The sequence below is a fragment of the Adiantum capillus-veneris genome, chromosome 2 (genome assembly GCF_014529385.1).
Source record: "Adiantum capillus-veneris isolate H3 chromosome 2, ASM1452938v2, whole genome shotgun sequence".
NCBI lineage: Eukaryota > Viridiplantae > Streptophyta > Polypodiopsida > Polypodiales > Pteridaceae > Adiantum > Adiantum capillus-veneris.
In genome coordinates, this window is record NC_140932.1 from 9,036,797 (window position 1) to 9,108,885 (window position 72,089).

At 43.7% G+C, this 72,089-nt stretch overlaps 1 protein-coding gene across 1 annotated transcript; it reads right to left on the reverse strand.

The window, feature by feature from the left end:
- Positions 1-7,048: 7,048 nt before the first annotated feature.
- Positions 7,049-40,638, reverse strand: LOC147462353 (uncharacterized). Its single transcript, XM_086483668.1, has 6 exons — positions 40,305-40,638; positions 38,902-39,843; positions 38,635-38,814; positions 38,407-38,564; positions 7,577-7,687; positions 7,049-7,453 (listed from the first exon to the last, which is right to left on the reverse strand). Exons 1-6 carry the CDS (start codon positions 40,446-40,448, stop codon positions 7,402-7,404), a joined length of 1,587 nt encoding a protein of 528 aa, XP_086339794.1. The 5' UTR covers positions 40,449-40,638; the 3' UTR covers positions 7,049-7,401.
- Positions 40,639-72,089: the final 31,451 nt, after the last annotated feature.

Consider the following 72,089-nt stretch of genomic DNA (forward strand, 5'->3'; position numbering starts at 1 on the left):
AACCTCAATTGAAAGAGATCTAGATTCAAGAAGTAGGAGCATATATGGAGAACCGGTGTCACCAATGTCTCCAAAAGGTACCTCTTGAGAACCCAACAATTGACATTTTTCGTATTATACATGTTCTTAAATGCATAGCACGCTCTCTTCTCGGCTTCCAAACAACGCATAGCACATTCATGCCACTTCTGATTGGAAGGAACCTCAAGGCCAAGGTACTTAAAGCTCTCAATAACCTCCAGTGTCTCATTGTTGTACGCAATGCATGGCTTCTCCAAACTCTTGCAATTAGTCACAACAAAGCAAGTTTGGGTCCCAAAATAGGTACTTAAAGATAACCCTCAACACCCCAAGCAATCCTGCTCAACAACCACTACTCCTATCATCCATGCAATCATAGGATGAAAACAAGCCATAAAGTGAGCCATGTCTACACAACAATGCCCATATGCCAAGCTCGCTCCTTGTATTATACAAAGATAAGGTCCAAAGAAACTGGTTAATACTCAGAGAAACCACACATAGATATGGGTCCTAAAATTGATACCCATCAACAAGAAGCTTAGCTCGTGCGCCATACAGCTCCCAGAACAAAGCAGGCCCAACTACCCAAACCACCACCACAAAGAAATAGGTATGAAAAACCCATGCCAAAACAAGTGTGGGTATCCAAATCTATATCTCCTGCAAGGGAGGGGAGGGTGTCCAAGAGATGGGGGATGCACTAGTCACAAAGGAGATGGCAATGGCACGTCACAAGGGAGGGGAGGGTGTATTCATGACACATATGACATGGCAAAATATTCTCTTGAGGATACAATATGTCTATGCACCTCCTACAACACATATTGGAGTAGCTCAGCTACTTCAACACCTCACATGAAACCGTTGGTCAGATATCATTGGAAGCAAGCTTTGGCGAGCATATGACCATTGTTCATGCTTGGTTGGCAGTGGACATCTTTGTGGTGTCTCAACAATTTGTGATTATAGAATTCAAATAGATGCCCAATTCTCAAATCAGAAGCTATTCCATTTCATTATGAGAGTCTATGGATACAACATAATAGCCATCTCCCAAAGTTCAAGCTCTACATGGAGGACCGTTAGCCCTACTTTTGCCACAACCAATCCACCATGTTCAAGAGACCACCATATTACTTTAAATCAATGTAGTGTCTAAAGCGCCAGATCTGAAAATGTTGTTTGGAAGGAGTGGCATTATTTGTAGAGGCTCTCCTATGTTCCATGAACATATTGCCACACTTGTTGCATATGGATGTACATTTATATCATCCATGCCAACAATGCTAAACACACTCTTTATAATATGTATGCCCATGTTACCATCCTCTGTTGAAAGTCAAGAAGAATGGTTGTCGGAAACTATACAAACATCCAAATGTATGTTTTCAAAGCAGCCAAAACTATTCATTTCATGTACCTAATGTTCACAGGGGTTGGCCAATTTGTAGAATTTGATGGGCTAAAAGCTTAGAAATTAAGCTCAATAGATACATACCATTTAGCCATTCTCAAATTTGGAGAATTTGATGGGCTAAAAGCTTAGAAATTAAGCTCAATAGATATACACCATTTAGCCATTCTCAAATTCCATGTCACCTAACATAGAGAATGCTCAAGGTGGAGATGGTAAGGTAGATGAGGAGAGGAATTGATGAAGATATATCTCTGAAGGAATTTGTACACATAAGAAAAAGGATAAGAAGGTTAAAAACACACACGCCACAAATACACACATGTATATCCAAGCTTTGATATCCAACAAATTCATGATTTCAAGAGTATGTGCATATAAATGTATATGCATGCACGTGCAAGCATGTATATGTGTATAGTTATGTAATAAATTAGCAGGTAAGGATGTATGCATGTGTATATGATTTTACGTTTGGCTGTGAGTATTGATGTATGTGTTTATGTATGCATGCAAGCATCTATTTATGTATGCATGCTTGCATCCATCAGGTATGTATGTAGTTATGTTTGTATGTGTGTGTGCATGCATGTATGTATGTATTGAGTGTGTGCGCGCTTACTCGCGCAACATGTGTCCTTTTGTATGCATATATAGAAAAACAAATACATGTTTATTAAAAGTAATACCTTTCAAATTATGATGGATTCAAGTTTACAATTTGGTACCTTATGAAGAGAAATCTACATGATCTACCCGGTCAAATCTCATAGCAATTACATCCCCAGTAATTGCAATAGTGAACTATAAGGCAAAATGTCTTACACATCAACTCTGTTTTCTTCGAGAAATTGAACCACTCACACTCTTGCATAAAAAGGTTATATACCAGCATATCAAGTATGATCTTTGAAAGGAAATGCAATAAGAGTTGTGCTTCTACCAAGGGTGTATATAAAGCTCTACGATTTGAGACTCTATAACACTAGGACTTAAAATATATTTTACCTTATATGAAAGGAATTCCAAAAAATAGTGGTGCTTCTAGCGCTTTCCTTGCAAGCATTGTCCATGTTAGTGGTCCCTCGTAATAACAAATTTCTCATACATAACATGTTTTCAATCAAAGTGAAATCACGAGCTTCTATTTCTATCGCTCTGTGTCAAAAAATGTTTACTTCTCCAAGAAGTCAACAATGTATTGACTCCATTCTGATGTAATTGTTATTTGAAATAGTGTTGCATGTTCTATTGGTAGGCTTGATCTGCATTTGGCACACCCAATTACATAATCATGAACATCAATACGCATAGTTGGCCAATACACTCCCAATTGTCGCAACCGTTGAAAATTTTTTATGGATGAATAACAAAATGTCAAATCCTGATTATGCACCTCTAGCAAATAGGCTTCATATTCCTCTGGGTTTATGCACACTCTTAGGATACCGTCAGAGCACCTAGATTATATAAACGTCCACCGATCAACTAAAAGTTCTTAGCTTGCTGAATCGTTTTTAGTTTACGGTCTTGATCAGTTTTTTCGAATTCTCCGCCTTGTGATAGTAAGCTTACAATATCTTGTGACCACTAAGGTACCATTTCTATACTGAAGAGATATGCATCTGGGAGATCATCATCCACTCCCCCTGAAACTTCTCCATTTGGGAATCCAGAAAGGTGATCTGCTCTAAGATGCATCTTCCCCTTTTTAGCCACTACCGTAAAGTCAAACTCAAGCTATATGATGAACCATCTTACGATTCGCCCTATATTTCATGGTTTGTTAACAAGGTATAAAAGAGCTTGATGGTCTGTGAAAAACACAAACTTATTCGCGAGGAGATAATGCCAAAAAATTTTAACAACGTAAATCATTCCAAGCCCCTCTGTTTTGATGGTTGTGTAGTTCTTTTTAGCACTGTTTAGTTGTCGACTGGAATAGCAGACTGGGAAATCCATGGTTCCTTCTCTTGGTTGAGCCAAAATACATCCTATAGCAAATGCGGACACATCAATATGAACGTGAAATTTTTTCTCCAATCAAGTGCCTTTAACACCGGAGTGGATACCAAGGCATCTTTTAATTTCGTAAATGATTCCTCACACTCATCTGTCCATTCAAATATCACCATAAGTCTATACAGAGGTTGGGCGACGATTGCATACATGTGTATGAACCTCTTATAATACCCACAGTGTCCCATAAAACAATGTACTTACTTTGCATTGATTGGTTTAGGCATTTCAATAATCGCTTTAATCTTATCAAATTCTGTGGATATGCCATTTTGTGAGACAATATGTCCCAAGATTCTTACAAATTTTATATGTCCTGCATTTCTCGAATACTCTTTTGAGGTGTTTAGTATGTTCCTCTCTTATAAGAGAGTGTACACATAGGTCATCCATATAGATTTGCAAGAAGATCCACAAGTATTCTTTGAAAGCATGTATCATCAATCTTTGAAATGTTGCAGGTGCATTTGCCAACCCAAATAGCATTGACTCGATATGCAAATATGCCCCATTCTGTGACAAATGCCGTTTTTTATTGGTCCTCGGGTGCAATTGCAAGTTGGTTGTAGCCTGAGAATCCATCCAAGAAGGAGTATGCACGCTTGCCTACCACTCGTTCAAGGACGTGATCCGTGATTGGTAAAGAATAATTATCCCTTATCGTGGCTGCATTGACTTTTTTGAGGTTGACACACACTCGGAGTTTACCATTCATTTTGGATACAACAACGATCTGAGATACTCATTCGGTGTGTTCTATTTCATAGATAAACTCTGCTTCCTTTAGCTTATTGATTTCTTCCTTGATACGCTTAGTAAAGGTGTCATTGTACGTGTATAGCCCTTGTCTGCTAGGCTTTGCATCAGGTTTTAAAGGGACAGTATGCTGACAGATTGTAGGATCCACTCCCTTTAAGTCCTTATAAGATTATGCAAAAACATCCTTATATTCTCGAAGAAGGCTGACAAGCTCCTCTTCTTCTTCTTGACTAAGATCGGTTGCTATATAGACAGGTTGTGGTTCCTTCCGAGGTCGTGCTAGGTCTATCTTCCTTGCATCCTCCGATCCGTCGTATAACTCCTTCTCCCGTCGTTCTCGTGTGGACTGTGTCAATACTATCTTCCGGTCTTAAATAGTGAACTTTCTGTAATGAGAAGGTACACTCATATGGTTGTCGCTCTTTTCTTTTTCATCTTCTCCGTTTTCTGTTTCAATTATCCATACTTCCCTCAGAGTTTTCTTGAGCTCTTGGTACTTCTTTTTACGTTCAACTTTCGTCCATTTCAGTTCTTCTATTTGGTTCGGTACTGTTTTCGTTTTTTTATATTTAGTTTTCGAGTTCAACTATTGAGTTTGTTTTTTTCACATCCCTAGGATTGTCTTTTGTCCTAGTTTCTCGATCTCAAGAGAATTGTCTTGATATTTCGTTTTTAATGTAGTCGTTAGATTTAACCAGATATAAAAATTCCGTTTTGTTTCTCATTTTCGGCATTGGGTTATCTCTAGCTTTTTTTGTTGCCTTCTTTTTTTTGTAATGTGCTTGACGTTTATGTTTTTGATTTGAGAAATCATAAAACCTTACGTCTGGTATCATCTCCTCTTGCTCGCTAGGATTGTCAAAGCATTCGTTATCTGCATTGTCATCTCGTTCAAGATGCTTTGGAGAATCGTAGAACAACTCAAGATCCACCTCTTCCTTGTGTTTAGTCTTTCTTAGTTGTCCTAAGATTCGGTTATCCTCATCATCTTCTATTAAATCAACCATGTAGTATGGAACCACATCATAACCATCCTGGTCACAAAACTTAGTCATTGGTTCCTCTGCAATAGCGCACATCTAGGTTGCTAGAATAGGCATCCATCCTAAAGATTGGAAGGACTCTTCTAGGAAAGTTTTTGGAATGTATTCTGTATCCTCAATAACTCTTTGTAGAATACATTCTTCCCGTTTTACACTTCCACAATTCGACATCTCACACATCCATAACTCTTTTGGTTTACCTAACGAAGTTGGAAGTTCCGACCCTACTAACATAATAGAATCAAATTCTTCTACCGTGGTTCGGTCCACATCTTTGTAGCTATGATCTTTAAGATTTATTCTTATAGTAGTTTCCATGTGCATGAGATATATATGATTATAGCCCCAATCTTGGACCATCTTTAATTGTCGCATGAATGGTCGTCCACGTATTATGTTGTAGTTATTCTTCTTGCAAGGTGTGTTTGTACTCAATTCCTTAAAAGGTAACACTACCTTTTCTAGGAGCCCTATGGGTCTCTCCATGTAACCATCAACTAGTTGCAACTTCATCCTAGTGGTTCTCAAAGCAAGTTTCCCCCATTTCTTCCATGCATCCTTGCTCCATTGTCAAGAATTGCCATGGTGGCGATACCTTCTAATTCACCCGAGAGCGTAGTATTGCCATATTGTATCCTCAAAATGACATCATTCGCATGAAAACAAAGTTTACCTTACCAAACAGACATATATGGTGACAAAAAGATGGAGTTGAAGCTAAATTCTGAAAATATCGGAGAACATAAGATTGTCAAAGGACTTAACTTTTTGGAAAGTGGCTATCTAACAAAGCATCAAAAAAGAAAGTTTCACCAAACTTCTCTTAATCTCAATGTTTGAAATATCTGATTATCTGTGGAGTTGTCCAAAATGCTTCTGCTCATAGCTTTTGCTCAACCAAGCTCAGTGGCAATTTTGCCAATAAAACAGCCTACCTCATATCAATCTAACAAGTTCAATCAATCCATACGCTAACACCAAGACCTTGCCAACCTTTTGAGGTCCTGCAAAGGGATCCCCCCAAAAAAAACTGAAGCGGAAAGAACATGTTTTAGTGCCACAAAATACCACCCTCAACTAACACTCCATGAAAATCTTGACAATGAATTGTGCTTAAAGTGAAGCTTTGTTCAAAGAGCTAACCTTTAACTCATTTCGGTCCACAACTATCTCATGGTCTTTCCCACCACATCAGAGCTGGGGATGAGTACTACGCTCATGAACTCTCTGCCAAGCTGAGTTGGCAGCCTATGGGAAATAGTTCATGTAAATTCAAGCCTTGACGCCCTTCAACAATTTGTCTTACTGCAGACTAGAGAATGATCTGACCTTTTCATGCTGAATGTTTTGCCATCTCTGCGTGCAACTTGATTACTCAACTAAACCAGTAGGGCATGTCAACAACTAGCTTCTATAACAATATTCTCCTCGCGGCAGACTGGGCTCTTTGATGTAAGAACAGAACTCAGCTAAAAATACTGACAGATTCCTGCTCGGTAGAAACATATATAGTCAAGACGACGAACAACAAAAACCCCACTACTTTTTCATGCATTGCCAGCCATCCAACCACTGACACTATTCCTCAAATTTGGAAAGAGATCCAATGCCTACAGCTCAGCAATTGACATGTCTTTTGACCTAAGAACGCACAAGGTCTGACAACCTTAACCCGCTGACAAGTATATGAACAGGTCACAAATTCAAGAGAGGACACAATCTGTTAACAAGTTGATTCTGCAAGAACGCAGTGACAACTAGATGAACTTCCAATGAAAAGCAGAAAACATGCCGCCCAAAATTTGTAACTTTTCTGCAAGAATGGTGACAACATTGGTATATGATTGCCATGTACTACATATATTACATAATACAATACCTTGCAGCGCTTCATCGTCCCAAATGGCACCAAAGACACCCTGCACATACACTTCCGCTGTACCTCAGCTGAAGAATGATAGTTACAAATTCTTCTTTTAACATTCAGCTGTCTAGCCAAATAGCAGGTGCTGATCGCATTATACAGAAAATTATCACACGCGATATAAGTATCTCCATCAGGCTTCTCTGTAGCCAATTGAATTCCAAGAGAAACGTGTGTATGGTGGACAAAATTAGGCCAGCACAATCAATGATTTGACATCAAGGTCTAGCGGTTTCTTCACATACATTGTGTCGGCACAAAGGACACACCCTGTATATCACCATCAACATAAAATACGTTATTAGTGTGTGACATAAAATCAATCTTGAAACAGAAGTAGAATTGCTCGCTGAGCATAGGCAAACAGCATTAAACGAGTCAAGAAAAAAAGACCTGTGAGCTTCTTTCAGCCACCTGTCCACACAAGACATGTGGAACTCATGGCAGCAAGGTAAGACTCGAATATGATCTCCATCTTCATACTCAGTTAAGCAGATGTAGCACCTGTTGTGTGCAGGCATGCAATCAGTAAGAAAGCACAATAACATACACATTGCTGGCAGATAGATACCAGAACCTTATGTGTAAAACAATAGACACTAGTTAGACAAAGAGCGCATCAAATCTAAGAACTTTCAGGTCCTGATAAAACTGACTGCTGCCAAATCCATACACCAAAGAGAGAGCATGACTCAAATTAAGTCATTGACCCCTGTACAGCCTGATACTACATAAACACGGGATGTGAATCTCAGATCCAGGACCAATATACAGCCAGGGGAACCCACAAGCCAAGCAATGCTAAACAACTTGGGAAAAAATCACCAAGTACACCTCCACAAGGTTTGAGGACTGCGAAGGGGTTGCTGCTATCCAAGCAAAAACAATGCTGCACAGGCTAAAAATGTTGTAAGCAACAAAATCCAGCACAAATGACAGTATGGCTTGAGCTACATGGTTTGCCTTTTAAAGACGTTTAATATAACATTTCATTTCATTTCTATGAACAGGCTCCCCCCCTTTTCAGTATTCTCTAGACACGGTGGGAGGTCACTAGACTTATACAACAGGATCTCTTTCAATTGGATACCCAGAGGACATGGATACAGCTTATACAAGAGCTGGGCACGAAGATAACTACATACAGAGAGCATTTTCTCCAACTCACAGAGGATGGTTTCTTATCTAAGCCTGCCTACATGGACACTAACTTGTCCCACAGCTTAAGATGTGCTATTGAACAGATTCGAACATCATAACACCAGTTGGAAAGCCGATTTTGAGGCATCTCAGCTGAGACCAGGTTGTGCCAGCTGTGTCACAGAGAGCCACAGACAGAGCTCCACTACATATGCCACTGTACAGCATACTATGAGATACGTGACAGCTTTCACTGCCTATTTAGAGAGGGTTTTGGGCCTCTATCTAGAGTAATGAGATACCAGAATCAGAGATGTCTTGGACTCTATCTACTCAAGATTCAGCGACATCGAGCAGGGTTACTGAGAGAGAGAGAGAGAGAGAGAGAGAGAGAGAGAGAGAGAGAGAGAGAGGCTCACAGACCGAGACACACCCAAAGACGGATCACAATGTTCTTCCATACAGAGATTGAGTAGAGACAAGAGCAGCCAGAGAGGAGGGATACAGGGCATATCACTAGCAGAGGTAGTATACCAAGTGATCGAGCATTCCCCTAATCGAGTTTGTTCTGCTCTCTCTTTTCCCCACACTACCTTTGCCAGCTGAGGAGGTCCAAGAGGCCCAAGATGAGGGGATGCTCCCATCACTAGAGGAGGTTGCAACAGAGAATCAGATTTGTATTGGCGAGACATGGGAGACGTCCTGTGCAGACTCTCACCATGGAGGGCATAGACACAATCATGCACCGACCGATGCGAGCCATATCTAGATTCTATTACACACATATCCACCATTTTGTATATGTTCACTAAGAGACACGCCCACCTTTTATAGATGTACACCTCAAGCTCTTGATACCCACCTTTTAAAACTCGAGTAGTGTTTCTCTTTAGTTAGTTTCTTTCCTTTTACCTTTTTATCCAGACCTTGCATCAAATTCACCATGATGTGATTCTTTGGCCTCACAGGCTTGGACATTGTCACATGCACATGGCTCTGTGTGCCACGTGGACATGTTTCATCGACTTCCAAAGCCAGTATTCCCTTCCCCTTCTTCCTAGATAAGAGTGTCTAGAATCCTAGAAAGATTAGTACCGGCAATTTTGTGAGCCTATTCGCAAAACCTGCATGTCCGGACAAGTCCATTAGCTTAGGTGTTCCACTTTTGGAAATCTCTTGCATAAATGGTTTGTACACACGTTTTGACACATGTTATTACACTACAATGGGCATATGGCATGAAGTGCATATAGTTTTAAAGAAATCCAACGAGCTATTCCCCGTGTCGATCGGATTCCTGGGTCAGCAGATGTGCGACAGTTTCACACACAAACTAACCCCCTGGTCAAACTTATTAATAAATCATTTTTATGATTTATCTGTAGGAGTTTGACAGAGGTTTTGCCCTACCTAGCCCTGCAAATCTCACCTATAAAGGGAGCCAAGAGCCTAGCGATTTCTCTCAGATTGCAAAGCGTTACCTGTTGCACAGCAAGCCTAGCGTTTCTTGCAGCCAGCATTCAGCCTTAGCGTTTTCTGTCCTAAACGCCAGATTCAGCCAGCGATCTCAGTTTTCAGCCCTGGCACTGCCCTTCAGATCAGCCCCTAGAGTTTTCAGATTTCCGCCCTTCCCTTGCCAGATTGGCTTGGTTCTGGCCTCGCTAGCCTCTTTGTTGCAATCCGATACTTGGCAGCACATCGAGCCTCTCCTGGCCATTCCCTCGCCGTCATCAAGTGCTCCCATTGCCGTCCATCATCGGCATCATCGAGATCTCCCTTTTTAAGCCCTTCATTTCTCTCACATCCGGAGCACAATTCAATCCCTTGATCTACCCCTTGGTGACTATCCACAATCCCACATCAAGAAGGATCTAAAGGTGCATCAAATCATCCCCAGAGGTGCCTCATCTTGAGGAGTTACCACGGCAACATTCACCATTCGAGTTGTCACAAATTGCTGATGTGTCAAGCCACTGAAGAACGGAGCGATTGGCAAACCCCGGCCGAGGGGCCTAAACCCTAAGAAGAAGTCCTACCAACTTATGGGACCCCGTTCGATGGGGGCCCAGAGGACCTAAATATTAAAGCGAGACCATGCCTTGGCACGACAAGAATGATGCAACTCTCCACATCCGGAACCAAACCATTGCCTTGATGCAAAAACAAGCCAGCCGTTCTTCAAAGTTCGGTTGTCCAAACAAAAACCTGAATGAATTTCATTATAAGGTGCAACGGAGTGAATGTTTGAACTTTGCTCAAGATGAGTGCTCCGAACTGTGCTCAAGGTTCCTTTTGCTTACGAAAGGGAGAGCCTTCCGTTCCTTAATGAGAGAGTGCAATGGACACAAACAAAGTGAATGGACACTGTGCGTGAAAGTGTATGAGACTGAGAGATAGAGAAGAGAATACGACACCAAAGACGTTGTAAAACCTTCCTTCAAGGGCCCCACTCTCGATAGCGAGAGTGGTCTACTATTGATTGCACAAATCTCTACAATGCTTGGACTTGCCGACGGGGTCGTCGTCGATGAGGACGACGACGTGACGAACTGAAATCTGAAAACGCTAAGGACTGAAATCTGCAAATCTTGTATCTACTGAATTTTGACTCTATGTCGATGACGACGACGCACTGAAAACTCAGGTGCTGAAATCTGCGTTTTCCGGGCTGAATCTGTAAACTTCGATGGATCCCATCGTGCGGTGAGGAACTGATGCAGGAAGGTGAGATCTGCGAGGTTCAAGACTTGTTCTGCGAGTGCTAAAGGCTGAAAACTGAAAACGCTGGTCCTATGGCTGATTCTGTCGCGATGATCTGCAAAGCCGTTGACATTGATCTGCAAACCAAAAACGCTAGGGCTGAAAACTGACCTTGCGGGGAAATTTGTTGTGTTGTTGTGGGAATCTGCTAACGCTAGGGCTGATCTGCTGTCTACTGTCGCCGGGAATCTGCAAGTGTAAAAACGCTGGCTGATCTGGTGCAAAAACGCTAGGCCTTCTGTTGAGAGAAAACACCACAGTTGTCGCGGAGGTTGGTCTTGCTGAGAAGTTGTCTATTGAGCAAGGTGCTCCTGCTGCCTCTTCTGCCAGAAAGTGCTAATTTTGGTTTGCTTATATATTATCTTAGCAAAATTGCCCTACCCAATTTCCAACAAAAGTCACTTAATAAATAAGTGAAAAATGTCAAAAATAGGGAAAATAAGTCTATGCACTGTAAAAATGCTACTAATGGGTTCTGACTGGAATCTGATGGTCATGCTATGTGCAACCAGAGGATATGCATCTATTCAAAGTGTCTGGACATGCATGGTCTGCGAACAGACTCACAAAAGTGCTAGATCACTTCCTATTCTAGACTGACTTGACGGAACTGAACCCTGATCATGCTGTAGCTTGTCCACGGACACATAGGGTTGGATGTGTCACGTGACATTTCTAGTTGTTTTGTAGTTAGATACTTTTCAACTTTATTTGAGAAAGTATTGTTTGAAATTTGTTTGAAATGGATGGAATCTGTTTTAAACTTGTCTTGGTGCCGATTAGAATTGTTTGACTCTAATTTCAATGCTTGGTGATTTACTCTCAGGTGGAGTAGTAAGAAATGATGTTTGAGAATGCTCTTGCACATACTCATGGCCCGGACCCTTGTAATTGTTTTACGGAGGGAGTACTGTTGTTGTTACTCGCCCGGACAACGGTTATTTACGGGAGGAGTATTAAGAAGTCTGAGCAATGGTTACTCTCACCACCTCAAAACGACACATGTTGCGGTCTTGGTGGCGTTTGGTTGTAAAAGGCCTCTATATCTCCCAGCCAGGACCTTTTTAGGTTATGCGAGACGAGTGATGAGGGAGTCGTTGAATAGCTCATGGGCCGGACCTGGATGGTTATTTGCGGGGGGAGTGTTCATCGGTGACTTTGGGTTTCTCTGTCGTGTAACATGCATATGTGAGCATTTGTGTAGCATTGTGACATGCCAACCACTGAATATTCCTTATTGGATGAGATTCTTTTGGGAAGCCAACGACCCAAGAAATCAAGAGCTTATGTGAATGGTCAAAGGGTCATTTGTATTGTTTGATTCTAGAAGTTCTCATAATGTCAGAAATGAATTTCTTGTGAAATGTGCACGTCTTCAAGACTTCTCCTATCCCCACCCTCCCGGTGCAAGCATGAATGCTTGGACCTCTCAAGAATGTAATGATGTCAAATTGGTCATTCAACAAACTCAATTTACTCATCGTTTTGTAGTCCTAAACTTAAGAGGATGTGATATCATTTTGGACATTAAGTGGTTTTGTATGTTCAAACCCATTATCAGCTCAAAGAATTTTACGCTTCTCATCAACGATAATGTGTCGCAGTCAGTCCTCATTCGAGGCAAGAGCAACACTCGCACTCTCCCTCTCATCTCTCATGTCCAGGAAAAAAGAGAGCGTCAAGAAGCCTAAGCGATGGTCATCTATGTCGAACCCATATCAAAGAACTTAGGTATTCCTGATAGGTATAATGAGTTGTTTGAAAAGTTTAAGCACTTGTTTCTCCACGATGGTCTTCCCCGTACACTCCCTCCAGAGCGACCTGAGGATCATATCATCAACCTAGTGGACAGAGCACAACCTAAAAGTTTCCATATCGTTTGAACAAGGCTAATGAAGAGGAGCTAGAGCGCCCATTAAGTGAATTGTTGGATAGGGGTTTTATATGTCCGAGTGTAAGTCTTTCTGTTGCAGCAGTTCTTTTTTGTTCATAAGAAAGACGGCTCATCGCGGTTATGTGTGGATTGCAAGGCTCTCAATAAGATGACCGTCAAGAACAAATTTCCTATGCCTCGCATTGAATATCTTAAGTGTTTTCGAAAGTCGATTTGAAGAGTGGCTACCATTGAAGAGTGGCTACCACCAAGTAAGAATCGCAAAGCGAGACATCTACAAAACCGCCTTTAGAACCGAACACGGGCATTACGAGTTCATTGTTATGATGTTTGGTCTGACGGGTCCACCGAATACATTTAATTGTATTATGATGCATATCTTCATAGATTTGGTCGGTAAGTGCATGTTTATGTTTCTGGATGACATTCTCATTTTTTGCACTTCTTGGGAGCAACATACTATAGATGTAGAGAAAGTTTTGGCCCGTTTGGATACTAATCGTCTTTATATTGCAACAAAGAAGTCGGAATTTTTTCTGACTACTATGTACTATTTTGGCTACATCATCTCTCCTGACGGCATTCGACTTGATCCTGCGAAGGTAAGAGAGGTAAGAGAGTGGCCTATGCTTGAGACAGCATATAATGTTTCCTCATTTTTGGGTTTGTGTCAAGCATACAGTCCTCACATCAAGCACTTTGCACATATTGCCGCATCATTGTTTGATTTGTTAAATGGTATCAAGACTCGCCGTCAACGTGTGGTCATGATCGATGCCACAAATAGTGCTTTTGAAGCGCCCAAAGTAGCCATCCTTGTGAAACCGGCCCATAGGGCGGTAGTCGTAGGCTTTCACCTGAAACTTTACTTTATACTTTAGGACACAAAGGAACTTCACGAATAGGCCTATGACTGGAATTCAACACTTCAAGACAAACCACAGCCTGGCTATAAGGTGCAACGGAAGTGAGTGTTGAACTTTGCTCAAGATAAGTGCTCCGAATCGTGCTCAAGGTTCCTTTTACTTACGAAGGGAGAGCCTTCTGTTCCTTTAGTGAGAGACTGCAATGGACACAAACAAAACGATTAGAGAAAGACATAACTGACATACCATACTTGAGAGCGCGCCAATCGTCCTTCAATCGTGCTAGGTGCTGGGGTGGCATAAACCGTGCCTTGAGCTTGTCTTGAAGTCGACCCAATTGAAGGAAAGGGACGCGTCTTCGTCGATTGCCTCTAGATGCGCGGGGTACATAATCGCCGTCAAAACCTTGCTATTTCCTATCTTCTTAGTTATTGCAAAGTAAGCATTAAATTGATGCAACCAAGAATGAATAATAGTAGCATCCATCTTACCGTCATACTTACTGAAAGTCAACTTCTCAGTGACGGGGTTGTTGGAGTCCGAATCTCGGCTTGCGCAACTTGATGAACCACCAATATCTTTGGCCGACTCGGGTTTCCAGGTGAGAACCTGTCGAACCAACTCTTGCATGCGTTGGTCTCTCTGCGCCTCACGCTCTGACTCCAAGGCCGCTCGTCTCTCTTCAACCGCCTCCTTTCTTTATTCGGCCGCCAAGTGCGCTCGCTCACGTTCAATAGCTGCCTTTCTTTCTTCGGCTGCCAAGCGCGCTTGCTCATGCTCACACTCAATAGCTGCCTTTCTTTCTACTTTTCTTTCTTTTCGTTCCTCGGCCGCCAAGCGCGCTTGTTCACACTCGCGATCCAAGGATGCCTATCTTTCTTGGCGCTCACGCTCCATGGATTTTTGTCGGTCTTGACGCTTATGCTCCATGGATTCCTGTCGTTCTTGGCGCTCACTGTAAGGTGCAGCGGAATGAATGTTGTATTTTCTCAAGATGAGTGATCCATATTTACTCAAGGTTCCTTTTAGTTCTTATAGAAGGAAGAGCCTTCCGTTCGTTATGGAGAGTGCTATGATCACGAACACAAGTAAGTGAATATTGTGCGTGCAAGTGTATGAGACTGAGAGATAGAAAGAAGAGAGATACGACACCAGAGACGTTGTAAAACCCTCCTCCGAAGGCCCCACTCTCGTCGGCGAGAGTGGTCTACTATTGATTGCACAAAGTGGTACAATGATGATCAATGGAAATTGATGCAACTCGGGGCTATGTCGGTGACGACGGGGATAGCGACAATGACCTAAGGGCTGAAATCTGCAAGCTTTTAGCGGCTGTCCAAAAACGCTATCTGCTGAAATTTCGGGACTGCTTGGGGCTGCTGGAAACGCAGATTTGGCTGCTGTTTTTGAGAACTGAAAACGCTGATTGGTCTGCTGTTTTCGGGCTGAAAAACGCTGAGTATTTGCAAGGGTGTTAGGGCTGAAAAACGCTGTTTAACTGCTGCAAAAACGCTGTTTTAACTGCTGTCGCTAGGGCTGAAAACGCTGGGGGTTTGGTGCTGCTATCAAGGCTGAAGACGCTAAGGGGAACTGGGGAAGAAGCTAGGCGTCTCTGCTAAAAACACCAGGCAATTGGAGGAGCTAGCGATATGCAAAAACGCTAGGGCTAGAGGTTGGTGGAATGCCAAGGCGATGGGTGCTTGAGGGGTTCTTGCTGAGAGAGGGGAGTACCTGCTGCCAAAAGCCTGTTGTGCTCCTTGCTCATCTGCCAAAGAGTGCTAGTTTGGTTTGCTTATATATTTTCTTACCCAAATTACCCTACCTACTTTTGTTGAAGAGTCACTTAAATTAATAAGTGAAAAATGTCAAAAATAGGGAAAATAGGCTAAATGCACTCGAAAAATCCCCTAATTCTAATGGATTCTGATGGGAATACTGATGATCATGCTGTGTGCAACCACAGGATATGCATCTATACCAAGTGACTGGACATGCACGGTCTACGAATAGACTCACAAAAGTGCCAGATCACTTCTAATCTAGACTTGACTGTACTTGACGGAAACCCTGTTATGGTGTAACTTGTCCACGAACACATAGGGTTGGATGTGTCACGTGACATCCCCTCCTTTTTAAAGTGAGGTACTGGTACCGAGCTGTATGGCTTCCTTGTAGTCTGCCAACAACTCTGGATAATCCTTGAAGAACTCTTCGTCTACCCACACCACTTCATGGGTTTCTCGATCCTTGAACTTCAAAAAATATTGTCGCACTTGCTTCTTCGAACCATGGCGAAACCAATGCAACAACACTTGCTCCGGCTCCATGACTTCAGCTTCATCGATAATCTCCGGTTCTTCTTCTTCCGAAATGTCCTTTGGAGGTGTTCCCTGAAACACTTTCAACCAAGAAACATGGAAAACGTTGTACATTGCCCATGAGTTAGGCAACTGCAATTTCATTGAAACCTCATTTATCTGTTTAATGACTGGAAATGGACCATACATACGAAAAGACAACTTTGGACACTTCTTCCCAACTTGCTTAAGACGTTGTTTCATGATTCTTAGATATACCCAATCTCCTTCCTTGATCAAGACCTCCTGACGATGCTTGTTAGCCTACCGTGAATAAGATTCCTGAGCCTTGCTTAGCCGAAGCTTCACACTCTCAGAAATCTCATCCAATGACTGACTTTCAGCATTGGCATCAGGTATTTGACTGACCGAGAGAGTGAAAAGTGACTAGAACGGACGACCAAAAGCTGCCTCATACGGAGTTCGACCAATAGCAAAAGAAAAAGAGTAGTTCAAAATAGCCCGTACCAATGGAAGATAGAGCTCCCACTGAGACTGCTAATCATACACATAGGACTTTAAAACATCAAAAGCCAACTGATTATAAATTTCTATTTGACCATCTGACTGTGGATGAAAAGCCGATGAAAAATTCAACTTAGTGCCAAAATTTTCAAAGAGTGCGCACCAACAATTGGACGTGAACTTAACATCCATATTTGAAACAATTGACTTTGGCAAACCACAGAGGGGGTACCAATGCTTAATGAACAACCGTGCTACATCTTGTGCAGTAACTGTGGCTTTACAAGGAATCAACATGCAAAATTTGCTGAAACGATCAACAATTGTTAAACATTGAGTGTTCCTGGAATGCAAACTTGGTGGTAGGTTAGTCACAAAATCCATAGAAATATCCTGAAAAGGTCCATCGAGAATAGGCAACGGAAGCAAGAAGCCTTGCTGCTTAACCCGAGGAGCTTTTACTTTTTGACATATAGTGCACTGTGTGACATAACGAAACACATCTTTTAGCATTTTATGCCAATAAAAAAATCGTTCAATTTTTTCGAATGTGGTGTTCATTCCCCTGTGCCCACCCGTGAGAGAATCATGTACATCATGCAATATGGTTGGCCTGAGAGAGGGCAACATACATAAACGCTGACGAAAAAACAACAATTCATCACGAATGAGATAGTTGCTTGGTCCTTGGGAAGCAAGAGCCTGCAACCAATGCATACCAAACTCAGAATCCGCATACTGATTCTTCATGCTGTCAAAAGACTCACCCTGAATAGAAAATGTAGTCCTTGGCTCAAGAGCCAAAATCTGTCCTTTGCGACTCAACGCATCTACAACAGGGTTAGCTTTTCGAAGCACATACTCAATCAAACCTCCAAATTGCTCAAAAAATTGTGACCACCGTTCTTGGCGATCACTCCAATGTGCACTAGGCATAGACTGGAGCCACATGAGGGCTTGATGATCTGTGCGCACTGTAAACTCTACCATACAGAAAATGCTTCCAATGCTTAAAAGAGTGAATGACAGACAAAAGTTCTTTATCATAAACTGAATAATTCTTTTCCGCACTATTGAGCTTCCGGCTAAGGAAAGCTACAGAACGACCATGCTGCCGAAGCACAGCGCCTATCGCGACATTGCTCGCATCCGTCCATACCTCAAAGGAATCATCCCAAGAGGCAAGGATAAGACACGGTGCTTCTGTCACCGCAACCTTGAGAGCTGCGAAAGCCTCAATGGCTGCCACGAGCAAGTCTACGCGTTGACGGCGAGTCTTTACCCCTTTCAAAACATCAGTCATAGGTGCAGCAATGCGTGCAAAATTCTCTATGTGCGAACTATATGCTTGACATAAACCAAGAAAAGAACGCACATCATATGCAGTTTTGGGTAAATCCCAATTACGAACCTGTTCCACCTTCGCGGGATCGAGCTCGACGCCTTTTGCAGAAATGATATAACCCAGATAAGTGACTTCAGTAAGAAAAAATTCAGACTTCTTAGCTGCAATGTACAACTGACACTCATCCAAACGAATTAGTACCCTTTCGACATCTCTTTCATGTTGTTCCCACGATGCAGAAAAAATGAGAATATCATCTAAAAAGATAAACACACATACACCGACCATATCGCCGAAACGACCTACCATGAGACGATTGAATGTACCCACAGTACCTGTCAATCCAAAAGGCATAACAATATACTCCCATTGCCCTCGCTCGGTGCGGAAGGCGGTCTTGAAAATGTCGCCTTTGAATACCCGTACCTGATGGTATCCACTTTTGAGATCGACCTTGCCGAAACCTTTGCCCCATTGAGCCTATCAAGGATACACTCAATGCGAGGCATCGAAAACTTGTTCTTGACGGTCATCTTGTTTAATGCCCTGTAATCAACACAGAAACAAGACGAACCATCCTTCTTGCAAACAAACAAAATAGGAGCAGCAAAAGGACTTACACTAGGGTGTATGAATCCTCTAGTCACCAACTCCGTGAGTTGTCGCTCTAACTCTTCCTCCTGTGTCTTGTTCAATCGATAGGGATCCTTACTGACAGGCTGTGCTCCCTTCATAAGCTCGATGCGATGGTCCTCCGACCGCTCGGGTGGGAGACGAGGTGGAAGCTCATCCTGCAAAAAGAGATGTTTAAACTTCGTAAACAACTCTGAATACTTAGCTGGAGCATGAATGCTCTGGGAAACTGGAGCAGCATAGATGAATGCCGCTTGTGCTCCTTGTCGTAATTCATGCTTTACTTGCACATGAGAGATGAGAGGCAAAGAATGCAAGCCCTCCTCAGCACGAATGATAAGGGGGAATCAGTTTTGGCATGTAAAGTGAGAGTGTTAGTCTCCCAATCAATGAGAGGGTTAAGTTCACGAAACCATCTTATGCCCAAAATCATATCACATCCTGAGAGAGGAGACACAAGAAATTTCCTATTGAAAGAAGCTTGTTGAACGGTAAATATCACACCAGGGCACTTCTTCGTGATGAGAGCGTCCATACCAGGAGCGAAGCTAGAAACCTCGAGAGGAGATTTCTGACTAACCTCTAGGCGAGCTCTCTCAACAAGAGGGACTAATCACAACATGCATACTGCCTGGATCAAACAATATGATAAAACGCTGACCTTTTACATGACCATAACACTTCATGAGGGACTCATCAATGTGTGTGTCAGAGTCAGGAGAAGATGCAGATTGGTTTGTGATAGTGCTTGTGGTTGTTGTGGATGCCTTTTGTTCTTTAGGTGGGACTATCTTAGGATAGGTCTTCTTAATGTGACCCTTGACGTGACATTAAAAACATCTACCTTCTTTAGCATAAATCACTTGTTCTTCAGCCGTGATGTATCCTCCTACAGCTTTTTCATCTCGGGTTAGCTTAGATTTTGCAAGTGCTTTAGCTTTACCCTTAAATTCATTGTTAGAGTTCTTTTCCGAGGAATTAGAGGAAGAAGAGCTAGAAGAATTACCATTCTTACCGTTCTTACCATTCTGTGTGTTCTAAGAATTCTGCGGGGTTCCTTGAGAAGTCTTGTTTTCCTTAAGCTTTCCTTTGTTGTGCTTCATCTCCTGTGCGAGAACAATCGCTACCTCTTTGTTGAGATCGATTGGATCAAGTACCTCGACATCATACTTGATATACTCGTCCAATCCGTAAAGAAATGCCTCCTTGCGCTCCGAATCCGATTTGCGTAATTGAGTTAGAGAAAGACATAACCGGCATACCATTTCGCTTAAGAGCACGCCAATTGTCCTTCAATCGTGCGAGGAACTAAGGTGGCATAAACCGCGCCTTGAGCTTGTCTTGGAAATCAGCCCAACTGAAGGACAAGGGCGTGAATTCGTCGGCTTCCTCTAGGTGCGCGGCTAACTGTGCCTCTTGCCATGCGTGGTACCAATCGATGGCATCGCCGGCAAGGTACATCACTGCCGTCAAAACTTTACTATTTCCTGTCTTCTTAGTTGTCGCAAAATAAGCATTAAATTGATACAACCAAGAATGAATAACCGTAGCATCCATCTTACCATCATACTTACTGAAAGTCAACTTCTCTGTGACTGGATGGTTGGAATCCGCATCGTGGCTTGCGCCACTTGATGAACTCTCACGATCTTTGGGTGGTTCGGACTTCAACGCAAGTAATTGTCGAATCAATTCTTGACTGCATAGTTCTCGTTGAGCCTCACGCTCAATCTCCAAGGCCACTCTTTGAGCTTCACGCTCGGCTTCCATGGCCACTTTTTGAGCTACACGCTCGGCCTCCAAGGCCGCACTTCGTGCTGCCGCTTCCTCCTTTCTTTGTTGTTTTCTTTCTTTGCGTTCGTCGCGCTCGCGTTCTAAAGCAAGGCGACTTGCTTCTTGTTTGTCCATCATCTGCTTGATCATTGCCTCCATAGGGTTTGGTACACTTGGTGGCGTAGATGGCGAAGGGGGAGGGTCGAAAAAATCTCCTGGTGGGAAAAATTCTTCGTCGCCTCTCTTATGCTCATCACCTGTATGCGAAGTATCCATTCCACTTCAGGTGACGACCATGCACTATGATCTTTGGTCCTTAAGTCCACAAGGAACTTGGGTTCTTCAAGGTCTTGAGGTTCTTGAGGTTTTCTTTCACTTGCAAACCATGTTTGAGAAGGATCTTCTCTTCACCCGAGTTCTACTCCTTTCTGTGGACGCACCCCTTGGCGGCCTTGCACTCACACCAAGGTTGCTTTTTCCCACCTCACATCGATTGGCCGGCCGCTAAGTGCACGGTCCGCTCTCAATGAGTGAAAAGAGACACAAGGGGAGGCTAGACAAGCCCTTCTTTCCTGGGATTCCTATCACTCTTCAAAAACACAATTAGGAATCGACACGCCCAAGCGAACTTGGGTTCGTGCGACCGCAACAAGCAAAAAAACCTTGAGTGATACAGAACACTGCCAAAGCTTTGATACCAATGTAAGGTGCAGCAGAATGAATGTAGTATTTTCTCAAGATGAGTGATCCATATTTGCTCCACGTTCCTTTCAGTTCTTATGGAAGGAAGAGCCTTCCGTTCTTTATGGAGAGTGCTATGATCACGAACACAAGTGAGTGGATACTGTGCGTGCAAGTGTATGAGACTGAGAGATAGAGAGGAGAGATACGACACCAGAGATGTAAAACCCTCCTCCAAAGGCCCCACTCTCGTCAGCGAGAGTAGTCTACTATTGATTGCACAAAGTGGTACAATGATGATGCATGGAACTGATGCAACTGGGGGCTATGTCAATGACGACGACGGGGATGGCGACAATGACCTAAGGGCTGAAATCTGCAAGCTTTTAGCGGCTGTCCAAAAAAGCTATCTGCTGAAATTTCGGGACTGCTTGGGGCTGCTGGAAACGCAGATTTGGCTGCTGTTTTTGAGAACTGAAAACGCTGATTGGTCTGCTGTTTTCGGGCTGAAAAACGCTGAGTATCTGCAAGAGTGTTAGGGCTGAAAAACGCTGTTTTACCTGCTGCAAAAACGCTGTTTTAATTGCTGTCACTAGGGCTGAAAACCCTGGGGGTTTGGTGCTGCTGTCAAGGCTGAAAACGCTAAGGGGAACTGGGGAAGAAGCTAGGCATCTCTTATGAAAACGCCAGGCAATTGGAGGAGCTAGCGATATGCAAAAACGCTAGGGCTGGAGGTTGGTGGAACGCCAAGGCGATGGGTGCTTGAGGGGTTCTTGCTGAGAGAGGGGAGTACCTGTTGGCCAAAGGACTCTTGTGCTCCTTGCTCATCTACCAAAGAGTGCTAGCTTTGGTTTGCTTATATATTTTCTTACCCAAATTGCCCTACCTACTTTTGTTGGAAAGTCACTTAAATTAATAAGTGAAAAATGTCAAAAATAGGGAAAATAGGCTAAATGCACTGGAAAAATCCCCTAACTGATTCTAATGGATTCTGATGGAAATATTGATGATCATGTTGTGTGCAACCAGAGGATATGCATCTATACCAAGTGACTGGACATGCACGGTCTACGAATAGACTCACAAAAGTGCTAGATCACTTGTTAGGTGCAGCGGAATGAATGTTGTATTTTCTCAAGATTAGTGATCTTTATTGCTCAAGGTTCCTTTTAGTTCTTAGGGAAGGAGAGAGCCTTCCGTCATGTAGAGTGCTATGATCACGAACAAAGTGAGTGGATATTGTGCGTGCAAGTGAATGAGACTGAGAGAAGGAGAGAGAAGAGATACGACACCCGAGAGGTTGTAAAACCCTCCTCCGAACGCCCCACTCTCGTCGGAGAGAGTGGTCTACTTTGATTGCACAAAGGCGTACAATGCGTATGCAATGGACTGATGCAATGGGACTATGCCGATGACAACAACGGTGATGACGACGACGACTTGGTGGCTGAAATCTGAGATCTTCTAATCGCTGAATTTCGGGACTGTTTCGGTGGCTGAAAATGACTGTTTTGGCTGCGTTTTTATGGCTGAAAATGGGGAAACATCTGCAACCAACTTAGGGGGGATCTGCTCCTGTGTCATGGCTGAAACTGTGTGTATTCTGACTGCTGAATTTCTGATCCCAAAAACGCTGAGATGGCTGGTGCAATGCTAGCATTTTTGGCTGAATTCTCTTCTGCTCTGCTGGGGTTGGAAACGCTAATGACTTGCAAGGAAAACCCTGATCTGCTAAGGTTTCTGCAATCCCAAAACGCTGGAATGGCCAGCATGCCCTAGCGTTAGTAGTTGCAACAAAAACGCTGAAGTTGTTGAGCCAGAACCGCTACAGGGCTGAGGTAGCTAAGGGAGAAAACGCCAGACAACGGGGTTTGATGGCGATGGCTTGATCTGGGAAAAACGCCAAGGATGGGGTGAGAGGTATGGCGAGGCTACGTGCTGAGGGGGGGTACTGCTAAGAAGTTGCCTGTCGAGCGGGAAGCTCCTGCTGCCTCTTCTGCCAGAAAGTACTAACTTGGGTTTGCTTATATATTAACTTAGCAAAATTGCCCTACCTACTTTTGTTGGAAAGTCACTCAAAAATAATAAGTAAAAATAACCAAAAATAGGGAAAATAGGCTAAATGCACTGGAAAATTCCCCTGACTGAACTTGATGGATTCTGAAGGGAATATTGATGATCATGCTATGTGCAACCGGAGGATATATATCTATGCTAAGTGACTAGGCATGCACGGTCTACGAATAGACTCACAAAAGTGCCAGATCACTGCTAATCTAGACTTGACCGAACTGATTGAAACCCTGCTATTGTGTAGCTTGTCCACGGACACATAGGGTTGGGATATGTCACGTGACATCACTTCTAATCTAGACTTGACTGTACTTGACGGAAACCCTGTTATGGTGTAGCTTGTCCACGGACACATAGGGTTGGATGTGTCACGTGACACTCACGCTCCATAAATTCCTGACTTGCTTGGCGCTCACGCTCCAAGGCAACGCGTTGCGCTTCTCAGTGTAACATCATGTCTATCATCGACTTGACCAAAGCCTCCATAGGATTTGGTGCAATCCTTGGTGTAGATGGAAAGGGGGAGGCTCAGAAAAACCTCCTGGTGGGGAAAATTCTTCTTCACCACTGCCATGCTCATCACCTCCATGTGAAGTATCCATTCCGCTTCGGGTAATGGCCATACATTGAAGTCTTGGGTTCTTAAGTTCACAAGGAACTTGGGTTCTTGTGGGTTTTTGGTTCTTCGGTCCTCAAGTCTTGAGGTTCTTGAGGTTCTTGAGGGTCTTCTTTCCATTGCAATTTGTGTTAGAGAAGGATCTTCTCTTACCCGAGCTCTACTCATTTCCGCGGGCGCACCCCTTGGCAGCCTTGCGCTCACACCAAGGTTACTTTTTCCCACCTCACGTCGATTGGCCCACAGCTAAGTGCACGGTCTGCTCTCAATGAATGAAAAGAGGGACAAGGGGAGGCTAGACAAGCCCTTCTATGCATCTATGCTAAGTGACTGGGCATGCACGGTCTACGAATAGACTCACAAAAGTGTCAGATCACTGCTAATCTAGACTTGACCGAACTGACTGAAACCCTGTTATGGTGTAGCTTGTCCACGGACACATAGGGTTGGGATGTGTCACGTGACATCACTTCTAATCTAGACTTGACTGTACTTGACGGAAACCCTGTTAATGGTGTAGCTTGTCCACAGACACATAGGGTTGGATGTGTCACGTGACACTCACGCTCCATAAATTCCTGACTTGCTTGGCGCTCACGCTCCAAGGCAACGCGTTGCGCTTCTCGGTGTAACATCATGTCTATCATCGACTTGACCAAAGCCTCCATAGGATTTGGTGCAATCCTTGGCATAGATGGAAAGGGGGAGGCTCAGAAAAACCTCCTGGTGGGAAAAATTCTTCTTCACCACTGCCATGCTCATCACCTCCATGTGAAGTATCCATTCCGCTTCGGGTAATGGCCATACATTGAAGTCTTGGGTTCTTAAGTTCACAAGGAACTTGGGTTCTTGTGGGTTTTTGGTTCTTCGGTCCTCGAGTCTTGAGGTTCTTGAGGTTCTGGAGTCTTGAGGTTCTTGAGGGTCTTCTTTCGATTGCAATTTGTGTTAGAGAAGGATCTTCTCTTACCCGAGCTCTACTCTTTTCCGCGGGCGCACCCCTTGGCGGCCTTGCGCTCACACCAAGGTTACTTTTTCCCACCTCACGTCGATTGGCCCACAGCTAAGTGCACGGTCTGCTCTCAATGAATGAAAAGAGGGACAAGGGGAGGCTAGACAAGCCCTTCTTTCTTGGGTTTCTTGTCACTCTTCAAAAACACGATTAGGAATCGAAACACCCAAGAGTACAGAACACTGTCAAAGCTCTGATACCAATGTAAGGTGCAACAGAAGTGAATGTTGAACTTTGCGCAAGATGAGTGCTCCGAACTGTGCTCAAGGTTCCTTTGACTTACGGAAGGAAGAACCTTCCGTTCCTTTAATGAGAGAGTGCAAGTGATCACAAACAAGTGGATAAACACTGTGAATGAAGGTATTGAGACTGAGAGATAGAGAGCGAAGGCCCCACTCTCTATGGCGGGAGTGGTCTACTATTGATTGCACAAATCTCTACAATGCAATGGACTTGCAGACGATGTCGACGATGATGAGGACGACGACAAGACGGGCTGAAATTTGAAAACGCTAATGGCTGAAATCTGCAAATCTTTATCTGCTGAATTCTGACTCTCTGTCGGTGACGACGGCGATGATGACGATGTGACGACGACGCGCTGAAAACGCAGATGCTGACATCTACGTTTTCCGGGCTGAAACTGCAAACTTTGGTGGATCTGACCGTGCGGCGAGGATTTGCCTGCAGGAAGGTGAGATCTGCGAGGCTTGGGGGTTCTGTTGCGGAGTCACAATGCTGAAAACTGAAAACGCTGACTCAATGGGCTGATATGACGCCGTGGATCTGTAAAACGCCGAGGCTGATCTGCAAAATCAAGGCTGAACTGATGCTTGATGCAAAAATGCTAGGATAATTGTTGAAGTCTGCTATACTGCCGGGGCTGATCTGCAATGCAAAAGCGCGAGGGCTGTAGTGATGGTTGAAAACGTTGGGCTTTTTTGATGAAAAACGCCAAGCTTGCAGGGATTCTTGCTTGAGAAGTTTGCTTGAGATGCGTGTTGCAAGTAGTTGCCTATGCACTCCTTTCTTCTTCTGCCAGAATACACTAGCGCTAGGTTTCTTATATACAGGCTTGGCTGAATTGCCCTACCCAGTTTCCCAACAAAAGTCACTTAAAAATAATAAGTGAAAAATGGTAAAAATAGAGCAAATAGGTTTTCTGCACTGTAAAATGCTCCTGATGGAATCTGATGGTAATGTTGATGATCATGTTGTGTGCAACCAAAGGATATGCATCTACTCTAAGTATCTAGGCATGCACGGTCTGCGAACAGACTCACAAAGGTGCCAGAACACTTCCTAGGCTAGACTGACGGAACTGGACTAAACCCTTGTCATGAAGTAGCTTGTCCACGTACACATAGGGTTAGATGTGCACGAGACACTGTCACTCTTCAAAAACACGATTAGGAATCGACACACCCAAGTGGACTTGGGTTACGTCCGACCGCAACAAGCAAAAAAAACATTCTTGTGGTTCTTTCCTTGAGTGATACAAAACACTACCAAAGCTCTGATACCAATGTAAGGTGCAACGGATATGAATGTTGAACTTTGCTCAAGATGAGTGCTCCGAACTGTGCTCAAGGGTTCCTTTTACTTACGGAAGGGAGAGCCTTCCGTTCCTTTAATGAAAGAGTGCAATATGATCACAAACAAAGTGGACAAACACTGTCAATGAAGGTACTGAGACTGAGAGATAGAGAGAGAAGAATACGACACCAGAATGTTGTCAAACCCTCCTCCGAAGGCCCCACTCTCTATGGCGAGAGTGGTCTACTATTGATTGCACAAATCTCTACAATGCAATGGACTTGCCGACGATGTCGACGACGATGAGGATGACGACGAGACTGGTTGAAATCTGAAAACGCCAAGGGGCTGAAATCTGCAAATCTTGTATCTGCTGAATTCTGACTCTATGTCGGTGACGACGGCAATGCGACGACGACGTGCTGAAAACGCAGATGCTGAAATCTGTGAATGGCGGGCTGAATCTGCAAACTTTGGCTGATCCAACCGTACGGCAAGGATCTGCTGCAAGAAGGTGAGATTTACGAGGTTTGTGGGCTTTTCTGCGGTGTCTATATGCTAAAAACTGAAAACGCTACAGCTAATGATGTATCTGTCGCCAAGAATCTGCAAAACGCTAGGTGATCTGCATGTTGCAAAAACGCTAGGCTGATATGTTGTCTGCTGCAAAAATGCTAGGGAATCTGCTACAAACTGCTAACATCGGGCTGATCTGTAAGTGGCAAAACACTGGGGCTGATCTGCACTTGGTAAAAACGCCATGCTGATTCTGATGACCCGAAGCGGAATGGATACTTCGCATACAGGTGATGAGCATGAGAGAGGCGACGAAGAGTTCTCCCCACCAAGAGATTTTTCCGACCCTCCCCCTTCGTCATCTACGCCACGAGTTATACCAATTTCTATGGAGGCGATGGTCAAGTCGATGTTGGACATGATGGCACAACAACAAGAAATGAATCGAGTTGCGTTGGCACAAGTAGCAAGCAAAGCAGAACAACAAGAAGCTAAGGACCGCAAGCGCGACGAAAGAAACGAAAGAACTGCCGAACAACAAGAAGCAAATCGCATTGCTTTAGAACGCGAACGCGAGGAACGAAAAGAAAGAAAAGAACAAAGAAAGGAGGAAGCGGCAGCACAAAGCGCGGCCTTGGAGGCCGAGCGTGCCGCTCAAAGAGTGGCCTTGGAGATCGAGCGAGAGGCTCAAAGAGAGCTACGCACTCAAGAATTGATTCGACAAGTACTTGCCTCGAAGTCTGAACCAGCCAAAGATCGTGGGAGTTTCTCAAGTGGCGCAAGCCACGATGCGGATTCCAACCATCCAGTCACAGAGAAGTTGACTTTCAATAAGTATGATGATAAGATAGATGCCACAGTGATTCATTCTTGGTTGCATCAATTTAATGCTTATTTTGCGACAACTAAGAAGACAGGAAATAGCAAAGTTTTGACCGCAGCCATGTACCTTGCCGGTGATGCCATTAATTGGTACCACGCATGGCAAGAGGCACAGTTAGCCGCACACCTAGAGGAAGCCGACGAACTCACATCCCTTTCCTTGAATTGGGCTTATTTCCAAGACAAGCTCAAGGCGCGGTTTATGCCACCTCAATACCTCGCACCATTGAAGGACGATTGGCGCGCTCTTAAGCAAAATGGTATGCCGGTTATGTCTTTTTCTAATCGTGTTTTGCAGCTAGGTACCCAATTACGCAAGTCGGATGATGAACGCAAAGAGGCATTCCTTTTTGGGTTAGAAGACTATATCAAGTTTGATGTAGAAGTCTTCGACCCAATCGATCTCAACAAAGCGGTAGCGATTGCTCTCGCACACGAGATGAAGCACAAGAAGGGAAAACCTAAGGAGAACAAAACTTCCACAAGTACCTCTCAGACTTCTCAGAACCCTCAGAACGGTAAGAATGGTAACTCTTCTAACCAATCTTCCAATAGTCTCTTAGAAAAGAATTCTTCCAATGAATCTAAGGGTAAGGCTAACACAATTGCTAAACCTAACCTTACTCCACATGAAAAGGTAGCACAAGGAATTGTAGGAGGATACATCACGTCGGAAGAGCAAAGCACTTATTTTAAGGAAGGTCGTTGTTTTCATTAAGGGTCACATAAAAAGAACATGTCCTAAGCTTGAATCGAATGAATCTAAAGAATCCACAGAACCCACTTCCTCTGTCAATGCAATTAATGATAACACGAGTGTGCCCCAAGTGTCACGTGACACATCCCAACCCTATGTGTCCGTGGACAAGCTACACCACAGCAAGGTTCAATCAGTTCAATCAAGTCTAGATTAGCAGTGATCTGGCACTTTTGTGAGTCTATTCGTAGACCGTGCATGCCCAGTCACTTAGCATAGATGCATATCCTCCGGTTGCACACAGCATGACCATCGGAATTCCCATCAGAATCCATTAGCATCAGTTAGGGAAATTTTCCAGTGCATTTAGCCTATTTTCCTATTTATTGGGATTTTCACTTATTATTTTTAAGTGACTTTCTTACAAAAGTAGGTAGGGCAATTTTGCTAAGTTAATATATAAGCAAACCCAAGTTAGCACTAAATGGCAGAAGAGGCAGCAGGAGCACCTTGCTCAACAGGCAACTTCTCAGCAAGACCAACCCCGCGACTACTCTTGCGTTTTCTCCACAGAAGACCTAGCGTTTTTGCATCAGATCAGCCTTGGCGATTTGTGCACAGCAGATCAGCCCCGGCGTCATCACGACACAACAGATCAGCCTAGCGTTTTTGCATTTGCAGAAGCCCGACAGAAGGACCAATTTCAACCCTGGCGTTTTTGGATTTCAGCAGCAAATTAAGACCGGCATCATTCACCTAAAGTGTAGCAGATTCAGCCCGTAAAGACCATCAGTTTTCAGCCCTAAGAAACCTCATTTTTCAGCCAAGAAAACGCAGCCAAAACAGTCATTTTCAGCCACCGAAACAGTCCCGAAATTCAGCGATTAGAAGATCTCAGATTTGAGCCATCGTCGTCGTCATCGGCATAGACCAAGTTGCATAGTCCATTGCATACGCATTGTACACCTTTGTGCAATCAAAGAATAGACCGCTCTCGCCGACGAGAGTGGGGCCTTCGGAGGAGGGTTTTACAACCTCTCGGGTGTCGTATCTCTTCTCTCTCCTTCTCTCAGTCTCATTCACTTGCACGCACAATATCCACACTTTGTTCGTGACCACAGCACTCTACAGACGGAAAGCTCTCTCTTTCCCTAAGAACTAAAAGGAACCTTGAGCAATAAAGATCACTAATCTTGAGAAAATACAACATTCATTCCGCTGCACCTAACACCAAGTTTCTCATGACCCTCCCATTGATGATTCTCTCATTAGATGTTATGGTCATATGACGAGGCAACGTTTTGTCATATTGTTTGACCCAGGTAGTATGCATGATGTGATCAGTCCCTCTCTTGTTGAGAGAGCCCGCCTAGAAGTTAGTCAGAGATCTCCTATCGAGGTCTCTGGCTTTGTTCCCGGTATGGACGCTCTCATCACGGAGGAGTGCCTTAATGTGTTGTTTGCAATTCAACAAGCTGCCTTCACTAGAAGATTTGTTGTCTCTCCTCTCTCAGGATGTGATATGATTTTGGGCATTTGATGGTTTCGTGATGCTAACCCTCTCGTTGATTGGTAGGCTAACACTTTCACTCTCAATGCCAAAAGTGGTTCTCCCATTGTCATTCATGGAGAGGACATTGTTCATTCTCCATCTCTCATTGCTAATATGCAGGACAAGATTGCACGGATTCATGAGAAGGAGACTCTCTCAGTCTCTTTTTCTCCAAAGCATGACACACAGGATTTGCATGATTGTGAGCAGCATGATGATTTGATTGACAATGATCAGCATGATGATTTGGATGATAAAGACAAGCATGATGATTTGCATGATCAAGATGTGATTTCTCACAAGCATGATGATTTGCATCAAGATGACGTGATTGTTCGCAGGGATGATGTGTTAGTGGGTGCTTTTTCTAGCGAAGCTAACCTCGTTGTAGATTCGATCAATCACGAAGAACCGATCTTGGCTTTCGAGTCGAGGTCCAAAGAACCCCCACAAGACGATTCGATCATTCAGGAAGAACCGATCTTGGCTCTCGAGCCTAGGTCCAAAGAACCCTCAAAAAAAGTATTATGTATTCGCATGATTAGTACGCACGCATTGTTCGAGTGTTTCATTCGTGATCGTTTCCTGTAGTTTAGTCAGCGTCGTTATGTGATCCCTTTTCCTAGGCATGACATATTGTATGTTGAACACGTTTCTCTCATGGATGAGCACGAATGTATGCGGATTTTTCATGAAAGGCTGAAAAGTATGTATGTAAGGAAGTCACATTCCGTGTCTCTTCCTTGGCATGACACAATACTCGAAAGAGTACATGAAAACATGGGCACCAAACATGAGCATTTCCGTTGTGAATTGCCACAATTGATTGCTTTAGATCATAAGAGAAAGATTCGTTCTCATTGTTTGCGTGTGTGTGGTGAACAGTTTGGCACTCCGTCTCTTTGTTCATCTCCATTGCATGCACAGCCTTTAAGGAAGTCAAGATTTTTTCCACTCACTTTACATGGAATAGGTATGTTCATGGTTTTGTGTTGGAAATGGTTTCAGGAATTTTCAGCCATGGAGATTCTTGAAGATGGAAGAAGCAAGACTCTAGACGAAGTTGAAGCATCGAAGGAGCCACAGAAGACTTTGTGCCGCTTTCGGCGCGGCCCAAAGAAGCAAGCGTTGCAGACCTTTATGAAATTCAAGTACCGCACGACCCACACATCAGAGTGGGCCGGCGAAGAGTCCCTTCCAAGATTCCGGATGTTATTGGCGATCTCCCTCGACGCCATACAGTTCGCTATCAGTACCTCACTTTGAAAAGGAGGGGATGTCACATGACACATCCAACCCTATATGTCCGTGGACAAGCTACAGCATAACAGGGTTCAGTCAGACCAGTCAATCTAGATTTAGCAGTGATCTGGCACTTTTGTGAGACTATTCGTAGACCGTGCATGCCCAGTCACTTAGCATAGATACATATCCTCTGGTTGCACACAGCATGATCATCAGTATTTCCATCAGAATCCATTAGAATCAATTAGGGAATTTTCCAGTGCATTTAGCCTATTTTCCCTATTTTTGACATTTTTCACTTATTAATTTAAGTGACTTTCCAAGAAAAGTAGGTAGGGCAATTTGGGTAAGAAAATATATAAGCAAAACAAAGTTAGCACTACATGGCAGATGAGCAAGGAGAACAGCAGGCCATTGGCGACAGGTTCCCCCCTCTCTCAGCAGACTCTCCAAGATCCCTTGGCGTTTCCACTCCTCAGCCCTAGCGTTTTGCATCATCACTAGCCAACCTTTGGCCTCGGCGTTTTTAGTAGACACCGCACAGTTCCACCCCTTTGCATCTAGCGTTTTCAGCCTTGACCAGCAGCACCTAAAACCTGCGTTTTCAGCCTTAACCCGCAGCAGGACAGCAGCGTTTTCAGCCCTAAAACACAGCAGTCATCAGCGTTTTTATCAGGTAATTTCTGCGTTTTTCAGCAACACAAGATCAGCCCCAAATTTCAGCAATTCAGTTGCAACAGAATTCAGCAGTTAGCGATTTTGGACAGCAGTTAGTATCATTCAGTTTTCAGCCCCTTTGTCGTCATCGCCATCCCGGTTATCATCGTTGACATAGACTAGATCTGCATCAGACCATGCATCATCATTGTACCCGTTTGTGCAATCAATCGTAGACCACTCTCGCCAACGAGAGTGGGGCCTTCGGAGGAGGGTTTTACGTCTCTGGTGTCGTATCTCTCTTCTCTCTATCTCTCAGTCTCATACACTTGCACGCACAGTGTCCACTCACTTTGTTCGTGATCATAGCACTCTCCATTAAGAACGGAAGGCTCTCCCTTCCATAAGAACTAAAAGGAACCTTGAGCAAATATGGATCACTCATCTTGAGAAAGAACAACATTCATTCCGCTGCACCTTACATGCAGATTTCAGCCCTTAGCGTTTTCAAATTTCAGCCCGTCTCATCGTAGTCCTCATAGTCGTCGACATCGTCAGCAAGTTCATTGCATTTAGACCATTGTACGAGATTTCTGCAATTAATAGCATAGACCTCTCTCGCCATCGAGAGAGGGGCCCTTGGAGGAGGGTTTGACAACTTTTCTGGTGTCGTATTCTTCTCTCTCTATCTCTCAGTCTCAGCACCTTCATTCACAATGTTTACCACTTTGTTGTGATCATTTGCACTCTCTCACTAAAGGAACGGAAGGCTCTCCCTTCCGTAAGTAAAAGGAACCCTTGAGCACAATTCGGAGCACTCATCTTGAGCAAAGTTCAACATTCACTTCCGCTACACCTTAGAGAGAGAGAGAGAGAGAGAGAGAGAGAGAGAGAGAGAGTCTCCTGAACCAATCAACCTTAGCAATGAATAGCTGGATATATGTATACAATTGAGGCAAGGGGTTGCTTATATAGCAACCTCAGTAAATTGCCCTACCCAAGACTTTGACAAATAAGTAAAATAAATACCTAAAAGCCAAACTAAATAATGGGATCACATTGGGTAGTTCACTTGAGATGCCAAAACTAACATATGCGTATCTGATGATATCTCTTCTTTAAATCAATGCGACTAAAGATGCTTGCACCCTGTAAATTATCTAGAATATCATCAATTCAAGGAATCGAAAAGCAATTCTTGATAGTGATCTTGTTTAAAGATCGATAGTCTATGCACATTCGAAACATGCGATCTTTCTTCTGCACCAGTAAAATTGGAGAGCGGTAAGGCAAAGTACTTGGTTGAACTATACTTTTTTCCAAACGCTCATTGACTTGCTTCAAAATTTCCTCTTGCTAAGCGAGACTCACCCTAAGAGGGGATTGGTTCGGGGGAGAGCTACTTGGTACGAGATCAATGCGATGATCTTCCAGGCGTTCTGGAGCTAGCTTATCGAGAAGAATATCCGTGAAACAATCCTTATACTTTTCAATAAATTGAAAACGTTTAATTTCCAAACTAGAGAGCGAACCCTCATTAGTTTTATTCTTTTCTCGTGCGAAAATCAAGTAAGCAAAAATCTGAAACGCACTCCTTTTTAATGGAGATATGGCTTACAACTAGGAATAGCCAATCCTCAGCATCAGAAAAAAATTTAATGCTTTTGCCCTCATGCTCAAAAGCGAGGGCCTTCTCTACATAATCTGGGACCGGTTGCATATGGTAATGCCATGGCATACCCAAGATGATATCACATCTCTCGATAGGTGCCATCAAAAATGATTCGTCATCCTTGTACTTGCCAATCCGAAGATTGAGCTGACCTTGTACGGGAGTTATATTGATAGTCAACCTCTCGAATGCCGATCAGGGAGTAACAGGAGTTCCACCCTGAGCCGGTGTGAGGCCAAGCGTTCTGCAGTTTCCAGGTCCCTTCTTCGATTGTTCCTTCTTCGAAGATGTTTGTTTCTGCCGTTGCTGCCGAACAAGGCAATCGGTCTTCATGTGTCCTTTCTCACCATAGTAGAAGCACCTTCCTTGTTCTTTGAAGGTTTGTACTTGGTTTGGCGTGAGATACTTGAGCCATTTGTTGGTACCCTCTGGCTTCTTAAGCCGATCAGGGTCCTCAAGGGAACACTTTTTACCTTGGTCACCATGGTAATCATAAACCGCTCTTTGCCTTGCACGGTAAGTGCTATGTTCCATCCGTCCAAGGGGTACCTGTGTGGAATGTAGATCCTCAACAATGATTACCGACACCAGTGGGGATACACCTTCATGCTATTCCGAAGCGGAGGTTGAAGGCCTGCTTCGAATTTCCGCATCTTTTCCTCGTCGGAAATCTTCATGAAAGACGTAACTTTCAAAAGAAAGGACCAATACTTGTCAACATAGAATGTGACTTTTTCATGTTCCTTCTGGTAGAGTCACAAGACGGGCACCACGTGCCCACGGAAAAGAACAGATTGAATAACTTTAAGCACTTCAATAACAACTGAACTGAAAGAGAGAGAGAGAGAGAGAGAGAGAGAGAGAGAGAGCATGACACGAGGCGAGGAGTGGCGAAGTTCCACCCCAAGAGAGCACTGGCCTCAAATGCTGGCGCCCCTTTCGGTATTTCTTTATTATTGCTGATTCGCAAAGTACAACAAACGAGGAGCACCTTCTGTGCAATCTGCGCGCTGAAGAGTGCCAGAGAGGGCCCCCAAGGCTCATATTTAAAGGCCCAAACTCTTGCATGGTTGAAACTTGCTTGGACAAACAATATTCCGGCAATGTTGATGGTAATCCAATGGTGTAGCGCTCCCATTGGTCCTGCAAGGGAATGAACTTAAAGGAGGACATCAGAAGGTAGACGTTGAGAAACCTTTGGTTATAGTCCTCCATGGTCTCTGTGGCAAGCATTTTCAAGTTGCCCCATTCTGACCTAATCTGAACTTCGAACATAGAAGTCATGTAACTACGTGCAAAAACTGTCTTGAAAGCTTGCTAGGTCCTTGGAGCATGAGTTGTGTCTCGATTGAGCTCCACCATTGCATAGCATTATCTTTAAGAAATCCCGCTCCTCGAGAAATCTTAGATTCTTTTGTATAGTTCCCCAAAGCATAGATGTTGTCGAATTGCTATAGGAACTGCAATGCTTTCTTTTGATCTTTCACCCCAGACTATCGTGCCGCCATCCTTGAAATCTTTGGGTTGGTTAGGCTCGTATCCTCCGTATGGATAGTAAGGGTATCCATATGAGCTCCAACCATTGTAGCCTCATGGCGGTGGTGGTGGGGGAGATGGGGCAACGGCGGTGGCAAAGGCGGTTGCACTAGATCACGATCAAATGGTTGCACCACATTTTTGAAGAGTCCCCCGATCGACACAGACGGCTGGGAAGGTTGCCAGTTGGAAGCCCTTGTACTTTTTGGTGTCGAAGGAGGAGGTACCACCTGTGGCATCAGAGGAGGTAACATGTAATTAAAAAATTGTTGAAAACTTTGCAGCATCAGAAGGTTCTGCTGAGGATCCCACGAACGAATGTAGTGAACCTCGTCGAGAAGAAACTGCAAATATTCTGCTCAATCCATGAACGCCATGTCTTGGGTTCTTTATGGCTTTATGCCTTGTAAGACAGAGCGATGAAGACGGGGTGGGAGTGGCTAATAAGTCCGGGTTCGAGAGCCGAAGATACTTCAAATAAAGTTCCAGTAGTATCTCGTTTGCTCTGTCTGCTCTTTTGTAGGATCGGTATACCTGTGCTCTGATATCACTGTCCCAAGGTTGGGCACCACAAGTCAAGTATCACTTAAAAAACTTCACAACTTTTAAATCACAGTTCAATTTAGTCGACACGGCCCGACGTAGTGCCAATAGAATAGAACAGACTTTGAGCACTTCAATAACAGCTGGAGAGAGAGAGAGAGAGAGAGAGAGAGAGACGACACGCGACATGGAGTGGCGGAATTCCACCCCAGAGAGTATTGGCCCCAAAACGTGGCACCCCTTTCGGTATTTCTTTATATTACTCGAACTCAATACAATGCCGGTACTCGCGCTCTGCACCTTTTCATTGAAGCCTGCCAAAGAATGAGCCCTTTGCAGTTATTTAAAGACCCTTGGCGTTGAAAAGCAGTCAAACTCAAAAGCAACTGGTCCCAAAAGCTCACGCTGAAAATTCAGCCAACATAAATCACAGAAATCCGTACAGGCTGCCACATCATCACTGTAAGCGTGAAACGCAAAAATCCGTACAATTTGCACGTCAATAGTCCAGCACAAAATCCAGGTTTTTCGTACAACCTGTCAGTGTGAATTTCGTGAATCTGTATATCTGCCAAGTCATCTCCTTCTACTGCTTCTCCTTCTTAGGGTTTAGGCCCCTCGACCTGTAGCTCCGTTCTTCAATGGCTTGACACGTCAACAGTTTGTGACAGCCACCCAGTCCCATTCCTTCCTAATGTCCCATTCCTTCCTAATGTCCTCGAAGTCGGGCGAAAGAAATTGTTCATAAAATTCAGATTTCAATTGAGCCCACATTTTGGCTTGTGTACCTTCTAGAATCTTGGCTAACCACCAATTGCTTGCCGTCTCCTTGAGATACATCCCAACATGACACAACTTGGATTTTTTGGTGAAGTTCCCGTTGACAAAAGCAACTTCAAACTGTCTAATAAAAGACAATGCCTTGGAGATGTCTCTCCGTCCTGTGTAATTGTCAAACTTCACATCCTTGTCACAAGATTTGAAAACCCGCATCTTGAGGTGACGCTTGCGGTTATCCTTCTTGAACTTGGGCTTCTCTTTAGTATTAAGCAAGGAAGTAGTAGAAGTTTTCTTCTTTGAAGAAGGTTTACATACTGTATGAGAAGTGGATGTAGTAGTATAATCAGGAGAGTACATAGGAGAAGAAATAGAGGCATCCTTGCTTTCATTCAACAGAGAGTTCTTTTTCCTAGTCCTTGCTCTTGGAAGGTCGTTTGTCTTGATGAAGAGATCCGTTGTGCGCTTTGGCACCTCTTCCGCGTTCTCCTCTTGCGGGTTGTTACCACCGGCCGGATTTTCCTGATGCCCATCGGCATTTGTTCTTTTCGGCTGCTTGATTCCTTCCAAAATCTTTTGGTCAACCGGTAACTTGATAAGCTGTTGCAATTCCGCGAGCTAAACTCGTACTTGCCAAAGTTCATCTTCAACAGTTCTTCCATGGCTCGTCATGGTTCTTCCCGTTCCTTCCCAGAATCCTCCTCCTTTACAGAGAAAGAGAGGAATACAAGCTCTGATACCACTGTCACAAACAAGAGCGTACATGAATAATCAACAAGCTTAAAAGAAATAAACTTTCGACCAAAAGAGACAAGGGAGAAGATCAACACAATATTGGGGACCAAAAGATGGGCTTGTCCCCCCCTTCAAAAGAATCTTTATTAAAGAAACTCCTTTTGCGAGCACAAGAACTGGAGTAACCCCTTCGTTCTAAATCTCAGACTCGATGTTGTAAGCAGAGTAAAATCGACAAGCTGGACTATCTACAGCTCGCATGGCACATGTAATAGAGCACAAAGTTGCTCGAACACCATTGTTAGTGCTCTCTTTGAATCGATCCAGCACACATGGCGCGACATTATAACAAACATCCACATAAACAACAGAAGTTATAGGCGTCTTGCTACTCCCAAGCCAAATAGCCTAGCTAGCACCCCCAAGCCTAGGAGCCTTCATCTTAGTGCTACACCTGAAGGACTTGAGTCCCATACCACCAGACCACACCCTAGCAAGATGTCAATGTTTGCATTACCTAACATCTTTAGCTAAAAGGTATCTGCAAAGTTAATGATTCTAGCTTACTTGCACATATCTATTCTATCAATGGAAAACTCTTAACGTCAAAGTCATTGCATCAAGGGCCTAAAACGAAGTGCAAAGTCTTGATTCCTCAACAACAACATGGATATAAGACAGAATAGTCAAACATAAGACAATAGAAAACATAGCTGTTAACCCATTGCCATTTGGCATCACCAAGGTATTTTGAACTCTTTGAGTCAATAAAGTAGAAAGCAAACAAAGTTACACTCCCAAAACCATATTGACACTATATTAATCCCTCAACTACCACGTGCTTAGAAAGATTTTAGTGGCCTCAGCATAATAATATTAAGTATCACACAAAGTTTGCATCAATTCTAGACCAAAATGAGGTGTAACAGGTCTTGTTTAGTGTTAATAAAGGCTATGTCATTCCCACTCATATTGCCAATGAATAAGTGGATAGATATAGCTAGTCACGGAATGTAGCAACTAATTTGAGCAAACAAGGGGACTTCCATTATACCTAGCGAAGCAAAAACAGTAAAAAACTACAATACGCAACTCCAATTACACAATTGTGATGAGTTACATGCTCACACTAGACTTTATAATTATAGAAACATTTTATTGGAAACTAGAATGCATGCTCACGTTCATTTCATACACAACGTGAAGGCGTTACATTAAAACGTCCACTTAGTGACAATTTTTCCTGCCAATTGAAACACTTACTCCGCACACTGCCCAAGCACAGAAACTGATGGGTCAGACTTCGTGTGTATCCTGGTAGCAAATGAATCGACAACTGCTTCTGGTGCAGGCGAAGAAACCAACGAAATGGATGTAGACCTTGACAGGGTAACTGACTGTCGATGAATTTCATCCAGCACCTAAGAATTACCATGAAGAAGTTTTGACAAGCTCTGAGGCTGTAATTAGATTAAACTTTGATCTGTTTACCTCAAACAAAGCTTCTGCAAGCATAACAATCCGTGAAATGCTCGCTCTCGTGCTAGACTCTTCGGTCATAACAAAGGCTTCGCAAGAGCAGTGTCCATTGGGATGCCGACCAAATGCACAATACCTTGGTTGACCAGAACTTTCTGCTATAGAATCACTAAACTGTTGGAGGGCCCATACCTGTGCATTCAAAAAAAAACAATTTCTACCTTCCCTTGAGCAAAAAAATTATCCATAGAACGAGAATGAATGTAGGATTTCCAAAACCTGTGGCCTGGCCATCCTTCTCTCCTCCGTGTTTGAGCTTCTCCTTGATAAGAAATCACTTTCATAAGAAAAACCACTGCTAAGGTCACTGCTGTTCCAGTCAAAAAGGCCCCAATCATCGTTCAAAGTCCTTGAACCATCAGCAGCCACATCTTGAACAAACGAGGGAGTGAACCTTCTTCTTCGAGAAGAAGCTCTGGTCAAAGCATCCCATAGCCTTCTTCCATTGTTTCGCCTGGCTTCTCTTCCCGACAATTCTCCCCTTGATATGCTGAAATCATCAAGTGCATGAGAGACTAGACCTGAAGACTCATTTTGAAGACCCCCAAGGTCAACCGAATCTTCTAAGCTGACAGTCACTTGTGATGAAGACGAGTTCATTGCCATGCTAGGACCATGTTGAAGAGAAACATATGGCCTTCCTGATTCTCCATAATTTACTGAATTTTCTAGTTCTGGCGTACAACAAGATGTATCCTCCGCTCTTGAAACCCTGGGCAGACTAGTACCAACATTATTTTCATGTCCTTCAGATGTTGTTTGATTGGAAGACAGGTCATCATGGCAGGTGAAAGTTGTTGGCAAAGATTCAGCAATAGAAGTGTTCGCCTCAACTGATCTTGAAATGCTGGTTGCAAACCTATCTGCTTTATGGTAAGGCATGTGACTCTGCCCAAGAGAGAGGCTTGCATCATCAACAATATTTGACCTATCAAACAAAGTAGGACGAGTGGACTCCACACTACCACACAAGCTCTGATACGAAGCGGCTGATACATTGTCACTGCTATTCTCGTCAGAACCCTCTCTGTTGTTGGCATCATCTTCACAGCTCTGCAATTGGCACGTGCCAGATTGTCCATCACATGTAGCAGATTTTTCCGAACTTATCTTGTAAGATAGGCGGTCCCCAGGCGTGATTGGGGTTTCTTGCAGAAAACTCTACACATGCATTCAACATTCGTAGGTACAACGATCAAAGTTAAAAGCAAGCCCTGGTTGTTCACAAAATGCAGCTTAGAACTCATGCATGCAAGCAAGGACACATAAAATAAGCTGTGCAGTCCGCATTTTTGTTGCTTGAAGCTGGTGATGACAAGATCATGAGCATCACCAGATTTGTGATAAATAGATTGAGAACTCGTCTATGAACAAAATCCTACAGCAAAAAAAGGGGGCTCTTTACTTACTGGTACATATGCAAACAAACATAACCTGTAAAGAGGAGGGATTTCTAAAAAGTCGGAGTCCGTCAGAAGAAGGCAACAAATAGCATTCAATACAGCAGACTGCTTGATCAGGTGCTAGCGTTAAAGACATCTCAAAGGTCTAAAAACTCAAAACCAATACGCAGAGACTGCTTTAAGTGGAATTATGCAAACGATGCGCAAGTAGCAACTCACATCTGTTCTCCAAGAAGAGGAGGTGCCACAGCTCATGGAACGAAGCAAAGGAACCAAGAAGTTCTGCTTGTTCTTTCTGAATCGTTTGGAGCCTTCGGTCGCATCGACTGCTGATGCTGAAGGCCTGCTGCCACTTGATCCCATGGCAAGAAGACACAAGGAGACGAAATGAGATTAGATGAACCTACCGTGTCCAGGACATCAAGACGAGGAAGGAAAGAGGTGCGGTGCTTCGTCCGTCATTGACAATGACAATGAAGACTCCTTGAGCCAGGTGAGAGTGTGTGTGTGTGTGTGTGTGTGTGTGTGAGAGAGAGAGAGAGAGAGAGAGAGAGGGACAAGCGCGCGCGAGGGAAGACTAGGCAATCGAGAGGGAAGGAAGGAAAGAAGTCCACGTCAGCAGCAGCTCTCTTTTCCAACTTGTGGCACGATCCGAATGCTACTGTTGCACATGAGGGTGTGTCTGGATCGACATTCGGAGGGCCACTATAAGGGGTATGAGCCTCCCGAAGACCGGCCACGGGAGGGGACCCCCCACCTAGGCACGTTAGCCTCACTCCACGCACTCGCGCACCGTGGGGACTCCACGCAAGGTTCCCCGGGGCACGCTATGACCCGTCGGCGGTGCGGCGGAGCCTGAGGCTACGTGGGGCTAGGGACCCGAGACGCGAGACGTGCGAAGACCCGCGAAACACAAACGGCCGTCGACCCATGGAACGCAACCACGCCCGAGCCGGGCCCCCGAGAACGCAACTTGACCCGAGCCGGTACCGTCCGAGCCGGGCCCTCCTGAGCCGGTGCCGTCCGTGCCAGGACCCCTTGAAGCAACACCTTGGTCCCTTGGCTGCGTGCGGGTAAGAATCCCCGCCAGGCCCCTTGAAGACAGTCCCCTCGGCCGCGTGCGGGTAAGAATCCCCGACGGGCCCCTTGAAGACAGAAGTCCCCTCGGCTGCGTGCGGGTAAGAATCCCCGCCGGGCCCCTTCCTCGACGCGCCCAGAAGCTGGGGCGTCACACTTGGTATCAGAGCTCCAGAACGAGCTCCTGGAAACGAGCCGAAGACTAACGTGCCCGACGCGCACGATACTCACGACGACTCCAACCGCAATGGCCCGGGTCGTCAAAATCCTAGTGAAGAGAGCTCCAGAAAGCAACCACACGCCCTCCGCACCGTGACGCGTTCCCTGAACACCGGGCCGTCACTTGTGACCCGCGCCGGCCCCGATCCGAGCCGGGCACCTCCATGAGGAAAAGGAACGATGCGAGCCAGACAGGGCTCTTCGTGACGCGTCCCAACAACGGGCCGTCACCCGTGACCCGCGCCGGCCCCGATCCGAGCCGGGCACCGCCATGACACGAAAAGCAGCGATGTGAGCCAGACAGGGCTCTCTACATGAAGAAAAGGCAGATACGAGCCAGACAGGGCTCTTTATGACAAAAACATAGAAACTCCAAAAACGCGACGAACCAAGCCAACGGTGTTCGTCGCGCCCCGGCCACGTTTTGTGGCCCATGCTGAGCTAAAGATCCAAACGACGTCCAAACAGGGACAAACTCGCAAGTGCTGCATTGCGACGGGACGCTCTTTCAAATTCGGCTTTCAAGAAGCCTCCGCGCGGACCAACGCAGCAGGTGGCTCCGCGCACATCGGGTTACCTATTCGGGGAACGCTCAAGTACGGGGATATTCTACTTGGGTGTTCAAAGCATACTTTTTCAGCCTTCTGCCAAAACCCCAAAAATACTCACTCACTCACTTTCAAAAATGACAAAAACAAAGCATGCCTACTTACTTGCATTTGGGAACAGTTTTTGATCACTTGCACTTATATGCACCCCTTTGTCCCCACGGCCTCATGCATAGCCGAGCACTCTTTTCCCACGTTCGACGCGGTCGTCGAACTCTCTTCAAACGGGGGTGTATATAAGGGGTATGAGCCTCCCGAAGACCGGCCACGGGAGGGGACCCCCCACCTAGGCACGTTAGCCTCACTCCACGCACTCGCGCACCGTGGGGACTCGACGCAAGGTTCCCCGGGGCACGCTATGACCCGTCGGCGGTGCGGCGGAGCCTGAGGCTACGTGGGGCTAGGGACCCGAGACGCGAGACGCGCGAAGACCCGCGAAACACAAACGGCCGTCGACCCATGGAACGCAACCACGCCCGAGCCGGCCCCGTCCGAGCCGGGCCCCCGAGAACGCAACTTGACCCGAGCCGGTACCGTCCGAGCCGGGCCCTCCTGAGCCGGTGCCGTCCGTGCCAGGACCCCTTGAAGCAACACCTTGGTCCCTTGGCTGCGTGCGGGTAAGAATCCCCGCCGGGCCCCTTGAAGACAGTCCCCTCGGCCGCGTGCGGGTAAGAATCCCCGACGGGCCCCTTGAAGACAGAAGTCCCCTCGGCTGCGTGCGGGTAAGAATCCCCGCCGGGCCCCTTCCTCGACGCGCCCAGAAGCTGGGGCGTCACAGCCACATGCAATCAGTTTACCGATGCTATTTCTAAATAAGATATGATTTAAATCTGGGTCGATAATCTATGCTTGGAGTCACATTGGTGAGCTCCAGACGTGAGACCTATACTTCGTGACATTCTCATCAAATGATAACAATGTGAAGGTGTAGTATGGTTTTCAGGTTGTAGGGGCATTTGTAGATTACTCTAGCATGACCATGCGTTGCAGTGCGAACAAAATTAGACGTAAAATTATAAATATTGTGATGTGCACAAGTGTGTCCCAAATTGAGTATTGTCCCTACCAAATTGAGGGTTACATGCCAAGATACTGGCCTACCAATAAGATGCAAACACTCAGAAACCACACCTCCTCCCAAGGGAGAAAAAATGGACATATTTTTCCATTTTTAGACTGACTAAGTCAAATCCAACGCCTCGTGCAGGGGGGAGTGACCGTACAATGGCTTAGGACTTTGAGACTGAGCTGGGGAGTAGACTTGACTAGAGAGACAACATCACCATGCCAAACACATATGTAATGAGAGCGAAGCAGCTACTTCCACTTGTGCACATCACTTCAAGGCACGGAACATGAACATCTAGTTTATGCAAACATTAGGTCACTATCCCAATCTTAATGGACAAGACAAGGAACGACCAGAAGCTACATCATAATGACAAAGACATTATATTTTTGGGACATACACCTATCTTCGAAAAGGTTTGGGTGTGATGGTGTCTAATTAAAGTCCATAATTAAAGTCCAGCTATAGCTTGTGAGCTATGTGAAACAAGAACTAAAGATCAAAAGTACTCATTAGAAACTCCAAGTTGAGAAACAGCTAAAGGAGGAGGTTGCAAATTAGGCTCCGGACATTTGGGTTGCATGCGTCCAAATTTCCACATAAAGGCGCCTCTGCAACAATAATAATACTAGAGCAACTCCTTCATCGGTTTTTCTCCAATTCGCAATTGATAAGTAAAGAACTTATGAAAACCAACCTCAACTTCCAAGGGTATCAAAGCAATGGTTAATGGTAGCTCTCTCTAGACGACGAGAATTGCATTTCCTTGAAAGGCAAGATATAGTAAGCTTGTCTCATACACTAGAGGTCTCCATTGAGCCATATAGAGAGGCTGGCCCAGTTATTTTGTCAAGGAGAAGTGGAAAAATTATGGATCCATGAAGGGATCTGTCACGCTTAGAACGATTGAAGGGCGTGGGGTTGGAGCATCACCCCATGAAATGGTTGCCAATGATAGTTTGAATGTTGCAAATTGTGTATGTTGGCTATGTCAATGATGCAATTGTCACCATATATTGTTAAAGAATACAATGTTAAAGAATATGGCCGTTGTGCTATGGGCGGCCGGATATTGACTATACTATGTTGTAAATATACTTTGGATAATAGTTCAAAAAGAAGAGCAGCACGTTGAATGGCTGCTGCAAGGTAACGATTATGTGTGTGTGTGTGTGTGTGTGTGTGTGTGTGTGTGTGTTTCGATGTGTGTTAGTGTGTGTGCATAGTCTTCTTTCCTACCTTCTCCATCACTTGCACACTCTACAAAGTGATATCAGAGCTCACTTTAAGGAGCTACAGTCAATACACAGATTTCCGCAGCTCTGGAAAAACAGCCAAAAAGAGAGGTTTTTTTGTCATAACTCCCTCACCCGAACTCAGAATATAGTGATCCAAGAGTCTATCTTTATGTTTTTGGCATTCCGGACACATTGGCATACTCAAATTTGCCAAAATCTGCAACAAAAATTTCATGTAGCAAACAGCCCGCTCACACATGCATAGGAGATTTCCAGTTTTGCACTCGACAGTAGATTTAAAGGTTACAGGTGAAGAATTCAGCATTTACACAGGTTTTGGAGAGCGACATAGAGCTTTTGCATCATGATATTGTGTTATCGAAGATTATGTTGGGTTGTTGTGGGTCCGTTATGGATAGCCGCCTATGTAAGAAAGATTGTGGGAAGAAGTTGAGGTGGTTATATTGTCAGATTGAGTACTTTGTGGTTATGTATGGATATGCGGTTAATGTATTTTGGAAAATTGCAGCCTTTGTGAGGGTCAAGTGAGGTTTTTTGAAGCCTTGCCTTGGAAGCTTTGGTACCTTGGCAAGGTGGATTAGGTACTGGAGCGAACCCCCGAGTGGCCCCGCTAAAGACCTCATATGTCGTTTACGACTATGGGATGAAGGTGGATGTATGGATATGTGGTACAGGACAGCGTATGGATTGCATTTGCATATAGGTCTATGTGGACATTGTTTTAGAGTATTTATGCATAGTATTGAGTCAGTCTGTGGCAACGTGAGTCGGTGGATTTTTCCTTGGCAGTGAGATATTTTTTGTCAGTGTTTATGAGCACTTTGGTTGAGATTGTCACTTGAGATATTGTCCAAGTACAAACGGAAATTTGTTGAAATTTTGTCAAAATCCTTTGGAAGCAATTGAGAGAGTGAAGATGGCAGAAAGTTCAACTCAAGTCATACAGATTATTGGAGAGAAGCTAACCAGAGAGAACTACAACATATGGTCTTACAGGATGGAGAACTTTTGTTACCATATACATGTGGTAGTGATGTGTGTGAACACACTAGGACCGCCGGGGCTTTTTTACCCCTCTTTAGGAGGTTTTCCCCCCCGAGCATTGTATATACGTCCATCACTCTAGGGCTATCTATCTTTCCATTGCATACTAAGTAACACACTCTCTATTGTGTGCCTTGAGCTTTCTTCGTCTTCTCCAAGCTGTGTACGTTTCTATGCAACCCTAATTCCAACAATTGGTATCAGAGCAGGTTGCATCCTCCCGGGCTTAGTCGCCAGCTGCTCCAGCACACGCCTGCTCACTTTCTCCGCTTTCAGTGAGCTTTGGCAAGCGTTCGCAGGTCGACAAAAATTTCAGGAGAACTCGTAGAGCTCAGTCTGCTCAGATTTTTAATTCGGGCTCATTTCGGCCTCCGTTTCCACTACAGGAAGTACTGCATAGGCTATTTTGTCATTTTGTGCAAAATTTCTTTCAGTGCCATTTTCTGCATAACAGGTGCCTCGTAGTCTTCTACGGTTTGTACTATATAGCACGTGTTGTTTCTGCTCCGTTTCTCCTATTTTCGGGTAGTTTTCACATCAGGTGCATCATTTACCATGGCTAACAACAACACAGATGTGTTCAAGATGTGTGATGCTGAGGACATGTTGGATGGGGACAACTACCCTATGTGGGCTTATATGATGCAACATGTTCTTGTGTCAAAAGGCGTCTAGAACATTGAGCAGGGCATTGATGTACGTCCTGGTTCTGAGGATGTAGGCGATGTTCAGGATGTTGCAAGGATTGCTACTATTAGAGTTGTCTTGCCTACGGTAGAACAAGCTCGTTGGGATGTAAAGGATGCACAGGCTCATGCATTGATTGCGTTGTCTGTGAAGCGCACCATTGTTTCTCACATTCGTTCAACAAAATCTACAAAACAGACTTGGGATATTCTAGCAGGTCTTTATGCATGCCGCAATGAGGCTAAAATTTCTTTGCTACGTAAAGAGCTGGAGTCGAAGATTATGCATGAGGAAGATGATATGGACACTTTCCTTGCTGGTGTCAAGGATATCAATGAGCAACTTATTTCTGCAGGTGAAGTCATTTCAGACAGTTCCCTTGTGCAGACTGTTCTCGATGCCTTACCAGATTCCTACTAGACTTTTGCTAGTACTTGGAGACTGATGACCCAAGGAAATCCTGAATTTGTCAAGTTTGATGCATTATGCACATTGTTGTTGCAAGAGTCACTTTCCAGAAAAAACAGAACTAGGCAGCGTGCAGTTGAACAAGCTTTTATTGCTTCTCAAAGAAAGGGTGGTAACAGCAATGCAGCCACTTCTTATGGTTCTGCTGCGAGTGGCAAAACTTCTGTTCCTAATGCTTCTGCTGGCAACAATTCGTATGGAAATTCTGGTGATAAGGGCAAAAAGAAGATGCATTGCCATTATTGTAAAGCTAATGATCACTTGATCAAGTCGTGTCCTAAGTTGAAGGCCAAAGAGGCTAAGAAGAAAGAGGGTGGTTCCACTGCAAATGCTGGTTCCACTACAAATGCAGCCATTGTTGAGTCTTTTGTGAAAGGAGACTGTGTTGCTGATGTTGATGCAGAATGGGCTTTTAGCGTAGAGTGTACTTACAATCCTGCTGTCCATGATGCATGCTTGTAAGTTGCTGTAGATTCACATGTGTGGTATTTCGACAGTGGTGCTACAAAGCATATTACCTCACATCATGAATTGTTTACCTCTCTCTCGAGTCTGTCCCTCATGGGAATTCATTCACTTGTGCTAACAATTCCTCTTATCCTGTTCAGGAAGTTGGAAAGATTGTGCTTACTGCTGCACATGGCAGTTTCATCACACTTGTTGATGCACTTTATGTACCAGGGATCAAGAAGAATCTCTTGTCTGTATCCACACTTGCTAGACTTGGACTTGTAGTCAAATTTGTGGATGACAGATGTACAGTTCATGATCTTAGTTTTGGTGATGAAATTGTTGCATCTGGCCTTTTGTGTCGTGGGCTGTATAAGCTCACTTTGTATGACAAGTGTGGACAAAATTTTGCAAATGCTGTTAAAGATTCAAGGGCTATTTCAGATGTAAAACTTTGGCATGCACGTTTTGGTCATCTCAATTTTGCCAGTTTGCTGCGTTTGCAGAAATCTGATATGGTTGCTTCTTTGACGCCTCTTGAAGCACCTGCCAAACATGTTTGTGAAGGCTGTATTTTGGGTAAGATGCAACGTTCTAAGTTTCCAAAGCATGGTTCAGTTCGGTCCACATGCAGGTTGCAGCTTGTGCATAGTGATGTTTGTGGGCCCATGCAAACTCTGTCTTTGGGCAATTACCTTTATTTCATGACTTTCATTGATGATTACTCCAGGCATGCATGGGTATTTCCGCTTAAAGCGAAGTCCAAAGTTTTTATGTGCTTCAAACAATTTCTGGCTATGGCTGAAAATGCCTCGAAATGTACTATGGGTACCCTCCGTTCCGATTGACGGGGGAAGTATATGTCTCATGAATTTAATGCATTTTTGGCTAGTCATGGGATAAAACACCCATGTACAGCGCCTTATACACCTCAGCAAAATGGTGTTGCTGAGAGGAAAAACAGGTCACTAACGGAAATGGCATGATGTATGGTCAAAAGTCAAGCTTTACCGCATTCTTTTTGGCTTGAAGCCATCATGTGTGCCATTTATGTACTTAACAGGTGTCGTACGAAAGCTTTGCAGTCTATTACTCCATATGAAGCATGGCATGATAGAAATCCTTTTATTGAGCACATGTGTGTTTTTGGTTGTTTGACATATGCTTTGGTGCCACAGACACAGCGCATAAAATTGGATGATAAGGCTGTCAAATGTATTTTTGTTGGTTATAGTGCTGAAAGCAAAGGTTACAGGTTATATCATCCGCAAACAAAGCGTATTCTGGTTTCACGGGATGTAGTGTTCGTGGAAGATTCTGTTCAGCCCTTGATGTCATGTACTAGAGACAATAATGTAAGCTCACATGACATTTATGACACTTTGTTGCCTCTTTTCAGTGGTGGAAATACGAATGTAATTTCCAATGAGGCAAATGTACAGCCTATGGGGGTTTCTGAAAATGTTACAGATCAGCCTATTACTGATGCAGATGTACATGATGTACTTGATGAGGAAAGGGTTGAAAATGAGCAGGCTAGAGGTATGCCAAAAAGGCTGGTGCACACTTTGCATGACAGTAAATTGGATGCACCTTTGTCTAGTCGTACTCGTTCAGGCTCTCGCCATGCATCTTATGCATCAGATTGTTGCACAGAATTCAGAAGATTGGATGGCTGCCATCATGCAATCAGAATATGATGCACTTATAGAAAATGACACATGGACTTTATGTGATTTACCTCCTGGCAAAAAGGCCATTGGTATGAAGTGGGTTTACAAGTTGAAACGAAAGCCGGATGGTGAGATCGATCGCCATAAGGCTCGACTTGTTGCAAAGATTTATGCACAACAAAAAGGCATAGATTACAAAGAGACTTTTTCTCCCACTTTTCGTATGACTATTGTGCGTTTTCTATGTGCATTGGCAGCTCATTTTGGGTTGGATGTACGTCAATAAGACATTGTTACAGCTTTCTTGAATGGTGACATATTTGAGGAAGTTTATGTAATGTAGCCTCGCGGTTTTGTCATAAAAGGACAAGAGGACAAAGTGTGCAGATGTAAGAAGGCTTTGTATGGGTTGAAGCAATCTCCTCGTGCTTGGTATGAGAAAGTTGAGACTCATTTGGTCAAACGAGGCTTTCGTAACAGTCCAACAGGAAGCACATTGTAGTAAAGCTTGAGGGTGACATACTTCTAATTGTGGTTCTTTACGTCGATGATTTGCTGATCACTGGACCAAATGAGAGACATATTGCTGAATTGAAGGCTGATTTGAATGCTACTTTCAAGATGAAAGATTTGGGGCTGTTGCATCATTACTTGGGTATACAGTTTAAGCAGTGTGATGGTGGTATTGCCTTGTGTCAGAAAAGTTACATAGAGGCATTGCTATGTAAGTTTGGACTTGAGGATTGCAAACCTATTGCCACTCCCATGGAAACAGGTTTGAAGTTGAGTCTACATGATGCTGGCGATCCTGCTGATGTCACTCTTTACCAAACTACTGTTGGCTGCCTCATTTATGTATGCAAAATGAGGCCAGATATTCAATTTGCAGTCTCACAGGTCAGCAGATTTATGCACAGCCTAGGGTCTCAGCATTGGCAGGCTGTCAAGAGGATTTTCCGCTACCTTAGTGGCACTTTACATCGCTTGTTTTATCCCAAGAGGGGATCATTGCCGCTAGACTTACATGCTTTTTCGGACTCAGATTGGGCTGGTTGTTTTGACACGCGAGTGTCCACAAGTGGTTTTTGTTTCATGCTTGGCAGTTCATGTATATCATGGTTGAGCAAGAAGCAACCTATTGTGGCCACTTCGAGTTGTGAGGCTGAGTATAGGGCAGTCTTCACAGTTACGGTTGAGTGTGTATGGCTTAGACGCCTTATGGCTGATTTGGGTGTTGGATAGGACACTGCCAACACTATCTACACTGACAGTCAGAGCGCATTGGCAGTTGCAAGGAACCCAGTTTTTCATGCTCGCACAAAGCACATTGAGGTTCTCAGCAGGAGAGATCAACTTGGCTTATGTGTCAACACAGGACAACCTTGCAGATCTTTTCACAAAGGCATTGTCTCGTGAGAAGCTTGAAGCTTTCCGCAATGCTTTAGGCTTACTCCCCTTTGTGGATTGATCATGTCCTCAGGGCATGGCACTTCCCTTTACTCATGTGCCTGCTCTCATTCACCGCATCACTCCAGGGGGGATTTGTTACCATATACATGTGGTAGTGATGTGTGTGAACACCTTAGGACCGCCGAGGCATTGTTTCCCTCTTTAGGAGGTTTTTTCCCCCGAGCATTGTATAGACGCCCATCACTCTAGGGCTATCTATCTTTCCATTGCATACTAACACACTCTCTATTGTGTGCCTTGAGCTTCCTTCGTCTTCTCCAAGCTGTGTACGCTTCTCTGCAACCCTAATTCCAACAACTTTATCATGGGCAAAGATTTATGGGACTACATTATAGGTGAACAAGAGTATCCCGAGGTTGGTTTAGAACCAAACAGAGAGAATGTTGAAGCATATAAAACATGGCAAGTAGGAGTAGAAGCTTACAAGAAGTGGATTAAGAATTCAAGGAAAGTGATGCATTGGATTTCACTATGCATTAGTGACTTCTTTATACCACATGTAAAGAAGGCTCAATCTCCAAAGGAAGCATGAGAGATACTAGCAAGGATGAACAGCTCCAATACAGAACCACAAAAAGTTCACTTGAAGCAAAGGTTACATTGTGTATGGAGAGAAAATAGATCTGTATCAGATTATGTGACAAAGATAAATCAAATATAGGAAGATCTTGTGAGCATTAATGTTGAAGTTCCAGATGATGACTTAGTTTCAGTGACATTGAATGGTTTGGGACTGGAATACAAGTCATTGGATACATCTATATCTGTTCGAGGACACATGCTTGATTTTGAAGAGTTAGTAAACCTTTGTTTGCAAGAAGAGGTGAAGTTAGGCAAGTCAGGTCCTTCTACATCAAAAAACAATTCCAGAGATCAAGTTTTTTTCTCTAGAGGTCGTGGAAACAACAGAGGTGGAAGAGGAAACTATGGTCGTGGAAACAATGCTGGAAGAGGTCAATGGAAAAACCAACAAAGTCAAAGTTACAATGATTACATCCATAGAGGCAGGGGGAGAGCCCAACCTCGTGGACGTGGAGGTATAGGATTTGTACATCCTCAAAGAGATGGATACTATAACATATGTGGCATTTATGGTCACTTTAAAAGAGAATGTTACACAAGGCTAAATCAAAATCGTGATCATGGTGGAAGAGGCCGAGGTTATGGAAGACATGGAGGAAACTTTGCTGGATACAATCCTCATGATCAAAATATATATGACAATAGATCGAGTGGACATTTATTTCCTATGGAGCATGTTGTTGGAAGCATGGTGGAGCCACATCATACAGATGATTGGTATTTAGATAGTGGTGCCACAAATCATATGGCATATCATGGTGAATGGTTTGGCAGAAAAGAGAAGTTAGAAGAGGATGAGTTTGTCGCTACAAGTGATGATACTATGCATAGCATTACGCATGTTGGTTCAGTTCCATTGCTAGAAAAAGATGGGACATACAACACATTGGGAGATGTTCTATATGTGTCTTCAATCACAAAGAACTTAGCATCAGTTGGACAAATGACAGATCAAGGGTTGCAAGTCCATTTTAATCATTTTGGCTGCTTCATAGAGGAGTTTCACAAAGGCAAACAAGCAAGATATTGGCACGTGGAAGAAAGAAAGGTCGCTTGTTCACATTGGAAGCTGGAGATCCATGTTTACACAGCGGTATGTATGCAAACAAATCAGCCACTCAAGATGATTGGGCAGAGTTATGGTATAAGAGGATTGGTCATGTCAATTTTAGAAGAGTAAAGCATATGCAATCAAATCAAATTGTACGTGGATTACCAAAGTTTGGCAGATTGAATTTTGATCATGTTTGTGAAGCTTGTCAATTTGGAAAGGCATCTGGCATTTTGTGCCATGGGATATATAATCTCACTTTGTATCACAAGTGTGTGGGGAAATTTTTTGGAAATGCAGTTGTTGATTCAAAGGCTGTTTCAGATGCGCAGCCACGTTTTGGGCATCTAAATTTTACCAGTTTGCTACGTTTGCAAAAATCTGATATGGTTGCTTCTTTGCCACCTCTTGAAGCACATTCTAAGCATGTTTGTGAAGGCTGTATTTTGGGTAAGATGTAGCGTTCGAAGTTTCCAAAGGATGGTTCAGTAAGGGCATGCCAACACAGGACAACCTTGCAGATCTATTCACAAAGGCATTGCCTCGTGAGAAGTGAGAAGCTTCCCGTAAAGCTTTGGGATTGCTTCTCTTTGTGGATTAATCATGTCCTTAAGACATGTCACTTCCCTATACACTGTGTACAAGCTCTCCTTCATCTCATCACTCCCAGGGGGGATTTGATACCATGTAATGGAAATGCCATATTAACTTTGAGAGTAGCGGAAATTAGAGAAAGTACTTTTGGGAAATTACTTTGAGAGCATAACAGGTGAACTTAGCTGATGGTAGCAACATAAACATAGCATTTAGTTAACTTGGCATGAACAATACTTTTGCAAGAGAGAGAGTTTAGAGAACATGACAACAGTTGAGGACCGGATTTATGTGGAGCCGGTCCCCCCTCCAATAGGCATTTGTATTATAGTTTCTCCCATCAAGAGAGACTTGGTACAATACAATCTTTGTGTTCCTTATGACCTAGGTGATGCAATGAAGATGAGCATCACAAGCATAACATAAACTTTGTGGAAAGCATTAGCTATCCCAAGTCTCAGTCCCAAGACCTCAAACACCTTCAAAGGTGGAGAGAGCTAGCAGGGAATGAGGGTAGGGAAGAGGAAGAAGAAACATTTCATAGGAGAAAGAACTAGTTCCTCACTTATCATCACTCTTCTTGGTAGTATACATAATAGAATAATAATGAAGATGGAGAAGATGGCAAGCTTAAGCATTGAAGCATGGCTCTTGGTTGGATTTGCATTCCATAGCCAAGAGTGTTGATGTAGGCTCTCAACCTCTCTACTTGCTTCGAGAAAGAGAGAGAGTGAGCTCTTGCACTTTTCACAATACACCATCAGTGTGTGTGTGTGTGTGGGGGGGGGGGGGGGGAGTATACCCCTCAAGCAACCCCCTAGCTTGCTTTGGTCGACCCCCCCTTGTAGCTCATGCTTGAAGCTCATTGGACCCCTCCTGCCCTAGCCAATCACAAGGAAGGGCATATCAAGCAACAAGGGTAGCCTTGGGACAAGTGTTTCCCTTTTCCTTGTTGAGAAAGAGGACTTGATAAATGCTAAAACAATTAATTAAATCCATTGAATTATCATTGGACCCTTGGAAGGCCAACCAATAGGCTTTAGGCACACCATGAGGGTAACCTAGCTAGGGGCTTGACATGTGTCCTACTTGCCTCTTGGGCAAGGGGTGCCCTTTGGGAGAGAGAGTGGTCAAGCAACCACCCCCCCTTCTTGCATGGCTCACCCCCTCCTTGTAGGGATTTGGTTTGACTTTTGTGACACCTCAAGCCCCTCAACCTTGGGCCGAGTTCTCACCACCATCTTGGCCCTTAAGCCCCTCAAGCCTGTGTTGGGTTCCCACCTCAAGTACAACCCTAGCATCTCAAGCATGAAAAGCACCTCAAGCACTTCAAGCATTTCAGTCATCAGGCATGACAAGCACCTCAAGCTTGGGCTGGGTTCCCACCTCAAGCACAGCCCTAGCTTACCTAAGGTCAAAGGAATTTTAACACTAACTATTGGAGGTCTTCAATGAAGCTAACCCTAAGGTCTTTAAGCTCCATTGGTTAGCCTTTCTCTTTGGCAGACCATCTCTCATTTGGACCCCTTTACTATTGCCCTCGTATTGAGATAGATCTATAAGCACATGTCATATCCTAACCCTTGTTCGCGTTTATTCTCCCACATTAACTGATCAATTTAATATGAGAAAATCATTTGGGTTGGTTAGGTATTATATTTTATGGCATTACCTCTCTCTTGAAATCATACTCGTCCTCGACTATGAGGTAGAAGAGATAAAGCCTTAGTCATTAGTCAATCTTGCTTAGCGGGTAGAGGATCCCTTTTTACCCTATGACATATTTCGAAGATGGATGACTAATCCATTTGGTGCTTGGGAGACATAGTTGCCGCAAGCATGTCTGCTCTTTAGTCCATTTCATTCTTCCAAGTAGAGTGACAAATTCTACTTGGTGTTTGAGAGATGTCGCCATCACAAACATGATTCTAAGCATGCATACTATTAAAATTTGTGCACAATGAAAAGAGAATCAGTCTTATAAGATAAAAACATGGGTCATTTAAAAAAATTTTGTACATTTGCTTACTCTAATGTAGCATTGTAAGCATTGACAAGGTTCATACTATCCTTAAGTTGTATTCCTTGCATCCATCTAGCATCTTCAAAAGGATAATTTTTGAACTTAATAAGATACCGTCAGATAATCTTATTGTGTCGTAGTACCTTGTCTTCATGCCAAAGGATAGCTTCGGGTCGTAGCACCTCTTCTTGGTCTTCAACTTCGGAACGGTCTTCAATAATTGGTTCACTTGCTGGCTCTCTTTTGTAGGGCTTAAGTAGGCTCACATGAAAAGCATTAAGTAGGAACCAATGGTTGGGCAACTTGAGTTGATAAACCATTTCATTGATGGGCTTCAAGATTTGGAAAGGACCATAGTATCTTTTTGCTAGCTTAGCATTATACTTTTGATGGCCCCTAGGATTTTTGCTCGTCGTTTGCCTCAATCGAGCCTTCGAAAACTTAAGTAAGACCCAATCATTTTCTTTAAACGTTAAGGCCCTTCTGTGCTTGTCAGCAGTAGATTTTGCCTTTGTTGAGAGATGGATATAGCCTCCTTAATCTTTTAAAAAGATTATTGTAGGTCACTTCTATACTCATTGGCAGCGAAGGTCTTCCCATGTACTTTAAGTAGCAAGGGACTTTTAGGTCTTCCCTCAGTTATTTCAAAAGGTGCTTTTCCCGTAGAAGTATGTACAGTATTAATGTACACATACTCTACAAGAGGTAAGTACTTTTCCCATTGTGAGCGTTGATCTACTTCGGTAACATAAGTCTTTAGTAGATCGAGTATCATAAGATTGGCTATCTCACTTTGGCCATCCGTTTGTGCGTGATAGGCCGAAGAGAAATTCAATCTTGTTTCTAGATTTTTAAAGAGACCTTTTTGGAAATTACTGGTCATTCTAGGATCTCTATCTAACACAATGGAGGTTGGCAATCAATGGTGTTCAAAAATTTGTGATACGAAGAGAGTTGCCATTTGGTGTGCCTTAATAGTCTTTTTGACAGGAATAAAGTGTGCTTGCTTACTAAACCTGTCAATTATTGTCCATATTCCCATGGATAGACTTGGGTAATCCAAAGATAAAATCCATGGATATACTCTCCCATGGTGAATTTGGGATAGGAAATGGCTGGAGTAATCCAGGTTGCTTCCCTCTATCATACTTGTTCTTTTGGCATACTATACATTTTGAAACATACTCTTGTATATCCACTTTCATGGTAGGCCAATAGAAGTACGTTTCTACTCCTCGGAGAGTAGGTTGAATGCCTCTATGCCCCGCATAGGGAGGAGCATGGGATTCATACATGACTTTCTCACAAAGGGAGTGGGTAACACATAGCCTATTGCCATGGAGAAGATAACCATCCTGCGAGGTAAATGGTCCCTCTTTCTTCCCCAAAGCAAAGGCTGACATTGTGTCTCTATAGTCAGGGTCAGTAGCATACTCATCTATCATAGAACATAGATCATTGCGAGTAGCTATAGACACCGCATTAACTTTTGGTCGTCGCGAAAGTGCATCGGCCGCTTGATTGTGCTTACCAGCAATGTGAGCAATATGGAAATTAAATTGCAAAAGAAAATTTACCCACCTCATTTGTTTGTCGGAAAGCTTGGTTTGCGTCATGAAGTACTTGAGACTTTGGTGGTCGATTCGTAGAATAAATGGAGTCCCCAGTAAATAATGCTTCCATATGTCTATGGCATGTAGAAAAGCTAAAATCCATTTCTCATAAATGCCTAAGACACATTCATCCGTATTGAGCCTTCGACTCTCATATGCTATGGCATGCCGTTCTTGAAGCAAAACTGCCCCAAGGCAATCACCACAAGCATCACATTGGACCTCAAATGGCTTCGAAAGATCCGGAAGCATGAGGACTAATTGGGAGGTAAGCTTCTCTTTGAGCTTGTCAAAAGAATTTTGCTCCTTAGAAGTCCATAAATACTAAACGTTCACCTTTTTTAAGTCATGTAATGGTCCTGCTATTTGAGAGAACTTTGCTATGAAGCGTCTATAGTATGCACACATACCGATAAAGCTTCTTAGCTCATGTAGATTCCTTGGATTAGGCCATGCTTTTATTACCTCTAACTTCGATGGATCCCTACGGATACCATCTCGAGAGATAATATGACCTGCGTATTGAATCTCTTGAAGGAAAAAAATGCTTTTCTTTTGGTTGAGAAAAAGCTTGTTTTCCCTCAATGCCTGAAAAATCACTTGGAGATGTTGCTTGTGTTCCTCCAAGGACTTGGAGTAGATGATGATATCATCAAAGAACACTCCAGTGAATTTGCGGTAGGGTCTAAAGATTTTCTCCATTAGACGATTGAACGTGGCCGGTGCATTAGTCAAGCGAAAGGGCATGACTAGATATTCATAAAGATCTTTAGGATACCTTCATCTACTATCCTTATTTGATGATAGCACTTTTAAGGTCAATCCTACTGAAGTAGGTAGAGCCTTGTAGCTTATCAAACAGATCTTCTACACGAGGCACGGGAAATCTGTTTTTGATAGTGATATGGTTTATTGCTCGATAGTCCACACACATACGGTATGTACCATCTTTCTTTTGCAATAAAAGCAATGGAGAACAAAAGGGAGAGGACCTAGGCCTCACCATCCCTTTGTCAACCATTTCTTGTACTTGCCTCATGATCTCCTCTTGTTGAGCTTGAGAAACTCGATAAGGAGGCTTGTTAGGTGGTGAGCTTCCTGGAAGGAGCTCAATGCGAAGGTCATCATACTAGTGTAATGGAAATGGCCTATTAACTTTGAGAGTAACGGAAATTAGAGAAATTACTTTTGGGAAATTACTTTGAGAGCATAGCGAGTAAACTTAATTGATGGTAACAACATAAACATAGCATTTAGTTAACTTGGCATTAACAATACTTTTGCAAGAGAGAGAGTTTAGAGAACATGACAACAATTGAGGACTGGATTTACGTGGAGCTGGTCCCCCCTCCAATAGGCATTTGTATTATAGTTTCTCCCATCAAGAGAGACTTGGTACAATACAATCTTTGTGTTCCGTATGACTTAGGTGATGCAATGAAGATGGAAAGCTTCATGCATTCCATCTTCATTGCATCACGAGCATAACATAAACTTTGTGGAAAGCATTAACTATCCCAAGCCTCCGTCTCAAGACCTTAAACACCTTGGAAGGTGGAGAGAGCTAGCAGGGAATGAGGGTAGGGAAGAGGAAGAAGAAACATTTCATACGAGAAAGAACTAGTTCCTCACTTATCATCACTCGTCTTGCTAGCATGCATAATAGCATAGTAATGAAGATGGAGAAGATAGAAAGCTTAAGCATTGAAGCATGGCTCTTGGTTGGATTTGCATTACATAGCCAAGAGTGTTGGTGTAGGCTCTCAACCTCTCTACTTGCTTGGAGAAGGAAAGAGAGAGCTCTTGCACTTTGCACAATACACCATCAGAGAGAGTGTGTGTGTGGGGGGGAGAGTATACCCCTCAAGCAACCCCCTAGCTTGCTTTGGTCGACCCCTCTTCTAGCTCATGCTTGAAGCTCATTGGATATCATGCAATAAGGGTAGCCTTGGGACAAGTGTCCCCATTTCCCCTTTTGAGAGAGAGGACTTGATAAATGCTGCAACAATAAATTAAATCCACTAAATTATCCTTGGACCCCTTGGAAGGCCAACCAATAGGCTTTAGGCACACCATGAGGGTAACCTAGCTAGGGGCTTGGCATGTGTCCTACTTGTATCTTGGGCAAGGGGTGCCCTTTGGGAGAGAGTGTGGTCAAGCAACGACCCCCCTTCTTGCATGGCTCGCCCCCTCCTTATAGGGATTTGGTTTGACTTTTGTGACACCTCAAGCCCCTCAACCTTGGGCCTAGTTCTCACCACTTAAGCCCTAGGCTGGGTTTCCACCTCAAGTACAGCCCTAACATCTCAAGCATAACAAGCATCTCAATCATCAAGCATCTCAATCATCAAGCACTTCAAGCATCTCAGTCATTAGGCATGACAAGCACCTCAAGCTTGGGCCGGGTTCCCACCTCAACCACAACCCTAGCTTACCTAAGGTCAAAGGACTTTTAACACTAACTATTGGAGGTCTTCAATGAAGGTAACCCTAAGGTCTTTAAGCTCCATTGGTTAGCCTTTCTCTTTGACATACCATCTCATTTGGGCCCCTTTACTATTGGCGCCGTGTTGAGATAGATCTATAAGCACATGTCTATATCCTAACCCTTGTTCCCGTTTATTCTCCCACATTAAATGATCAATTTAATATGAGAAAATCATTTGGGTTGGTTAGATATTAGATTTTATGATATACCATATATGTTGTAGTGATGCGTGTGAACAAACTTAGGACTCCCGAGGCATTTTTCCCCTCACTAGAAGGTTCCCCCCCCCCTTGCGTTGTATATACGCCTATCATTCTAGGGCTAACTTATCTTTCTATTTTGCACTAAGAAATACACTCTCTATTGTGTGCCTTGAGTTTCTTCATCTTCTCTAATGTAAGCCCAACGGGTAGACATACATGCGAATAACCTCCCAACCATCCTATATATAGGCCCCTGGCCCTCTTCCATATACAGACCCCTTTACTACATGTGTGTCCGACACATTGCCCGGGCCGTGCCCGTCTAGTCCTACCCTTGGCATGACATTACTCCCCCCTTGGAGAAGCGTTTTCGTCCTCGAAAACACAAGTGGTAGTATCTTCATAATAACACTAATGTTTTCCACCGTGGCATCCTCATGGATCCAACGGTTCATTGAATCAGAACCTGGTTCATTGGGAGGTTCAATGAAATCAAGAGTAACATCTTGATTTTCTACATTGTTGTCCCTGTGTAACTGTCTTCGTTAACCGACTCATAATCAAAAGAGCATGAAGGCTCCATTTAGAACTCACTTGAGAATTCTAAACGAGTTATCACAACTAAGAGGTGTTTAAATGCATACCCAGGGTTCAGACTTTCTGAAGGTACTGGAATGTGCCATATAACGTCGGCTCATCTTTCCATGAAAGTACTATGCTGACATACTCATCAGCAGCAACCAGAAAAGTAACCGATCTAGTTGTTTCACTGCTTGCTAACATATGCACTTAGCATATCCTTTAGCGTGCTTTACTAACGTATGCACGCTGCATATCCGTTAGTACTAAATAGAATGCTTGTAAGATGCCCATCCTACGTGGGATGAATAGCAACAGTAAGAGTGAGGTGCTTTCCCCCAACCACTTACAGACAGTCGCCCACGACTGACGACAAACTATGACTCAATCATTGAGTATCCAGCCATATACTCGATATAGAATGGAGACAACCAACTAGGTTGAAAGCAGATTGGAGTTTCAAGCAGCCAATCACGAGCACCCATACTCAACCATCACCTTGTATGGCAGGGTGTAAACTCAGACTAAATCTACAAGAGAGATTGCACTGGCAGTGCAAAAAATTGCAGAAACAATAATGTCCATGAATTTGCATGCCGCTCCGAATAAATTTGTGTTAAACACTAGGGCCCATAACACCTAGTGTGCATGCATTTAACACAAACATATCCGAACCGCAATTCCATGACGAAACTTTCCACGGTACGTACGTGAAAGTCTTGCAACAAATTTGGACCATAATAGAATGTGACAACCCAATCACACCTAGGTACGAACCATGAGACATTCTCATGTACATAGCCTTAGCTATATGTAGAAACGACCCTCTGTTAAGGTGGTTTCACAGCACTTGTAATCGTAACAAGTTTGTACTTAGTACCCGACAATTTTTGGCCACCGAAATTGCTCCTGATACTGTGTTCTTAAAATGGTCGAACCAATGGATGCAACCAGCACCTAGGGACTTCGTCGCGACACATTGGTAAAAAGTTGGCACCAGTGTCAGTCCAAGAGACTCATATTCTCCACATGTGGAATATGTCTCAAACAAGGATATCGACATCCATCAAGTACGAGTTGGTACTTGTGTGTGGAGGTAAATGCAAACACTCCGCGACAAGAGTGAGAGGGACCCTCATTATCATACTCCACATTGGCTAAACTCAACTCCTTGAGTTCCTAGACCATGTTGTATCCCATGTGACAACATGTGCCAAATCGAACCCTACAACTAGGGTCATAACAACATAAGGTATAGTGGACGCTACGGTCCAAAATACTCTGTTCCAACATGCCCTTGGCATGGCTTTGAAACATTCAAGCGTATTTATACGACTTGTACTAGAAACCGTGGGTGTTGCCTGCGCAATCCAACCCTTTTGGGTAACATCTACGTAGTCAAACCCCTTGGTAAGACCCTCTGTAGAAACTGCTCAACTAGCAGGCAACGGTAATCAACATAGTTAACCATGTACATAATGATTGGAATCAACTCAAAAAGTTGAATTCGTCCGCTACCATGTGGTAGATTGCGGAATTCTTTCCTTGAAAGTTTAACTGGGAGAGATCAAACTGTGATCCTCAATGCCTAGGGGGTGATTTAGCATTCACCCTCCAGGCCGTACCCCAAACAATATGTCCATAGTCACTCCGTAGTGCTATAGAGAGAGCAAGAAATCCACACAAGTGAACTGCCTAGCTCTTGTGGACAACCATGCTGTCTCAACTGATTGCTGCATCTATACTTCCTTGTAGAGATCAGCTGCTGTGAGGTGAAGATTTATAAAAAACTCAACTTGAGTGTCACACTGAAAACATGTAGTGCAAAAATGACACTGTAAAAATCCTGAATGACAAGACCCTTGCTTGTCCATTAACGTCGATGTATACTTCCCTGGGTAGATCTGTTCACTCTTGAAAACAATCACCCAAAGAATGCCAATAGTTGGGTCTTACCCTTGGCATGACAATGGCTCTTAGCCGGTGTGGCTCATAGCCCTTGTGCAAATTAGTGTTCAATGGACGAACCGATGAAGAATAATTTGAGTAGCATCTTAGCCACGTGCTAGCTGAGAGTTAGAGCACCTTGGCTCATGCTGACTCACGAGCAAAACACGTATCAAAAGGTTCTTAGAAGATTTTCATTATTCCCTTAACGAGAGAGAACGAGAGAGAAGAAGAGCATGCTGGGCTGCGAAACTTTCGTTGAACGACTATGACGTGTATAGTTGATTTCCATGCTTGTGTGCATCTTATGCCTAACGTGCAGCGTATCCTATAAGCATGCAACAAGTTTTTGCTACGACTCTCTCATTGAGAGAGGTAACAGAAAAACACAACCACATCTTGATCTACCTGTCTTGCAGGGTCGTGATTGTATGAAAATGACATAGCATTGGCACTTTGCCTGTGAAATAAGTCCTAGATTTAGGTTCCTTTTAGTGCTGTGGGGTGTTGATAGCAACCAACCATCAGGTTCAACAATCCATCACTTAGTCTGTCCTTGACAGAGTTGCGAGTGTGATAGCGGAGGCATAATGCATAAAGTGGTGGAATCCATGCCACCTGCTTATCATGCCTTGCATGAAAAACGTAAGCCCTTGGCTACTATAACGGTCTCAAGCATGAGAACCGAAACCATAAGTGCCTTGCACATAATAAACTGGTAGGGATTCTGTGAGCTGACATTCCCTATTTTGCCAGTTCCCCAAACTTGTGTGCCAAAACCCTTGATTCCAAATCAATGGCAGTATCTCGACACAAGGGAGAAGTCCGTGCTTCACATAAAATTGCCAAAGCACTTTGCTTTGCACAATGACAGTAATTGCCAAGTAAAGTGTAAACATGGAAAAAAAAACAAGAAAAACTTAAACTTGGCTAACCTGGTAGTTGTTGCTGCAACCGGTTATTATGAGATTCGAAAGGGAAAGGTCGCATAAAGGTGGCTCATAGCCAAATCGGCCGTGCGAGAAAGAGTTGTCACATATGGATATACGCCCTTTTGTATCATATACATCCTTCGTATACGGAATGAAATAATCTGCAAACCGTTTGCCAAAGCCTTCCCAAGTTTGTATGCTCATAACATATGCCAAACGTGGTGAGTCACTATGGAAGATGCATAAATAGAAGCCTTGCTTCACCTAAATCTGGTACTGCTAATAGCCAACGGCTGTGGCTGCAAATAACATGACAAAAAGAATCGACCTTGTCGAGCAATTTCAAGTGAAATTAACCAGTATTGTGTGACAAGCATCCTATGTTGGCTTGTAGAAACAGTGACAAGGAGTCGGCCATGCCGAGCAACTTGCTGCCCTCAACAAATCCAGTAATATGCCATGCCTATCACTGTGAGATGCTGAAAAACTGGCCCTTGGCCCTGCCTTTGAAGCAAAAAGTAACCTGTGATGAGCATGCTCCATCAAGGTACAGCAGGAGAAGCCATGCTTCATATAACTATGTCTGGCCTCTTTGCCAATAAATGCTATTAGCAACCGATGACATAGCAAAAAGAGTCGACCTTGTCAAGCATGCATAAAAAATTGACCGTGTCGAATTATAAACGTAATGGAAAAACAGCAAAACACGTGTCCGTGATGCATCTCGTACGTGCTTGGCATTATGAATGATAGCCGTGATTATTCATTCCATTGAATACGAGAGTTACGAAGCACATGTGCAATAAGTACTCCACTTTATGCTGTCAAGGGCCTTGCCCAATTCGCAATCAATTTGGAATCTTGTGAGCAACTTCAATGCTCCAGGGGTGTTACACAAACCGTGCGTCGGCCCTGCCGAGTTCTGTGCACCTTGAACAAGAGTGTTGCCGTAGAATCATTCAAGCCTTGCTTTAGAAATTCTACCTATCTCTTGGCGGCAACCATTGCACCAGTCGGAATTCACAAAACCAAACAAAGTGCAGATGATTGTATAAAGAATGCAAAAAGTAATGCCGAAACATAAACAAAAATACCTGGAATCATGGTGAAAATCCATGAAGGCATCATAGCCTTTGAAGGATCCTGCTCGTAGTCGGCCAAGCCAAACATTTTGACTGCCGTCCGGAAGCCTTGCTCGCATTGTTTTTGCTTGCAAAGTGCTTCACTGCTTTCCACAAGCATAATCCCTTGGAAAGCTCGATCCAGTGAATAGCCGTACCTACATATCCGTGGGCCGACATGGTCGGACCATGTTGGTTCCGTCGCTTACTGAATAATCGGCGGTAAAGTGAGAAGCTTGCTTCAGTGGAAAAAACTCCAGAATTTTCTGTCCCTGCAGAACTATGGCATGGCCTTGGTTGCATGTCAAGCATGCCGCCGATGGGAGGGGTAGCCGTGGGACGGCTCCCTAAGGGGTTCCCCTTGGGCGCCCATGAGCCGTTGGTGTGAAAGAAAAACCACGAAAGAAAAAAAAAACGAAAAAAAACCAGACCTACGATTGCGGAATTCTGCGCCTGTCAAGAATTGCTCGCCATGGGAGCTGTGGGCCAATTCAAGGGGCACTCAAGTGTCGAAAAGCTCTTGGCTTCGTGCTACGAACCGAACGATCCTGACCTTGTTCAGTTTTGCTCCTGTCAAAACTCGCCCCTTTCCCCGACTTGGGGTGGCTACCCGCGGCCTGTGGGCTTCGTTCTTCCTCCCCGACTTGGGACAACAGCACACGCTTTGTCTTCCGTGCAAGAAACCATGCAATCCATGCATGCTTGCATGCAATCCTCCTCGCCTGCATTCTTGCGCCCTCTTGGGTTGTGTTGCCAAAAACAAAAAACGCCCTCCTCCTTGGGAGAGAGATGCCACGAGAGAGAGAGAGAGAGAGAGAGAGAGAGAGAGAGAGAGAGAGAGAGAGAGAGAGAGAGAGAGAGAGAGAGAGAGAGAGAGAGAGAGAGAGAGAGAGAGAGAGAGAGAGAGAGAGAGAGAGAGAGAGAGAGAGAGAGAGAGAGAGAGAGAAGTCCGTGCTTTCTCCTCCGCCATGGCTCCACCTTCCCCCTTCTTCTTCCTCCCCCTTCTCCATGGCTCTGATACCAATGTAAGCCCAGCGGGTAGACAGACATGCGAATAACCTCCCAACCATCCTATATATAGGCCCCTGGCCCTCTTCCATATATAGACCCCTTTACTACATGTGTGTCCGACACATTGCCCGGGCCGTGCCCGTCTAGTCCTACCCTTGGCATGACATCTAAGTTGTGTGTGCATCCCTGCAGCCCTAATTCCAACAATAACTAACTTGTAAGCTAAAGGATCCCATCTCACCCATAATAGTTGTGTGCACTGCCATGCTCGACTTGCAGGCTAGTGGTTCAAGCCGGTCCTCATAATTGACCCATAATACCCTTGAGTGGCAAGCTTCTTGTAAGAAGGAGTAGAGAGTGTCATGCTTTTGCATGCCACAAAACAAGATAGAGACCAACTTTATGAACAGAAGGATGCATAGTATGACCTATTGCACATCCTCTAGAATAAGATCTTGCAAGAATTACACTTTGAAGATGAATCAATGCTAGGGGCTTCTTGTTAATCATGAGATTGATGCCAGAAGAGCCTAAATAATGACATGTTGGTGACTGGTAGAGGTAGTATGCAGCTTCATGATCAGTTGGTCGAGAGCCATTTGCTTAGAGAAGCTGCTACGGGTTGGGAATGGGATCATCTCAACAGGTGAGAAAGTGAGGGCGAGATGGTAGGACCAAGAGGTAGAACCAAAGTAGAGGGCATTTCTGCAGGTGAAGTCATTTGTTCACTTGTGGAGACTGTTCTTGATGCATTACCCGACTCTTATCAGACTTTTGCTAGTACTTGGAGACCTATGACCCAAGGAAAACCTCAGGCTGTCAAGTTTGATGCATTATGCACATTGTTGTTGCAAGAGTCACTTTCAAGAAAGAATGGGTCTAGTGGCATGCAATTGAAAAGGCTTTGTTGCTACTCAAAGAAAAGGTGGTAATAGCAATGTAGCCACCACGTAGCCACTTCTCATCGTTCTTCAATGAGTGGCCAATCACATGTTCCTAATGCTTTTGTTGGCAGCATCTCGTCTGGAAATTCTCATGAAAAGGGCAAGAAGAAGATGCATTGCCATTATTGCAAGGCTAATGATCACTTGATAAAGCAATGTCCCGAGTTAAAGGCAAAAGAGGTCAAGAAGAAAGAGGCAGATATTGTAGAATCTTTTGGGTAAGGAGATTGTGATGTTGATGTAGATGCATCGGGCATTTAGTGTGGAGTGTACTTATGATCCTTTTGTCCATGATGCATGTCTGTCAGTTGCTGTAGATCCATATGTGTGGTACTTTGATTGTGGTGCTACAAATCACATTACTTCTCATTGTGACTTGTTTACCTCTCTCGAGTCTGTCCCTCATGGAAATACAACCACTTGAGCCAACAATGCCTCTTATCCGGTCAAAGGATCTAGAAAGATTATGCTAACTGCTACGAATGACAGTTCTTTTACACTTGTTGATGCACTTTATGTACCAGGGATAAAAAAGAACCTTTTGTTTGTATATGCACTGGCAAGACTTGGTCTTGTTGTCAAATTTGTGGATGCAAATGTACAATTCATGATCTCACTTGGTGATGAAATAGTTGCATCTGGCATTTTGTGTCGTGGGCTATATCATCTCACTTTGTATCACAAGCGTGGGAAAATTTTTGCAGATGCAGTTGTGCATTCAAAGATTGTTTTAGATGCGAAACTTTGGCAGGCACGTTTTGAGCATCTAAATTTTGCCAGTTTGCTGCGCTTGCAAAAAATTGATATGGTCGCTTCATTGCCACCACTTGAAGCACCTTCTAAGCATGTTTGGGAAGGCTGTATATTGGGTAAAATGTGGCGTTCGAAGTTTCCAAAGGATGGTTCAATAAGGGCATGCCAACACAGGACAACCTTGCAGATCTATTCACAAAGGCATTGCCTCGTGAGAAGTTCGAAGCTTTTTGCAAAGCTTTGGGCTTGCTTCCCTTTTTGGATTGATCATATCCTCAGGGCATGGCACAACCCTATACACTTCTTGTTCATCTCATCACTCCCATGAGAGATTTGTTAACGTATATGTGGTAGTGATGTGTGTAAACACGCTTAGTACCACCGGGGCGTTTTTCACCTCACTAGGAAGTTTTTCCCCAGTGCATTGTATATACGTCCATCATTCTAGGGCTAACTTTTCTTTCTAAGAAATACACTCTCTGTTGTGTGCCTTGAGCTTCTTCATTTTCTCCAAGTTGTGTGTGCATCCCTTCAACCCTAATTCCTACAACAACTAACTTGTAAGTTAAAGGATCCCATCTCACCCATAATAGTTGTGTGCACTGCCATGCTTGACTTGTAGGCTAGTGGTTCAGGCTAGCCCTCATAATTGACCCAGAATACCCTTGAGCAATACGCTTCTTGTAAGCAGGAGTAGAGAGTGTCAAGCTATCGCATGCCACAAAACAAGATAGAGACAATGTCACATGCACAAGTGTAGACCCAAACTGAGTATGTCCTTACCAAGAGAGAGCACCTCCTTTGATATGAACAAGAGTTACATGCCAAATTACTGGCCTACCAGAAGATGCCTACCAGCCAAACACCAACACACCATAATATGTTGTTTTTATGCATTTGAAATTGACAAATAATCTAGTCTCTCAACAAGTGACAAGACAAGAGCATTCACTTTCTGTATTTTGTCGTTGTATATGCCAATGCGTGCTTTGTTTGCTGGACATCTTAGAGCTTTTCTTAGCATCGATTGCAAATGATTAACATCTCTGTTTCTCCCTCTAAATTGTTAGTCAATGTGGACTTTCCATTGCCTCTTCTTCACGCATGTGATAGGGCTTGCTCACTCTTTAACATGGTGCACCTTCATGAACTTTTGTTTCTTGTAATCCTCTATCAACTCCTTGAGAGAAAAATCTATAAAGTCCGATGGACCTATGAGCTCTCTTGGGATTGTTCCCATGATGTTAAAAAAAAAATTCTCTTCACTTTCCTCTGTCTGTGAGAGACTAATGAAAATTGATATCATCGCGTGTATAAGTGAGAAAAAGCCCACTATATGTATGTCGATGCATATCATAATTATGTGAATCTTGAGGGAAGACATATACAATGAGTGTTATGAAAGCAATGTTATGAAAGAAATAGCTCATTTAAGCCCGTATTATAGGAAAAGTGAATCATATGTATGGTAGGGTGCATGGAGTATTAGAAGGAGATTGTTCTAGTCGAAACCAATGGATAAGGTCCAAAAACTCACACATTGAATGGATAACTTCCAACTTTGATAATCAAATATGGAAATGATGTGATCAATCTAATAAAAAATTGTATGTCTAAAGGAACGACATTTGGCAAAGCAACAAAATCTAAGCTAAGTAGGTTATGATGGCAAGACTCTTTTGACATTTGTAGTGCTTCAAGCAATGTTGCCGCACCATATTCTCTTCACCTCCTCTTTTTTTTTTTGTTTTTTTTTTTTTTGGGGCAAAACTCACAAATTGTGAGTGAAAATTGTATTAAAACCAAAAAAATTACATAGCAAGCCATGCATATGTACTTAGAGAATCTTCTTGATTTTGAGCTCCTCGCTTCATTTAGTCATGGTGTACCCCATAAAGCCTGATTAGGTGGTTGCAAATGCAGTACGCACTTCAGCTGTACTGAACGCATCCTTTCAATGTGCTCTCACTCGCTTGCTTGAGGGCATTGTGAGAAGTGAGCCCCTTTTACACAGCATGCAGTGACCTTTCTAATCGCTTACTTAGTGATGGAATAGAGCTCTTATGTTGCCATGGCATCCACTCTTGCTCCATCTACCCTCTACTTTGGCTCTACCTCTTGGTCCTACCATCTCGCCCTCACTTTCTCACTTGTTGAGTTGATCCCGTTTCTGACCTGTAGCAGCTTCTCTAAGCAAATGGCTCTTGACCAACTGATCATGAAGCTGCACACTACCTCTACTAGTCACTAACATGTCATTATTTAGACTCTTGCTGGCATCGATCTTATGATTGATAAGAAGCCCCTAGCATTGATTTGTCTTCGAAGTGTAATTTTTGCAAGAACTTCTTCTAGAGGACGTGCAATAGGTCATATCTTGCATCCTTCAATTCTCTAAAAACATCTCAACTTTCCAAGATCCGCTAACACCATCCCAGATCACATACATCATCCGATACAGGGAGCCGCACCAAGACAAAGAGTGCAACTGACATGGGAACCCAATCACAAGAAATCCAAACGAATCTCTAATGTCGATATCGGCATGGGGGCTACCACCAAGGGAGGTGATCTACCACATCAACTGCCTTGTCCACCAGTCTATACAAAATGAAGAGATACAACCAAAGACAAAGAAGCCACAAAACCCTTGTAGAACAATGAGACAATGTCAAAAGGGGACTCATTTCTTCCCTTCTTTTTGAGCTAACGAGTGTTGTGTATTGGTCCAAAGACATCAGTTAAGTGGCTAAGAAGATCAATCATGTCCAAGAGAGTCTTCACCAATGGTTGTTTGGATTTGAATTCCATCGTCCGTCAGGATCTGTGCAAGGATTCTTTGATCAGAATCGTTTCCTCTTGCTTCTCGACTACCAAGGGACCAATATCCTCGCTCGTTGTCTCCACATTTTTGACTCGAGTACCAACCTTCTCCTCAGGTATGCTTTCATTTGTAGCCACATGCACCTTTACGTCTCTAGAGACTCGCCTTCAAGTGGATTTGACCGCCGGTCTATTGACCACCGTTGTCTCAGGGCAATTTCTAGAAAAGTGACCAATTTTGTGGCATTTGTAACAAGCATTGGGGAAGGAGACGAGGTTGTGGTTGGTAGTCTAGAGTTTGGCAATAGCTCTTTTAAACAAAAAATGTGGCAACATTGCTTGAGGCATCATAAATGTACGATTAGCGTGGGGTTGTTGAGCAATGGTGTTTCTGAGGAATTTTTGAATGATGGTTAGAGTTGAGTAGTCCTTGATTGTCAAAGTTTGAGGGAGCAAGGGTGAGGCAAGACAGGATGTTGTCTTGTGGGTGTGCGGGCACATGTGCAAGTGAGCGAGAGAGAGAGCAAGCAGAGAGAGGGAGACCATAGTGCTCAACTTGGGAAGAGCCTTTACATTTTGTTGTGAAAAATATTTGTGATTATTATATTGGTGAGGAGCAATTATTTACTTGGTTGGCTCTATCAATGATTATTATCATTCGCTCATTAATTTTTGTGTGCTGAGTTACAACTCCATGCCTAGGTGCCATAAGGCTTTGCTTTGAGCTTGATGGTGTGCAATGATGTAGAGTTGATAGAGCATGGATTCCTTCGGGAATGTGGTCTTCAGAGTGATGAGCTGCATCAAATGCATGCAGATTCGGACAACTCATATAAGGTTGATTTTGTCTGTGTCCAAGGGCAAAATGTGGGGTGTAGAAAACTTCTCCTATGCGAGGATCCATGAAAAAAGCTTGGAAGACGACCTCGTTTAGCGAGTGTACAATGTCCGAGGAGATACTGCACGGTGCTACTGCGTTCAGATAAAGTAAGGATGCTGATGGCTTTACGATGCAAGTCGACTTTAACCATGATATTGGTCTCTAGATTTTGAAGACATGTTGTGAAAAATTAGTCGTGCTATATTTTATGGGTAGGCGGATGTTGACCCAAGCCTTATGGGATTAGACGGTTGCTATATTGAGTAATAGGCATGAGGTACAACACTTCACAGTGGTAGGCAAGGGCTTTTGTTTGGTTGCATGTGTCTCTGGTCTAGGATTTGATCATAAGAGGAGGTATATGGGGCACAGTGTCTTTTGTGTATGCCATGCCATGGACACGAGAGTTTTGTCTAGATGAAGAGCTTATGCTTTCCTTTCTAGTGTGGGTCACATTCAAAAGCCTCCTGCTTTGGTTCCATGATCACATGTAGTACATTGCTTTGAGGCCAGGTCAACTGCTTTTCATGCCAAAACTACAACGGCTTTATCGAGATTGGATATGAAATTGTGCATTCTGTGAAACATGGACAGACCAATTCAAAAGTTTATGGATCTGAACATGGGATGCTTTGGAGCTATTCGACAAGAAGTGGAATTTGCTTCATCCAATGGCTTGCTACAAATGTCGTAGGATTGGGCACTATGCAAAGATTTCTCATATGCCTAGGGTAGTCAACGATCCAATAGCCAAAGCCATCTGGGAGCACAGTGATAGAGCTCTCAAGCAGCCCTTGGGTGACAACTTGAGCACACCTTTGAAGAAAGTGAGCAATAAGGTTGTGGTTGAGGATGTAGTCATTGAGGATGTTGGTTTACTTACAATGAAAAACCAAGCAGAAACAAGAAACATTGGTGAGTCCTCACATGAATGCTTGTTGGCCAACAAAACCCACACGCTATCTGTTTACAGGGGATGATTCTCTTGGACCAAACACTGACATCCTTAACCAATTGGAGGAAAGAAAAGTTTGGGAAATGGATGCATTGCTAGTGGAGGAAGTTAGTCATTCTATTGCCATAGAGCAAACACAACACAATAAGCTGGTAGAGCCCTCAGATGAGGACTTGAACGTCGTGGAAACTCAATTACAGGAAGACGTCCTTGAAACACTTAAGGGAAAAAGCTTGATCTTCTTAGCCATAAAGCAAACACAACACAATAAGCTGGTAGAGCCCTCACATGAGGACTTGAACGTCATGGAAACTCAATTACAGGAAGACGTCCTTGAAACACTTAAGGGCAGAAGCTTGATCTTCTTAGCCATCTCACGAGCAACTCTGGTTCATCTAAAAGTACTAGCCCGGTCCAAAAGAAGAAGAAAAAGGAAAAGTGACACACCCTTTTGTCTATAAAGTTGTATGGGTTGCTAGCTCCGTGTAAAAGCAAGATGTGTGTAGTTATTGAGTCCCTGAATACCCCATAGTTGTATGGGGTTGTTGGCTCACAATAAAAGCCGAATATGTGTAGTCCCTGAGTACCCATGGCAAGGCTACTTTGCATGGGTTTTGTTGTATCTTTCTTGTTTTTCTTAATACAAATATCCCACGTAATTTGGGAATTGCAAAAAAATAAAATAAAAATCTCTTCCCTCTCCCCCCCCCCCCCCTCTCTCTTTCTCTCTCATGATTCTCTTTCATATATGTCTTTCTTGTTTCCATTAAGCCCCAAATGTTGAAATGGACAAGCGGCAAAAAAACATTGTTGGTGGTGTGATATGTTTAACCTTGCACCTCAACATGGCATACCTCATGAGTGGAATACAAGTTGGATCAAAACTTTACATAAAGAACAAAATGTGAATAATGTAAACAACTACAAGACTATACAACTAGAGTTATTTGGATGTGTCATGGAAATAACTATAAGTGAATAGACTCAAAAGACTCTCAAGCATACATATAGGCAAGCGGGTTTCGAAATCATCATAGTGGGAGAAAAAGGGGGGAAGACATAACTGCCAACAAGAGAGAGAGAGAGAGAGAGAGAGAGAGAGAGAGAGAGAGAGAGAGAGAGAGATCGCTCCCACATACACATAGCTTGAAGTCATAGCTCCTTGTAACAAGAAGCCAAAATATATTTTTAAGAATCTACTAACATAATATGGCGGAAGGGCTCCCCTTTACACGTGTCGCAATTGCGACCTGAAGATTAAAGTCCAAAAAGAAAAAAAGCCCAATTGCACGCGATAAAGAGGGAGAGAGGGGGAGAGAGAGAGGCCGCCGAAGGCGGCCGGCTGTACTAGTTAGAAGAATGTCTTGGTATTGCAAGGTGGTGTATCTTCTTCTTCGTCATGGTCTCATTGGTGAGGAGTTCCGAAGTCTTTGCTGGACTTTATGTTTCAATATGTTTTATGTTATGCTGCACATTTTGGG

Bases quoted from the DNA above. Each gene is read 5' to 3' on its own strand.
- LOC147462353 (XM_086483668.1), bottom strand. From the start codon at position 40,448: ATGGGATCAAGTGGCAGCAGGCCTTCAGCATCAGCAGTCGATGCGACC. The intron at 38,815-38,901 runs GTTTTGGAAATC...TTGAATGCACAG, and splicing joins GAAGGATGGCCAGGCCACAG to GTATGGGCCCTCCAACAGTT. The intron at 38,565-38,634 runs GTAAACAGATCA...GGTAATTCTTAG, and splicing joins TTGCAGAAGCTTTGTTTGAG to GTGCTGGATGAAATTCATCG.